Source organism: Rutidosis leptorrhynchoides, unplaced genomic scaffold (genome assembly GCF_046630445.1).
Source record: "Rutidosis leptorrhynchoides isolate AG116_Rl617_1_P2 unplaced genomic scaffold, CSIRO_AGI_Rlap_v1 contig442, whole genome shotgun sequence".
Lineage (NCBI taxonomy): Eukaryota > Viridiplantae > Streptophyta > Magnoliopsida > Asterales > Asteraceae > Rutidosis > Rutidosis leptorrhynchoides.
The window spans coordinates 4,015-68,061 of NW_027266675.1; the positions used below are offsets into that span (position 1 = coordinate 4,015).

The window sequence follows — 64,047 nt, forward strand, 5'->3', positions numbered from 1 at the left end:
GCTAAAAATTGAAAATCCAAGAACATCCAACTTTTCAAACTTACTAATGCTTGCAGGCAGAGTAGTAATTGCGTTGCCTACTAGTGACGAGGAGAAGAAGGTGGAAAAACAGCTAACATCCATGAGAAAATCCACTTCTGATGGACTGCAATTTCTTAGATTCAGATGAATTAGATTTAGCAATCCAACGGTGCAATCCGAAATAACTGAATTATTCTCCATCTTGTAAAGAAACTTACGAAGCTTTGAGCAACCATTTGCATAAATATACCTAAGAGCTCGCAACCTATGGATGCAGCCCAATCAAACACATAGCTGGAAAAGAGGGGAAGCAGTTCTTCATCACACTGGAGGGCATAACAAAGTGAAGAGGAGGTCGCATAGACTGCTCTGCAAGTTGGTTTCCACGAACGGAACCAAGCTTGCTTCGATAGATATCAAACATTTGCTGCTGGTTGGATTTGGTTTTCTGTCGGTGTCTGTGGAGATTTATGTGAACTGGTTTTATACTCATTCGATCAAAGGCAAGAATGATAAGAAGGAAATAATTTACGAGTCGTTTTGTGAATGGAACATTGATTATTCTAGAACATTAATTCTAAGAGTGATTTGCAGGGTTTAGCCGTCAGCAGTACTTGCATGACTGAGAAAAATGACGATTTTTCTGAACAAGTGAGGTGATTAGTTCATGACCTTAATGCGGTGCATTTGGATGTCAATATGCATTAGTCTCCATAAGATTGTGATAAACTGCCTGCTTCCCGTTTCTGGTCATAGAGCTGATTTGTTTGAGGAACAAATCAAGTTGACTTTCAAGGTCAAGAACGGTTTTCAGGTCTCCCGAAGTGGCCTCCAAAAGTACTGAATTTTCCATGCGGGGGATGGCCTTAACTCGCAATTTTTGGAACTTTTGATGTTGTCCTCGGAGGTGAGACGCCTGGAGTCCTAAACAGCTGCCAATTTATTGGAGAGTCCACACTAAAAGGTATGGACATTAGACAGAAAGGAGAAGTTTGGATATGGAAGAATGCTTGGGATGGCCAAACCAAACTCAAGGGGTATAGCCCATCACTGAATAACACGAGCTGCCAGAGTTGATATTTGGACGGAAATGAAGGTGATCCATTGGTAGAGGCCCTCTCTACCCAGCTTACTTGCTTTGACTCCATTTGAGGGAGATCCCACATGGTCTGCAATGAGATGCAACAAGGATTCTCCAAAATAGTTATTTATTTCCACAACATCCTCTTCCTCCACCAACCTATTAGAGTTTCTGTGCGTTGTCTTTATTTTTCAAGGACGCTGTGGCTTGTTTCTTACTTGATAACGTGGTCAAGATTCTTTTCATCTTGTTGCCTTGGGAGCTTATGTAAACACATGAGCTCGAGCACGTAGAATTGTTGAAAGCATTTGATCTACATATATCCAACTGAAGCCTTTTTTTTTTATGCTATGACAAAAGGGGGAGGAATGCATGTGATATTTGAGTTTTGCCGAAGGAGGCTGATGCTTAATTGAATTAGGGATATATTCTGCACAAATTATCTTTTCTGGCGAAAATCAGGTAATCAAACATTTACCTTTATTTGGGAAATGAGAAGACATAATTAAATTAAGAGTGGAATGAAGTAGCAATATTTGTTACAAATGTAGAACCAACAAATACAGATTCGAGCACACCCGCCAATTAACAGCACATCCAGAGATAGAGAAACATAATAGACCCAGCACAGGCTCAATCAACCGCTTCCTACAAAACACATCTACTTCAAGAACATCAATATGCGCCCTTTTTGCCAGTCACAGCCCTTAACCTTTCTCGATTTAAATTGCATGTGCCAACCCTCGGATGGTATGCCAACTAAGATAATCAGACAAATTAGAGAAAGTGTGCAAGATGCTCGAACTTCATGATGGGTTTCTTCTACCCAAGAATGTAACTTGCAAATGAAATTGAAGGAATTGACTTTGTTCTAGACGTCTCTTTACTTTCGAGCTCTTTCTTCCTATCCTTCAAATAATATCCTCTTATACAAGTAATCCCACACTCTGTGATGAAAACAGAAACAAGAACAAGTGAACGGCAAATAGAAGGACAGTGATTTGGATGCACAGCGAAATGTCATTTTGAAACAATAGAAAAGTATTTCAATATGATATAGTGTTTGAAGCTATACACATCATGAATTTATAGAAAAGAAGAGAGATTCAAATATATGGAACTTGTCAAGCTCATATTTCCTTAAACTTCCATAAAGACAGAACATCCAAAAGCTCAGCAGAAGAGCAAAACTAACGCCCCGCCGCATTAATTTGGTAAAAAACAGACTCAAAGATACACGTGAGAAACTTGGGAAGGCTCATTTACATATCAAATTGTGTTACGTCTATAATCTTGCATTATAAGCACCCCGACTAGTACAATAGGGGAAACTGTAAGAGACGATAGACACATAAATATGAAAGAGAGAGCAAAGAGCTTTGTGATGCAAGCAATTTGGAAGAAATTATAGGATCCCCAAGAGTGAAGCGCAAAAAAGCAATAAAAATGAAGCAGTTTCTAAAGCACAAGATCATAGTGACTCAAACAATACTTCCAATGAGGCCAAAGAACAAGACCTACATAACTTCTTTTAACATCCCTTTATATCTAAGCATTTGAATAATTCCCCACTGCCTCAAGCTAAATTCAGCTGCAAAAAGTTTCAAATTTGTAACTGCTAAATAATATACATGGTATATGTATACTATTGGACATATGCAAAGTAATCCCTTGCAAATTAAATTTCCAAAATTTTAGCATTAGCACTAGCTAAATCAACAAATGTCCCATCCATCCATCTTTTTTTGACAAACAAGATGAAGTTGCTTGATGTGACAGCTGCTGTGGTCATCACGTAGAAGAATTCCATTAGAAACCATGAGAAGATGGACAAAGGGTCACTCTCACCAGGAAACGGCACAGGTATGGAAATTGCTGAAATTGAAGTGTAGGAAAACATTTAACAAATGCAACAAATTACAGTAAGCATTATGTCTAATATTCAAAATTGGCTGCAATCCAGAAGTGGACCTTTGTGCCATGATTCAAGAACGTCTCTGATTACTGAGATTATCTTTAAAGGCTTGAGGCATTTCCTAAGGGCAATTCATGTTGGGATAGAACCCTTAGGCATCCTCCACTTGCTTGCATATAAGGCGAAACCCAAACACCTTCTTAGAATTGCTTTGATACTTCAAATGAAAGCTGGAAGAGACTCCACTCAGTCTCTAGCATCTCATACAGTTCATTGAATGAACGGTGTGGAAAATAGTTAAACCACAAGTGATCGGACTGTAATAAAGAGAAAGTGCTTTTATTGTAGTTGCTTCAAATGGGATCTACCAATACTCGAACCTCACATGAAAGGCTAGCCTGAATTCCTCCTTCAATTCAAAAGCAACACAAAAAGTCAATCCAAGGACATCCGCATCCAAATGTTGGGGTACCCAGAAAGAGACAGGACACTCTTGACTTCGGATAAACTAGCATAGAATCTCTGTTCCAGGAAGTATAGTATCCATGTAGTGACCCACTCACGAACATCCTGCTATAGCAAATCTATAAAATCAGAATCACACCCGGCTCATGCATGCGGTGGAAGTTCTTAGCAGTGCATAGTGAGGAAAAAAAATCAAAATGAACAAGAGTACCTTCTCAAATGGTACATAACAGGAATTTGACAAATTTCAGTAACTTCCCCCATGCTCTGTGCCTCTTTTGCGATTTGTTAGACTCGATTAGATTCTTCCACTGAAGTATTTTTAAGTGTGAACTTCAACTCTCCATCCATACTTGGTACTTGCAAACCTGTGAAGAACCTAAGTCTTTACTAGACTCGCCTCCCAAACCCCAATGGGAACAATTCTCATCCAGGACAAGTCTGCAAGTAGTGAAAATGGAATAAAGTCATCCATCTAGATTGACGAGGGCATCAACATAATAGAAAAATAACTAAAAGAAAAGAGAAAATAATTTTACAAGACTAGTAGTCAAAACATTTAAATCCGCGAACTACACAATGGATACAGTTGGGAAAATTCACAAACACCTGGAGGGCGTCACAGAGTTGGGGTTCCTTTGGACGAAAGAGAGAAGGGACAAGCACTGGTGGTAGGGAATAATCTCGTTCACGCAGATGTCAACGGCTTTGGCAGCTCTAAACTCTCACTCCACGACCAAGCCATCATCCAAATTCAGGGATGATTTCCTTCATTCTTTTATCCTCGGGGATGCCTAGTCCTCTACAAGGGTTTCAAGCTTTCCTAGCCCTGAAACGATGGAAGGTTGAAAGGGTGCATGAACGCGAAAAGCAATCAAGTCACAGGACAATCCATATGCCTCCAACCAAAAACATGGCACTCCACAGCAATCCCCACACAAGCGCCACCACCTACCGGCTCCAAAGCAGCACAAAAGCAATCAAGTCACAGGACAATCCATATGCCTCCAACCAAAAACATGGCACTCCACAGCAATCCCCACACAAGCGCCACCACCTACCGGCTCCAAAGCAGCACATCTTGCAACTGAATCTGTAACAACCACGAACGCATGTGATCATTAATAACTCGATTACGCCAATGGAAAAGCTAACTTTCAAGACCCAACTTGAGTTTAGTAAATATATGCTTAAAATCACCAAAAAAAAAAAAGTGGGAAAAAAAAAACATTTTGGAACGTCACTTTCAACGATTTCTCTTGACAAACTCATGACAAGTACGTCAGTAACTCGTAAAATTTCACTTCTAAATCAAATGAAGAAGGCATAAAGCAAATACCTATAGTTCCAGCAAAATAAAGTGCTTACGTTGAACGCTCCATGACAATTAGAAGGAAGTAGTAATCATCCCTCAGAAGTCGTGATCAAACTATCCAAAAAAATCGGTGTGAATTCGTTCCAAGTTGCTCAATTATTGTGATCATGCCTTTGCTGAGGAACAATATGATCTTCCCTTGCATCTGCTTTAGGTTAACCATGCATTCCTGTGTATCCTCCATGGATGTGCGACGACTTTGACCCTTTAGCTTTCATGCGAATCAGGCCGTGAAGACAAGAAGAAACCACTGGTCCGAGTTTCTTCTCTCTTTCTTCTTTTTCGCTATTCAATCTACTTTCAGCTGTCTGTATCGCATCCCTCTGTCTTAGCTCCTTTCTTGAATCTTCATTTAATTGAGAAGCTTTGGCCATCGCCCTTCCTCCATTACCTCCCCTATTTTGCTTTCTTCATGCATCGTGCTCTCCTTTGTACTAGTATCACCACTTCCCTCTAGATTCATTTGCTTAGATCATGTTCCCAGCGAAGCGCAATATCCTCCAAACCTCTTGATCCAAGACTGCTTCATGGACTAGAGCTGGTTCTACTGGCTGAATCTACGAGATCAAAACCCTCAAATCACTATCTTGTTACATGCATATCAGACGGATTCACCAATACTTCACAATTTCATGGGATGGTCTGAGGCTAACGTGGAAATGACTTGAATCTTTTCGGTCCTCCCGCAGCACACCATGGTGGAGATACTTGAGCCAGAAATGATGCCCTGTTATGATGAATTCAAGCATCTTGTGTGCCAAGTCACCCTCTCTCTATTCATGCATCTTTGAATCAAGCGAGTTTGAATTGAAAGCCATTGTCACTCCAACAACAACACAGTTCTAATAGTAGGAATTTCCCATACATTTGCCCGGATATAAGGATAAGTATGCCACCTCCTAGATTAATGATTGCTTCCTTGAGATCTGCAAGCCAACAATACTACACTTGCCTCTTCCCACTTAATCGTCTTCACTTTCACTTTCACTTCCACTATTTCCCAATTTCTCTATAGGGAGGTGACATTTCCTTAAGAATTTTCTTAAACCTGTTGATCCATCAAAATCCTCACAGAGTGCGGTTGAATCCACAAATTGATTGTCTTCAAGCACAACCTTCAAATCATCCTCCAGTTGCCCGCACCGTAGCACATAGCCCAACTTTTTCACGGTTCCACCCGATACTCTGATTCTAAGGCTAAATTGTAAATAACTTTCCTCAAATTGATCAAAATCAACTCCTCCCTCCAATAGTCCCCACAACACATTTGATTTGAGATACTGAATCCACATGTGATCCGAATCAAATGAACCGAGAATTCCTGATAGCACATTCCGCCTTTCGCCATTAACATTTGGCACAAGCTCGAAAGATATTTCCTTTCCTTTGTCTTCTACATTGAAAACAACACAAAGAGCCAATCCTAGAAACTTGTCATACAAGTCTTGTGAAGCCATGAAAGATATGGTATTGTCTTCAACAAGGACAAACTGCTCTGGCATCTCTCCTCCAAGAAGAACATTTCGGTAAGCAGGAGAAATTTGGGAATAACGATATTTCTGTTATATGGGTAAATTGTTAGAAGCACCCAAGTTTATAATTAGTCAATGAGAAGAGTTTGATTTGAGCATTTTCCTTGTAATTCAACCAAAGCTAAATTTCTATAATAATTAGGCATTCTTGCTGACGTTAAATACTATACTCATTTGAGAGAGAGAGAGAGAGAGAGAGAGAGAGAGAGAGAGAGAGAGAGAGAGAAGAGAGAGAGAGAGAGAGAGACCTCAATTGAGAAGTCAGTCATGTTCACTCCTTTGTGGACAAACTTGCCTAGACTATCTTCCTCTGTGCTCATTTGATTTTCATCCAAACCTTTGTGGACGAACTCTCTTGGACTATCTAATTCTGTGCTTGTTTGATTCTCATCCAAAACCTCATAAAATAAAGTTGGATCATGTAATTGATCATCTTGAAGCAAAAACCTCTAGATCGTTCTCTAGTGATTTACATATTAGTCGAAATTCACACTTTTTCACAATTACGCCAGCCGAAGCCGTAATGCTACACTGGAAATGATTCCAGTAACCATTTGGACCAAAAGAGACATCTTTCCACAAGTCTTTCAATTCGATAACCCCAAAAGCCACATGATTCAAATCCAATGGCATGGCTCTGTCGGATTCTTTGTTCATCCTTTCCCCATTAACATATGCTTGAATCTTAAGTTTGGCATTCTTGTTTCCTTTTTTTACTTGGTGTACAATAGCCCAAGCTAATCCTCCAATCTTCTCATACAAGTCCTTTGAAGCCAAGAAAGATATACAACCCTCTTTATTGGGGAGCAACCACTTTGGCATATCTTCTCCAGGTAGTAAAACCCAATTGGAAATTAGCACCTAAAAAGAGAAGTTTCAATGAGTTTACATGGGTAAAGGGATTATACATCACTTCAGCGACCAATCAAAAGTCTATGGAGTTTACAATCTAAGAACTAAAAAGCTTATGATTAGTTGATACGTCCAAGATCGACAATAAAACACCAGCATGTGAGGACTCTACAGCAAAAGGAAAAGGTGAAGCATCAGACTCCACCACTTAAGACATAACACCACCATCCTCTCCAAGTTTGATGCAAGAAAATCTATTCTCGAATCTCCTATACTAAAGGTATAATCTCTTAAAAGAGTTCACAAAACATGCATCTTCAATGTCTTAGAAATCGAATGCTATGAAGATGCTTCTAAAGAAGAATTTCGGATAAAATTCATAGAAGAAGAAATCAAGATAATTAAAAAAAAAAAAAAACTTGGGATCTTGTCAACCACACCTAAGACAAATCCATGATTAGAGTCCAGTGTATTTACAGGACTAAACTCAATGTAAACAGATGAATTCGGAAGTATAAGGTAAGGCTCATGGTGAAAGAATATCGCAACAATCGGATATTGACTATGCTAAGACTTTTTGCTCCTATCAACACCCACCCCCCGGACACTATTTATGCTCTCATAGCACTTAGCAACACGAAGATGTGTAAAATTTATTAGCTTGATGTAAAATAAGCATTTCTAAATGGTTATTTTCAAGAAAAAATCTATATGGAACAATCATCGAGCTTCCTCGCCGGAGAAAAAAAGGTCCTAAGGCTCAAGAAAGCTATACACAGGTTAAAACAAGCTAAGCTTTGTCTAGTGAAATCAACGAATACTTCAGAAAAAAAAAATACTATGAGAAGAGCACGAGCGAGCCAACACTCTATGTCAAGACTCAAGATAGGTGTAACACTCTTATTATCTCTATGTATATAAATGATCTCATGTACATATAACTTTTACCGTTCACTGTGGCAAAACACTGTAATCATGAGCACTATAAAGAAAGCACTTGCTCCAATTCAAGAGGAGGCCTTTTTTCCCCATTTTGAAAAACTCTCTACCTCTCTCGTAATCCCTTTCCTCACTCTGCAACCTTCCCCTTCTACTTTTGTATCCCAATTACTGTGTAAGTATTTTCAAATCGTGGTTTGGATCACTTCTCTTATTTATCACTTGTAAGATTACCAAGCCATTCATGGTTGATTAGTCACTTTGTAAATTACTTATCAGCTATCTCCCTCGGGTACCGATTACTACCTTTGTGAAAGGTTTTACTTTCTCTAACTTTTTCAATATATGTGACTTTCTTTTCATTTCAATATCAGTCTATACCACCTTCATGGTTGGTTTTATATTCTGCTTTTTCTTACTTATCGTTTTATATATTTCATCTGCAATTCATATCATTTTAAATGTGCGTGACTTTACTTAGCTTTCTTTGTACCATTTATATCTACATTTACATCTTTGAGTACGTAGCATTTATTTTACTTCCTATAGTAGACTTTAATCTTCTTTATTTTCCAAGGAATCATCATGGAAGCAGACGCTAAGATTAATCACACTCCCAAATCTTAGTTCTGTTAATCACTTCTAGGTTTAAATCTTTTCTCTATATAGATCTTCAGCTCCTCAGGCTCCCTACGGTGTATGGATATATATAGGGAACGATGAAAAATGATTTTAGAATTTAAAGAAGAAGTGAAGAAGACATTTGAGATGATGGACGTAAGCTCTACTTCATCCTCGTTGAGATCAATCAAAATGAAGGGTTTTCCTTTTCGCAGAAGAAATATGCGAAGAACCTCCCGAAGAATTTCAAGATGAACTATTTGCAAAATGGTGGCAACACAGCTCGTGACAACCAAGAAACTACTAAAGGAAGATGGAGAAAAAATGCCCGATGCTTCTTTCTACATAAGCCTTATTAGAAGTCTACTTTATCTCACGACTGAATGACCATAAATCAGGTACGTGACAAGTTCACTATCATGCTTCTTGCAGAATCCAAGCCAAATTTACTCTGGATCTGCTAAAAGAAATCTAAGATACTTACTAAGTAGTAACAGATTATGGCATTTGTTATTGGTCAAGTGCAACCACAAAGTTGCTTGATTACTCTGATAATGACTGGATAGGCTCAGCTGACGATAGGGGGAGTACTACTTGCTACGCATTCACACTAGGTTCCAAAATGTTCTCATGGGCATCCAATAAGCAAGACTTGCGAGCAGTCTACCGCAAAAGCTGACTGTGTTGCAATCTCTACTACCACTAGTCAAGCATAATGTCTTCAAAAAATGCTATATGACATCGGAAAAGCACAAACGGAACCTACTTTCAATATCTTGAGACAAAAATTTTGCTACTGCTATTTCTTAAAATCCTGTTTTTCATGTAAAGCCAAACATATTGCTATCAAATGTCACTTCATATGAGAATTGCAAAGTATAGAGTGATCGAGCTCAAGTATTGCAAAATGGAGGATGAAGTCGTGAACATATTTACTAGGCACTACAGCAAGTCAACTTTGAGACATTGTGAAACCTGCTCGGAGCATCACAAAAATTGATCAAGGAGGAGTATTAAAGTGTTGGATCATTTTTTCTAGAAAAGGCTAGACTTCCCTATACTCATTCTGTAAGTCTCTGGTGGGTGGTCAAAGTCTCTGGTGTTTGCAAATCTCTAGCTTCATTTGTGTTAGTTAGAAGTGGCTAATAGAATGTCTAGCAAGCAAATTGAAGAGCAGGAAGAGATAATGTTGAGAAATATTTGCTGAAGAATGGCGGTGGAATGAGCTATAAATAGGCAAGACTGTTCAGTCTTGGTGTACACAAGAGACCAACCAAAAAAAAAAAAAACACCCATCCAATTGTAATAACTAAACCCAATCTTATAGCCTTGTAACCATTTCGCGTCCAATAAAACGTATATATTTCCTTGTCCCATTGACTTGACTTCCACTTGCATTCTTATTACATAAATCAAATATCAATGTTTAGCTATAGTCAGCAATAGCATTACATATATATATATATATATATATATATATATATATATATAATTGGTGGAAACAAGATTTTGTTATTGGATCAACATGGGGGAGAATTAGCAAAAAAGTTCTAAACCTATTGCAATTGTGCCAATTCAGTCATAAACTTTTTTTTTTTTGGGCCAATTTAGTCCTAAACCTTTTACAATTGTGCTAATTCAGTCCATTTGGCCAAAATTGACCAATTGACGCTAACATGGATGTGGCCAGTCGGCGTTGACATGGACGTCAGCCGGCGAATGCTATGGCAATTTTTAATTTTTTTTTTAAATTTTTAATTTTTTCTTTTTTTTCCTCACCTTCTCCTTCCTCTGGCCGGTCAGTCGGAGGCAAGGGCCAGCGAGGTCAGCCTCGCCAGCCACTGGCGAAGGCGAGCCTTGCCCAGCGACCGAGAGGCCGCCATCGCCAGATTTGGTGCTTGCTAGTGGTTGGCAAGGCTCGACGTCGCTATAGCTGGGCGAGGCCGAGCCTCACCAGATCTGACGACGGCAACCTCGCTAGCCATTGGTAAGGCTCGCCCCTATCGGCCATTGGTGAAGGCAAGCCTCGCCTAGCTATGGCGAGGTCAAGCCTCGCCGGCCACCAACGAGCGCCAGATCTGGTGACAACGGCCTCACTGTCGCTAGGCGAGGCTCACCTTCGCTAGTGGCCGTCGGGGGCGAGCCTTGCTAATGGCCAGCGAGGCTGACCTTGCCAACCCTCGCCTCTAGCCGGCACCGGCTAGCTAGAGAAAGGAGAAGGTGAGGAAAAAAAAAATTAAAATTTTAAAAAATTTTAAAAAAATTGAAAATTCGAAAAAATATAAAAAAATATTTAAAAGTTGCCATAGCAGCTTTCACCGGCTAGCTATCCTTGATCGACGTCCACATCAGCACCAACCGGCCAATTTTGGTCGGATGGACTGAATTAGCACAATTGTAAAAGGTTTAGGACTAAATTGGCCAAAAAAAAAAGTTTAGTACTATATTGGTACAATTGCAATAGGCTTATGACTTTTTTGGTAATTCTCCCGATCGAACATGTAGTGTTGAAATGTTTCATTTGGTGATCCTTGCAATTCTAAAGTGAACTAGAGTTCTATAAAGAGAAGTGAACATCCTTCCCGTTTACTTATAGCCACTTCCACAAACACTCAGTGCAGCCAACATGTATACAGCTCCATAATAGTCAGAGAGGGAGAGGGAGGGAGGGAGGGAGGGAGAGGAGGGGGGCCTAACCTCGGGCTTGATGAGATCATTTACGGTGAAACCATGACGGACCAGTTCATAACATGAAGATAAATCCATCGACCTTGCGGGACACTTGTTGGTGGAAATTTTACGCAGAGATTCGCAACTTACTGCTTTCAGAATATCTACATGCCCGGGAATCTCGAGGACCTCTTCAAGTTGTTGGCAGTACGAAACATCCAAGTTGTCCAAATTATGTAGTTGCTCGGATAAAGAAAGATTAGTAAAATTGTTTCCCGACAAATTCAAATTCGTTAAATAGGAAAAACATGAATGTTTCTCTAGGAAATCTACTTCTAATAGACTGCATTTACGAAGATTTAACTCATATAACCTGGGAAATCCTATCTTCACATGGGGATCACTTGATTCATCCTTCTTTTGGAAAGTTGATTAGCTTTGAGCAGCCATCAAGTATCAGCCTTTCAAGATTTTGCAACTTGTAAATGCTAGATGGAAGGATTGCCAAATTCTTGCAACTACTTAAAGTCATATCTTTTAAAGAGACGAGATTTTCTATGGATGCAAAAAGTTCCTTAATTGGTGTCCTATCTAAATGAAGATTTAGCATGCTTTTGTTTTCATCTGGAATATCAGGGAATTTTTGCAATTTTGAGCAATCACAAAGATTGATAGATTGAAGATTGTTGGCTTGAAGCACATCACAAAGATGATGAAGTTTAGAGCACCCACTTAAATTCAACAATTGTAACTTGCCGTGATATGCAACTGATTCGTGGGCACGCTCCAAGTTTTTGCACCCATGGAGATTCAATTCCTCGAGATTTGGAGTATAATTGAGGTCTGGCATACAAATTAGTGATTGGCATTCACTGAAATTAAGGAACTTCAAGTTTTTAAAATCCTGCAAGAACAATAAAATCAACTTTGGATGGACATTCCAAACAAAATATGAGATGAGTATTCTTTAAAATCCGGCACTGTAATTTTTAATTAAAATCACTTGATAAAAATCTCCCCTTTTGAATATGAGATTAGCAAGTAATCCTCGTAAATTGGACAAAAGTCAGGGTCTAAAAAAAAAAAAAAAAAGCACGCTCGTAATTCCACTACACACTTGGGTTCTATCTTGAGACATGGAAGAGAAATCATGCTAAAGCTAAGTGGTGTAGCCACTTCCAGTAAATAAAAGTGCATAAAAAATACTCGTAATTTAAAGTAGGAGAGAGTGCGCATAACCCCAAGTGGGAGGACCCGCGTTACGGTCAATCCTTTGCCAATTCATTGCATGAATTTAAGCTACCATAGGTAGCACTCGACAGATCTAGAATGTTACGCAGAGACTTACAAACAACCGCCTGTAGAACCGAAAATCTTTCATAATCATCACTTTTGAATTCATGGTGATTGATTGATCGATTTTCAAAAATGTCAGATTTTGTACCATGTAACAAGCCTCTTGATGCTTTATTTTTGCGAAATTATCTACGTACCTGGCATTCCAAAGACAGCCTTTCTGATAGTGATGTCAAGTTTTGCTAGCCATACTCAAACCGCTAGACAAGCTAATGCTGCTAATAGAATTTTGGGCAATTTATTAAGGAGTTTTATTGGGATAAATGTTAGACAATGGGATTTGTTATTGGTTAAAGCTGAATTTGCGTATTATAATTCGATGAGTCAAACTACAGCATAATGCCGATTTGTTGGGTACCAAAATCATCTTTCGATCTCCCACCATCACCCACTAAGCGTCAATTCAAGGGAGATGCTGAAGAAAGAGCTAAGGAAATCTAGCAGTTACATGAGGAAGTGAGGAAGAGTTTTAAAGAAAGAGGCAAGGAAATCAAGTAGTTACAAAAGTGAACTTCATGGAGACTATGTACTTTCAATGTGGCTGATCTATCACCATATCATGAAGATCAAGAACTTCATGAAGTTCGCCTCGAGGAAGACTCTTTTTAAACAGAGGGATAGTATGTAAAATACGTATTGGAAGATTTCAAGATCCTCTCTTGGGATTTGAATAGTTTGGGATATAATATGTATTTCCTTAATCTGTAAGTTTGTTTATAATAATTTTTTAAGATTGTTTATAATAATATTTTAAGATTACTTTAATCTCAATTAGATATTTGATAATATTGGTGCTTATTCGAATTTTGTATTTTAGGTAGGTTATCTTTTCTTTACTGGGAGGTTACACAAAGGTCTGCTAGGCTCCTAGCTATAGACGCCCCCTGGGTGCTCTCCCATGTCTCATTTTTCTTTTGTCTTTCTATGCCTTTGGTGGATTTCTAGAGTTCACGAGGGATCCAGAGAGGACTGTTCGAGTGGCTAAGGGAGACGTAGATTATCTAGTCTCGTCCTTTCTATCCCCCGTAGTGGGGTTTTCCCCCGCACCGAAGTCCGTGGAACCAACGAGCATGACAGGAAAATTGGAAGACCACAAAGTATGTCTCTTATAAGGCATAGGTCGAGAAAAATATAAGAGGCTTTTTATACATATAGTGCTATATGCATACAGGTTACGTGTGCGCCAAAATTGATGTTAAAAAATTGTTCTAAACTACCAAAATAAGGAAATAAATTGTTGATAAACTACACAATAAACAGAAGCATATAAATGTATGAGGAAAGAAAAACATATTTCAAGATTTCAATAAAAAAATTTGCATTTGGATGAAAATGATTCAAATTTTGATATTTAAACATGCGAGAGATTATATAGAATTCTATGGATCCAATATTTGCATAATAAGTAATTAACGACATTTTGGGGAAGGAAAAAAATTGAGATCCCATAGAATGTCCTCTTTGCTTTAAATACTAGTATAGATGATATGAATAGGAATATAATTACACATGCATACCTATATATATATATATATATATATATATATATATATATATATATATAATATATATATAACTTGATATTTAGGTCAAATAAATTTGAATTAGTGAAGCTAACCCCTTACTCATTTCTTTAGAAAGCTCTGGCGGTCAAGCTTGAAAACCGTTGCGGACTACTAGCATGATCCTTCTGGCTTCGAAGTGCTCGATGTAGCGTGCTAGTGCCTCTATAGGATAAGGCCCTTTCAAGAAGCCGTACTTCACAAGTCTTATTTTGCAAAAGAAAAAGAAAAGGAGAAGACATTGGATGATCAATCTATGTCCCCTATTGTTCTACCAATAGGTGAGAGGACACCCAACAAGAAATGTGGGGAGTCGCTTTCCGTCCCGTGGCTTCTTACCTCTGGAAGAAATAAAGTGAGGGCAATAATGGATGGCTCAATTGAAAATAGAGGAGTGGAACGAGTTACGTGGAACCGGGAGAGATTCGTTGGATAAAGTCCCCCAACTTCACTCGAAAATGAATTAGTAACTACGTAAATTGCTTCTTCCTGCCTCTAATAATAAAGAAGTACTTGTCAAAATTCGCTGGTGAGGTTGTTCCAACCAGAAAGGACATAGGACCAACTTAAGTAAAGACTAGCGTCTGATGAAGATCCTTCACTATACACTTTCAGTGTATCTTTCATTATCGGCTGAATGCAATCGGAGAGAGAACATTGGGAAGTTCAGTCAAAAGCATTTGTGGTGCACTCACTTCAACTATTAAGCAAATAAGCAAGAATTTCCATATGGAAGTGCAAAAATAGTTTAGTCAGCTCATCTCTGCTGTACAACATGGAATCTTTAATAACATTTTTAGTGTCTATCCTTTCCAAAGACATAAAAATTAAATCCTCAATTCATGTTTATTAAAGATTCAAGCAGTCATCATTCAATCTTTAAATAAAATCACCAAGCTTTGCTCCAGATTTCGGTACCAAAAGTTACCGATGCTTTCATCTCATTGTTCTGATAAATTTCCGTACTTGTATTTGGAAATGAGATTGGACTTTTTTTCTTGAATTTTTTTGTTCAAATCAACATCAAGATTCACATCCGAAAATGTTAGTTACTCCCCTAAAACGGGAAAATCAACTTACGTGGGTTCATGTAGTAGAGCGGCATCCTGTATTTGATGCTTTAATCAAATTTAAACAATTTTTTAGATGTAGAGTTTCTTAAGCACATTAACGAGCATCATCAGAGTTAGTTATTGTTGCATTTGAAGTTTGAATTATAAATGTACACATATAGTCATAGCATATAGATATGGATATATAAAAGATAAGGAAATAAATACTATTCATTTAAATGCGCACCTTAAATTGCTCCCTCACTACATAGATATTGCTTCTGCATAGATCAAGTCCAACTAAGTTCTTTGGAACAAAGCACCATTCTAGATAAGGACATTCATGCCATTCTAACCATCGTAGCTCATTAGGAAGACAGATTGGACATTGGAAAGAGGTATGCACATTAATCATGATGAGTACCCTCAACCTTCTCATGTTTGTGAAAGCATCGAGACCGATGTGTATCTCTTTTGGCTTAGGTAAATCCAAAACTATGGCCTTTACTGCACTTGTTCCCTGTATTTGACAATTTTGTATTACAATAAATATACGAGTTCACATAATAAGAGAGTAAAATCATGGCCTAAAGGAGCACATCTTAGCATATTCTCAGAGAGAACATAATGAACATCGTCATAAAGCCATAGCCTGCTGCGTTTTCCAGGATCACCAAGACATTCTTGTTTAACAATATCCATGCCCATCATCTGAATCAAGTCATGCATACATAGCATCCTTCTATCTTTAAATATCAAGGACTTCTCAACAAGAACTTGTACTCCAATAGTTGTGTCAAAATCACAACCGTCAAGAACTTTCATAATGTAATTTATAGTTCGCCCCTTGAAGAAACATGCAATATCAAGGAAGATCTCCTTTTCATGGTGCTCTAGTCCATCATAACTTAACTTAAGAATACCATTGATTTTTTCATTAGGACTTTTTGCAAGTTTACTCAATGCACTTTTTCACTCATGTTCTCCTCTACCACGTAGGAAACGGCCCAATATCTCAAGTGCTAAAGGAAGTCCATTTGCATAATGCAAAGCAGCATCCATGAGATCCCTCCTTATTACTATTTTGTTGTTTCTTGGAAGAGCATGCTTATTGAAAAGTTCAAGAGCTTCCAAATGATCTAGAGTTTGACTTCATAGATGTGATATTTATCTATCCCAAGGGAAACTAACATATGTCTATCTCTTGAAGTAATAATGATTCTGCTTCCTTCACCAAACCACTCACATTCTCCAGCTAAAGCATCTAATTGTCTTACTTCATTGACATCGTCAAGAACAAGGAGAACTCTTTTGTGGCATAGTCTCTCTTGAATTAAATTAATACCTCTATCAATCAACACTAGACACTGCTAACTCTTGTCCTAATATCTCAAACAACAATTTTCCTTGCAAAGGAACTAAATCCTTGGAATCTTTTGAAGTTTCTCGAATATTTGCCAAAAAACATGAACTGTCAAATTGTCTAAAGATAGCATTATAAAGGGCTTTGGCTAATGTTGTTTTCCCTATACCTCCCTTGCCCCATAATCCTATAAAGAGAACATCATCGTCGGACTTCGTAGTTATCATTGATTGCAACTTTATCACTTGGGGATGTATCCCAACCGGATGCTTAGCAACATGTAAGGGTGTTCGGTCTAGCCGCATTGATATATCCTTGACTATTCTCTTTACAAGCTCAGCTTCATCTCTGACAAAATCCAAAAAAGTATTTGACACATTGATTCAGTGGATTAAATATATGATTAATCTTCATAAAATTCAAAAACGAAACAAGAGAGGAGTTGTGATTCAACATATAAAAGCAATGACAAAGCACTGTGTCACATCGATTATTACTTACCCATCATTCAAGTTGCCACCCAGACAAACTACCATCAAAGAGAGCCTTCTTCCATCTCTGAACTTCCTCTGAATACTTCCCAAACTTGGACTCATGCTTAACAGCATGGCTGTCGATAAATGTCCCCATCAATGATGATTTGTTTTTGATTGTTTTCTCAAAGATGTTTGTCGCTGGGAATTTATAGGGATTTCACAGAAACAATTAGCGACCGCACTTAAGAATCGAGTTGTCAACCCTTTTAGATGCTAGTCTCCTCTATAGCATGAGAGATAAGTATGTTATTGTACACGATTGTCCTCGTGATATTGTTATCCTTCTTACATTGCCTTTCAATTCTCTGATTTCCTGAAAATTGCATTCCTCCTTCCTTTCCCACCAAAAAAGAAATACGAGTCCATCCTTGGTAGTTATTTTAAGTATGAGACTTTCTTTGATACACCCAACCGCAGGCAGCTGCGTTGGTTGAGTCTCTTCTTCACCGTCGAGGTCGAGAGTTCGAAACCCGCGGTTGCTAATGCGTTGTAAGTGGAGAACCATGGTGTTGGGGTCCTGTGCTAGTCACTCCCGAGGTATAGTCATCGTTACTAGGCGTTTCATGCGCTATAGGGCCTTGTGACCCCGCAAGGGGGCTCAAGCGGATTCCTCAGTTAAAAAAAAAAAAAAAACTTTCTTTGATACAAGCGCCATCAAAATTAACCAGTTAGTGATTTGTTTGGTCAAAGCCTATTTGATCGGTCAGTTTGATCGGTCAATGGTCGTAGGACCAACCACTTTTATTTATTTATTTATTTGGATTTCTTTCCCAACTAGTATATTATTAAGGGAAAATTCCAAATAAAAGCTTGAAGTGTCCTCGTTTTCTCAAATAACAGCCTGAAGTTGTCAATTAATCTCAAATAAAGCCCTTTTCTTGGCCAATGACTATTTCAGTTATCAGAGAAAGGGAATTTCAGTATAAAAAAATGTGATCATATTTAAAAAAAAAAATTCCTTTTTTTTCTTTTTTTTTTTCATTTCTCCTCTTCCCTCCACCGGCCATCACCATCGATGGCCGGGGGAGGTTGCCCACCTCAAGCAAGGGCGGCCCTCCCCAATCCAGGGGACGGTCACCCTCACCTAGGCTAACAAGGGTCGCCCTCGTTGGCATCGTGCGACGGCCACCCTCACCAGTGCTATGTGAGGGTCGCCTCGCCTAATCTAGCTTAAGCAACCCTCACATGATGCCGGCGAGGGCGACCCTTGCCCAACGCTGGTGAGAGTGGCCCTCACTTGAGTCTGATGACCTTTGCCATGGTTGGTGAAGGGAAGGGGGAAAAAAGAAGAAATAAAGAAAAAGAAAAAAGAAAAAAAAAGAAGGAAAGAAAATAAATAAACAAAAAAATTAAAAGACGAAAATGTCGTTCAATCTAAGAGATAGATCCTTTTTTAAAATTGATATAGCTACTTCAAACTCTCATTTAAAACAACTTCCATTTCAGTCTTTATTAGAGACGATTTAGTTATTTTAAGCCTTTATTTGAAACAAAGTCCACTTTGAACCCTTATCTAAGAAAACAAAAGCACTTTAAATTTTTATTTAGAATTTTTCCTATTATTAGCTGAGATGTCAACTCAATTAACATATACTCCATTGTCTACTCGACAAAATACATAAATTGTGGCTTCTAGGAAGTGGCATTCGCAATCAATGAGTTGTTGTCCTTCTTTCCTTTCTTTCTTTTGCACATTATGATTTTTGTTTTGGTCGAAAAATGTCCTTCTTTTCTTCTTTATTTTGCATATTATGATTATGAGTGCTCGAAAGTTCTATCGTTTTGAGATTTTTTTTTTCTTATGTGCGCATTAAATTACACTAGCCCCTCATGCATGCGATTTTGTTTCAGACGTCGGTCATATCATATTTTCTTATTTTGTTAAAGTGACCAAAAAAATGAAATCCTTTGGCTCACGTTCAAGAATTGAATTCTTGTCTCCCTCAAATCTATATTAATTTCGCCGCTAGAGAGCCAAGATACTGCGGCGCCGAGAGAAACAAGCAGATGTCGCCGGCGAGCATCATGACAAGCCTCATCTTGATCCCGGTGTAAAGGAAACTGATCAAGAAACTCGCACCTCATTGGCCCCACATGGTCCTTGACTACCTTTCTGCCCACTTTTCTTCAATTTGGTCTTGACATCTCCACAGTGCAAAATTGCTTTTCTTCAAGCATTGATTTATTTTCTTTAATGTAAGATCATGAGCACGCGTGATAAATATTGGCAGGTTCAAATTGCTATTTGTCCCGAGTCAACATTGTTTTCCCAAACAAAACGCATTTGATAAAGTACAAAATAGCACATGGTACATACCGTTTTTTTTTTTTTTTGGTGCCTTATGTGATGTACTTCCATAGTTATTGCTTGCTGAGTTGCTGTGCCTACAGATCGTCTTCACAATAAGCATGTGAAATTGTGAAATTGCTAATTAATGGTGCATTCACCATGCCTTTAAATGGTGGATCCTGTTCAGATTGTCAATATTTATGTTTTTCATGGGTGCTCCAACTTTTGCTGCATCGATTGCACATTAGATTTGGAAATTTTCTTCTCTCTTATTTCACTCGTGATCTTACTTTGGCTGCATTAATCCCAGTGCATTCACACGCTGGATTTGGAAATTTTTCTCTCTCGTGCTATAACTTTAGCCGTATTGATCCAAGTGCATTCATATGCCACATTGTATGGAAGATTCCAGCCATGAATTTGATAATTTCAACTAGTGTCGCATCAATGTTTTCACTTTTTTGGAGAAGTAAAAGTCACGTAACTCTTTTTTTCCATGATTTTGACTGAAGGGACATCAAAAGACTAATACACATTATATTCACATCAATGAAGTTTTCACAATTATCCTAAAAAAATACATAACTAGGTCGATGTTGACCCTAATTCACATTCAATGATTATAAAGCTCACTCAAATATGTTACTTATTATTTAAAATTATATTTGTTGTACTTGAGTATTTTTTTGTAGGACTTTGAAAGGATAGAAAAAGATCACTTTGCCCTAAAACATACAATATCATAAGATCTTTTAGCAATATTATTGCGATTGTATCATGTGCCTGAAAAAAGTTGTTGATTTGCATGTGCAACTTTTCTTCGTTGAAGATCACATTTACTATGTCTGTTTGATGTATGATCTATACAAATATTTGTTTAACAATGATTTATTGTTAACTGAATTATAAATTAATTTGACAAACCAATAATTTTGGACTCTGAAAATATCGTCGCCATCCCCCCGTTTATATTGAGATTTACTTCATTGGTTTTTCATAAAGCAAAACAATTTTATAAGCTTTGCAATTTCGTTAGTGCCCCACATTATACTCCCCCTAGGGTCACGACAAGATAAAGGCTATTTGATTTGATATAAAGTGACAACGCACTGACACTCTACTTTCCACGCACCAAATGCATGAACCCTCCCCAATTTCAAACCAAAAACAAACAAACAAATGACGTTCCCATTGCACTCGACTTATGAAAGTGAAAGGGGTTTTTTTTTTTTTTTTGAATTTGTTGACTGCAATTGCCGTTCCCACGCTGTGTTCTTGACTTGGGTGGAAAGATGCTTTACTAAGCCGAGATACTCTATAATTGTTGGTGGGGAGCTTGTTGGCTTTTTAGAGGCCAGAATGGATTAAGGACAAGGTTATCCTATCGCATCCTATTTGTTTGTGATGACAGAGCAAGTTTCACTAAAATTCTGTAGTCGAGAATAGGCAACTAAGATTTCAACCTATGCACAAGAAATTCAAGCTTACGCACTGATACTTCTATTTGGCAATTCACTCACTCACTTATACTTCGCAAATAATAATCTAATCTCCTTGAACGGAGATAAGTGGTCATTTCTTACTGTAAACAGGGTTTTGAGAAATTCTACAATTATCTCCGGTTGGAAACTCAACCTCAAAGGACCGAGATGTTTGAGGCTAAAATCAGGGCTAGACTATAAAGTGACTAAGTTCCTGGAACTCGATCACTTTAAAGCTGGTTCAAACAATTGGAAAACAATCGAAAATGCTCCTCCATTTCACACTCGAGCAAAAAAGCGCATGAATGTGGCTCTAGATGGAGTAATGAAACTCCACTAATCTAAGCACAAGAAAATGTAAAGCATATTGGAATTGCAATTATGATCAATTACAATAGCCGAAATTGAAATTACTTCGATATGAAATTATAAGGAATTGAACAAGGAAATGAAAGTACAAGGGAGAAAGTAAAGATAACTCTCAGATATGAGGGTTGCGTTGGTTGATCTGCTGCTTCAGCCTCTTTAATGTTCTTCAAAAGAAGTGGCACCATGTCTATCCACTTTGCTTGAAATTCTCCTATTTTGTGGGCAACCACACGAGTAAATGGACTAGCTTAACACACTTTTTGGGGAAAAATGAGTAAAATTTGGTACTAACACAAGTATATTTGTTCATTCTTTCTACATAGTGTTAACGATATTGGAAATCTAAGAAATTATAACAATATGAAGTTACAATTATTACAGGTCTCTCTGGAATATTTTAACTATCTTTCGCATAATTATTTCGGTGTTACTAGAGTTTTCACTAAATCGTCACGCAAATTCAACTAATATAAAGGGTTGCACGTGTTCAAACACAAAATAACTCATCTTCCATACTTTTGCCCATTGAGAATTAGAGTTTGTGATAAATCGGTTACATGTCAAGTCATATTGCGAATCAAATAAAAGAACGAATTGAATACCGAACACCCAAATCCTACACTGAAATATTGCAATTAATAGAAATGTCTAGCCTCTCCAATTATAATTGATCAAATAAACTCAACATAACCGTTCAAAACAAATAAAAACAAGAAGAAGGCCGTAACAACCAAAAAAGTTTACATTTTGAAACTCCTACATCATACATGCGATAGTGACATGAGAAGCTAACAACAAATGTTGATCCTATAAATGACTCTGTTTTCTTTGCCCAATCAATTGCCTTTTCCAGCTACCATATCTAATTGATCCAAGTGATAGACATCATTAAGGATGGCATTGGTCAATGAGATCGTAATTCAATGAGGGAAAAAATGAAAAGCAAAATGTGCCATACATTATCCGAATGGAGACTATGCGAACATAATTTAGTTCAGAAGAAGTCTTTTATGAGCAAGATATCCCAACGAAAAATTAGAGTGTCAATCTCATGCAGTCATTAAGAAAGCATACACCCCACCTAGATTTGATACAAATCTTTGCAAAATCATGTGACAGAAGCATAAAGAATGCACTGTAACTTTTTGTGTGTAAAATTCACCGGTATGACAAGCATAAATATTTTTCATCATGATTTTTCTTGATGGACTCATGACATGCGTGGAACAGCAACCCCCCCCCCCCTCCCAACCCAAAAAAAAAAAAAACCCAACATGATATTAGATATCAATTGGATGAAGTAGGCATTAAGCAAGTTTTTACGCAAACGATAAGTTTCTAGCTTAAAAAGTCGAGCACACAACGAACAGTAAAGAGGGGGAAAATGAAGAAAAATCCCAAAGCAGTTCACTTCCCTTCTAAGTTCTAACTATTCCCTTAAAAAAAAATCCTGATTTTTTTGACACGGCGGACTACCATAAAAAAATTGGAGCAAATTGAATTGCGGAAGTGATGGTCATCATGCCTCTGCTGAGGAAGGCTGCTTTTCAATTTGGAAAAATGGGAAAGATTCGCCAAAAAAGAAAATCTACTTTCTAATTTGCTCTTTCGCGTGATTGATTGCATTTGTCATCATCCCATCCCCTTTTTCAATTCGTTAAATGCGGATTTCTTGCTTAGTGGGACATTTACTTTGATAGTTCCTCATCGTTACCAATCCTTCTTTTTGACTTTTACTTTGCTTTGAGATTTGTTATAATTATAATGAAATGAAAGATTCCCTTTGCATCTTACTTTACCCGATTCGGCGGATTAGCTTTTGGTAGAAAAACTATTGCCCAGAGGTCATTTCCCTTTTTTTATGTACTCATCAACTTGTAACATACTATTTGCTTTTTTGGTGTACCAAAGAATATAAATATACACTATCAATCATTTTCATTTGGGGCTTATCTGAAAATCAAATGACACCATATGTAAATTCATAGAATCAATCTATGGAATTCTTTTCCTTATGGATGTAATTAGATTACAAATGCTTAGATGATAATACTTTTGTCTTGGCTACATGCCGCCATGAGATCAAGTTCACGTGTTGTATGGTGTTTGTGCACCAAGCCAGTTTATTATGGAATAAAGCATTCGTTCTACTTTGATACCCAAAAAGGTAAAGGTAAATCGAGATCTTTGGTCCTGTGTACTAGTTTTACGTAAATGGAATTGTGGGTTGTAAGGACAACACGCAAGGAGAAGCAAATAGTGATGTGGTCTTTTAATGTGAGATGGTGAGCTGATAAATCATTGGGAGGTTCAACTTGCTATTTTTCTTGAGTCAATTTTTTTTTCTGAAACAAAAATTATTTGATGGAGTACAAGATAGCACATGGTTTGTACTGTTTTTTCTCGTACTTCATGTGATATATGTGGTTCATATGATCCCTTCAATTGTTACTACCCGCTAAGTTGTTGTGTTTTGCTAATTAAAAATGTAATCACTGTGTCTTTATTTGGTGATCCTCTTCAGGAATGTCAATAATTATGTTTTCCACGCATGCTCCAACTATGGCTGCAGATCCAGGTGTATCCACACGCTAAATTTGGAAATTTTCTTCCCTATCTTATTTCACACGTGATCTTACTTTGGTTGCTTTAATCCCGATACATTCACACACTGGGTTTGGAATTTCTTTATTTTTTCCTCTTGTGCTATAACTTTGGCTGCATTGATTCAAGTGCATTTACACACCGTATTTGTCTATTACTTACGGATAATATTGTATGGAAAATTCCAGCCATAAACTTGATAATTTCGAGTAGTGTCGTTCGACATGAATGTTTTCAATTTTTCGAAGAAGTAAAAGTCACATAACTCTTTTTTCCTATGATTTTGACTAAAGGGACTTTGCAAGATTAACATACGTTAATTGGATTATTGATGAATTTGATAAATCAGTAATTTGAACTTAAAAAATATCGTCATCCTTACCACATTTATATTGAGATTTACTCCCGCTGGTTTTTCATAAAGCAATAGTCATCAAACAATTTTATAAGCTTTTGTAATTTTGCCAGTGCCCCCACATTATATTCTCCCCAGGGTTTATCCTATTTGATTTGATTAAGGTGACAACGCACTGACGCTTTACTTTCTACGCACCACATGCACGAACCGGTCCCTGATTACAAATAAAAAATAGAGATTGCGTTCCCACTGCATTCTTGACTTATGAAGGTTAAAGGGATTTTTTTATCTTTATTTTTTGAATCTGTCGACTGCAAATTGTGATTGATTCCAATTTGTCATCATCATATCATATTCCCTTTTCAATCCGTATTGTGGGCCTTTCACTTTCATGATTCCTTATCGCTGTCGGTCCGTTTTCTTTTGACTTTTAAGGTTTTCTTTTTGACTTTTACTCTGCTTTGAGGTCCGTAATAATTATAAGGAAATGAAAGCTTTCCTTTTGCATCTTACTTTACCCGATTCCGTGGATTAGCTTTTGGTAGAAAAACTATTGCCTAGAGATGCTTTTCTTTTTCATATATCCATGCACTTGTAAAATACTCTTTGCCTTTTCGGTGTACCAAAGAACATAAATATACACTATCAATCTTTTTCATTCCTGGCTTCTTTGAAAATCAAATGACACCATACATAAATTCATAGAATCAATCTATAGAATACTTCTCCTTGTGGATGTAATTAGACTACAAATGCTCAGATGCTTATAATTTTGTCTTTTCTACTTGCCACCATGAGATTTAATTCAAGTATTATATGGCGTTTGTGCACCAAGTTGGATTATGATGTAATAATTTGATACCCAAAGAAGTAAAGGTAAATCGAGCATGAAGCCCATGGTCTTTCGTCCCTGCATACCATTTTTACGTAAACAGAATTGTGGGCTGTTAGGACAAAACAAAAGGAGAAGCAAAGAGTCATCACACAATTTTCATAGAGACCCCAGTGGGCCAGAAATGTGAATGAAAAGCAAGACGGCTTGGATGAAATTTTATTAAAACTGAAGTTGGACCGCCATCTCAATTAAATTTCCTGAATAAGCCCAAGTTATTTATGGGCCTTTAAAATGTTCGTAAGGCCAATTTGATTTGGGATTACTGGAAAGGTTCTTAAGAAACTTAACTTCATACAGATTGTGTTTGCTTAAGTCTAGCAAGGATAAATTTAAAAGTCCAATCTTCATATGTGAATCAATTGAATCCTCCTCGTACTTTGGAAACTCCACTAAAGTCTCAGCCTGCTGAGTTTCTACAACCTGGAAATGCTAGATGGAAGGCTTGCTGGGTTCTTGCAGTTATTTAATGAGTGGAGGTTCTTTTCAAATTGAAGTCCTTTCGTTCCCTCCAACAAACAATAAGTGGTACTGAAAGACAATGAAACCAATTTCGATAAACATTTTGAAGCATTCGTGTTCAAATTTGTTGAGCTCACTATCTTTTACTAATCACACCATTCTGTGGGGCACTCATCAATATTGCCCAAAATCACAAGTTGCTTGATCATCACCCTCTCTTCCATCAATTCCAGGTATTCGTTGAGATGATGTGGATCCAAAATGTTGACCCTCAAAATTGCATGTTCAACAAGTTGCTCTTTCGGTAAAATTGTATAGATTTTGATGTAAAATCCAAAAATTAATGGCTTTTTTTCTTTTCAAATCATGGATTATTTTTCTATTGATAAGTTTGTGAGAGAGAGAGAGAGAGAGAGAGAGAGAGAGAGAGAGAGAGAGAGAGAGATGTATATGACTGCATATTGGTGAAGGAGGCGATCTATGCTAGCTTGAAAGAGAAAGACAAGGCAGAGAGAGATTTGCGAGAGAGTGACGTATATGACTGCATATTGGTGAAGGAGGCGATCTATGCTAGCTTGAAAGAGAAAGACAAGGCAGAGAGAGATTTGCGAGAGAGAGATGTATATGACTACATATTGGTGAAGGAGGTGATCTATGCTAGCTTGAAAGAGAAAGACAAGGCAAAGAGAGATTTGCGACGTCATTATGGATGGGGAAGGTTGCGAGAATGTTGTAACAGTTGTGGTCGAGAAGTTGGAGTCGTCGATGAAAGGTCATCCCTACCCTGACAGATCACAATGATTAAGGGAGGAAAAGGAAGGAAGGGTCTCCAACCCTGTTTAATTCAATTTTCTCTTGCAAATAAAAGTAACAACAAAGTGTGGTATGATGTGATTCTACTGGATGTCTGTCATAAGGTACTAAGATGATCATGGCAATATTACCATTGAACTATTTATGATGGATTTGGATACCCTTGTTCCTTCGAGAAGAATGGTGTATATATTACTCTTGCACCATTAAAATTTGATAGTCGCCCCAAGTAGGCAAAGGAAGAAAACGTTGTAACATCCCCATTTGTAATAATAAAAGCCTATGAAGAGACACATGTTGCATGTGCACCTGTGATATCCAAGAGAATAAAGAATCACTTGAATTGCCTTCTTGAAGAATTTAGAAATTTTGCTCCTGATGAAATGCCGACTTGCTTGCAGCACATGCGTAATATTTCAACGCCTCAGTGATCCTCAACAAAGCAGCCAACCCCATGGATCTTGAGGAGCATGAAGAACTCCAGCGCCAAGCGAAAGACCTCATGGAGAAAGGCCTGGTAGAAGAAAGTGCCAGTCATGGGGGCTCTGCCAGCCAGGAGTGGCCATTGGGCCACGCCGGTCCACATGTCACATGTTGGGTCGGGCCACCATTGGCTCGGGCCCATTTTTAAAAAAATTAATTTTAATTTTTAATGAAAAATTCAAGAAGAAATTAACTAATTTTTATAGCAAAATTTAAAAATAATTGAAATCAATTGAGGAGAATTAACGAAGAACGCTCATTCAATTAAACCAAATTGAAATACAAATATATCTTCAAATATCTTGCAAAAGAAAATTACACATAATGGTGTCCTAATAATGAATACATGCAAATTACACAAAAAATATTTCTGACAAATTCTATATTTTCAATGTCGTGTTCCCCATTATGATTCGGATGATATGGTGTTGTCATTGTCCTCCTTTTCATATTGGGCACGTTTCTCTAAAGCCAATTCTTGCGCAATCATGTCTTGCTACAACCATTTCTAAGCATTCTGCAAATAAGCTGCACCTTTTGTCTCCCAAAGTATGTTGACTAGTATTAAGCGTGAGCTCAATGGTATCATAAATGCCGGTGAGGTTAGCAAGTCATGAGCCGCGGTGGAAAGAATGAAAAAATTATTGGCTTTCCTTTTCCACGATTTTTAGAATGCCAATCTGACTTTATTAGCTTTACGAATGTATTTGGAGTAATCCATTCTCAAGTACATCGCCAATTCATTGGTAGATGAAGATGAAGACCTAATGGAAGGTTCTTGAATTTCTTCTTTTTACGAAATAGAGATCATAAAAATTTCTGACCTTGTGCATCATCATATATTATTCTTCATAACAAGTACCAATACGCTTAACCATATTTTATTCAGTCATTTTATCAATATTCTACTAGACTTTTTAAAAAGTTTCCTAAAAAATGTATTCATAAACCACTTTAAACTGCTATTTTTTTAATCATATTGAGCACGCTTTTAAATGGGAAGGTCATATTCGTTTCTTTTCTTACTATAAGTGGATCTTAAGAACATGAATGGACAAAGGCTTCTTGCACCAACAATCCATTTTCTATTGTTGCTAATTGAATAGATGACAATCTGAACAAGATTTTATGTGAGATAATTATATGCGAACGTAACAGTTGGATTCTCAAGAGACATGTAAGTTGCGTTTGGGAGCCGGGATAAAATTCGGGATAGGATAAAATTTATCCCATCCTTCTTTTGATGCTTGCTCGGTATATGATAAAATAAGATATAAAAGGGATAAAGATCGAATAAAATTATTTCATGGGAGAGGTGGAATAAAGGAAGATATGATTTCCAATATCGATGATAGGAATTTTTTTTTTCAAATAACAAATTTCTTAAATTAACAAATTAAAGTTATATTTGAATATAAATAATATTTGAATTCTAAATATGAGAAATTCAAAATAACAAAAATAAAATTTATTTTTGATTTAATCTTATTTTTATTTATATATTCGAATTTAATTCTATCTTATAATATAAATTCAATATATAAATATATCTATTGCATATTTTAGATGTTTTAGTATTTTAGGTATATTAGTACAATTTTCTATTTAATACAATTTTATTAGAGAATGATGGAATGGGAAGAAAGAAATAAAAAAGAAATTAATTAAAAAGCGAGAAAATAAAATAAAAAATAAAATAAATAAAAGTTTTGCGAGAGATTTTTATCACTCCGTTTGTAAAATTTGTGATTCATATAGGCGTTCATACGAAACAATTTATAATATGATGTGAATATGTATGGCTTTATTATTACAATCATCAAATAGTGGATATGATATAATAAAATCCTCTCAATTTTATATCCTATCATTTAGAAATCTGGATGATTAAACATATAAGGGACATACGTCGGGCATGCATGAAAAAATTTCATATTAAGGATTAAAAAGCTTTTGAATAGGAAATAATGCTTTAAGAATATAAATTTTGATGCCATAACAAAATATGGAAGAACTATTGGAAAATGTTTCGTTTTTGGATAATGGCCAATTAACCTACCAGAATTAAAAGATGAATTATCAGTTATAAGGTTTAAGAAGCTTTCTAGATTTAATGTCACTACCATACTAGTGATCAAGATCAAGAGTTAACATGGTGCAAATTACTAAAAAGGACTCAATAGTGCATGAACTACATCCGTGAGCTATTGCTTTCATGTTTGTCAATTAATGAATGGAGTACTAGAAACCATCACGCTTACGGACATCATCTCCGAACCATACCAGCAACCATAGTAAAAACCCCCATCTCAGCTGAGCATATAACATGTACAGAGAACAGGCATACTCACGCATTCAGATTTCAAGCAACCGAGACGAATATCAAGAAATCATACTTAATAACTTGGTGTAAACCGCATTATGTTATGCGTATTGTGTTGAGGCGCATTCAGATTTAGCCACTAATATGGATTAGCTCCTGTCCTTATCTTTGAGACATAGTATCGATTGCGGGCACAGAGAACACGAAACCAAATCATGGAATCAACACAATTTTTTTTTTCTTTTGCATCAAAAACGATTTAAGAATTAGCAAGTGAGTGGAGATCGTGAAGAACAATTCTTATTCGTAGTTATTTTTGCGTAGACAATATTAATGCAGCTATATTCCACTCATTAACGAAAAAATCCCCTCACCTATATAAATGCGATTAAAGAATTTCTTTCCTAGAACACAAATCCTGCTTCTGCATTTTCATCACCATTTCTGTTCATGCCTTTCAGCATCATCAAGCCATAAAGCTCAGATTCTTCTCCTTCACGACTCAAACGAATCTCAGAATCTCAATACGCATTCCAGCTTGCTCATTCTTTGAAAGCGCAGTGGTTGGCTACGAATGGTGATCGGACCAGAGAGCGGACGTCGTGGAAGCGTTGGTGTTGAAAATTGGGCCAATGAAGGAAAAACGAATCAGCTTTGAATACTTCGATCAATCTGACCGGAAAACAGAGCATAACAGAGGAAATCCGATCCAACGCGATCTTCAACAACCTAAAAAGAACAGACTTCAGCGACGAACATCTGAAAGAATCAAAGGTAAAGCTCGGTGAAGAGGAAATATAGATCCTGAATCGATAGCGTCGCTGGAGATGAGCTCCTAAACTGATTGCGTCGGTGGAATCAGAGCTGACTGAGGCAAAATGCTGGTGACACGCGAGATATCGAGAAATCAATGTCGCCAATTGAATAAAAAATAATAATAATTAGAAATCAGAGAATGAGAGAGATTTGATCCTGTTGGAGCGATCGAATGAGTTTATAAACTTCCATGCTAAGTGAAAACTGGAAGCTCAAAGGCTTCGGGTTGTTGAGGGTCCGGGTAACAAGCTCGAGCTCATCGACCGAGTAAACGATTCGAAGCTCAAGCGCGAGAGCATCGCGATTGAAGAGCAGGAATGCGGCAAGAAACCTGAATACCGATTCCTCGAAGCTTGAAGACGAGCGATGAAGTTGAAATCGCGAGCCGAATTAGAAGGAGATCCAGGACCTTGGGCTGCAAATTATTGAAATTTCTTCCAGTCTTTTCAAAGGGGCCCATGCCAAATTGATCAAAATTTGGACTTGAATGATCTGGCCTCGTGGGTTGAGGTATGATGGACTAGACCCAATTGAGCACTTTTTTTAATTTGTCATTTGTTATATATATATTATAAACCTCCATTTCCTTTTTATAAAAAGACGTAATTTGCGGGCAAAAATCAGGTGACGACCTAGATTGATAATTTTTTTTTTTTTTTTTATGGTGAACACAACAATAACGAATCCAACAAATTTAAGTCAAGATTGATTCGAAATGTAATCACTAAATTTTGATTCTATCCAAATTAGTGTGGAAGAAATCTTGCATTTTATCGTCTACATTACACTTTGAACCACACAAATGAACTCACCTTAGGGGTTTTGAACAAATCATAATGTGGATGTCAATTATTTTACGTGACACCATCAACAATAATATGGACAATTTTTGTAACTTTTCTCAATTTTTAGACTTTATTTTATTTTTCTCTTTTCTTTCCCTTTTTTGTTGCAATTGATGAGGCTGACGATGGTCCGATGGCCCTCATCAATCACTGGGCAAGGGCGACCCTTGCCCAAGTGAGGCCAACCCTCATTGTCCATTGCTTGTGGTTGATCTCCGATCATGACTTAAAACCAGCTACTTTTGAAAAGAAAAGAATTCAAAAAAATTAAAAATTAAAAATCATCCACGTTAATACTGGTCATATCACATGAGATAGCTGGTATTGACTGCATCGTCGCATCAGTAGTTTTTGATTAATTTAGTTAAAAGGACTACATTGATAAATTATTAAAATATTTAAGATTAAATTAGCATAATTAAAAATTTTATTACTAAATTGACCGCTGAACAATAGGTTTATAAATTTTACCAGAATTTTTCCTAAAGTCTTACAACTCAACTCTTTTGCACAGCATCTATCTTTCGATACTACCCATTGTGAAAATTAAATAAAAAAACTTTTCCTTCAAGTATCAATCTTACGCTATCTAACCTCATGACGATCCTAATTATTGCCAACCAAACAAAAAATAAATTGCTTGATGAAGAGTTACTCTTGAAATATGCCAACGACATTTTAGATAGCATGCACACGTATATCAAAGCAAACTAATTAACTATTCGAAGCTTTACACGAATAATAGAATATCAGTACACTTCCCATAAAATTCACTACATTGAGAATATCTTTCTTAGACTCGGTCCATTGAATTGTGTGGATCATAACTATTAATTTTGTGAATCCACATGAGTGCCATATGTCAGTCTCAAAATATCAACAATGGTCATCATGCATTTAATTTACTGGACACGAATCCAAGCAAATATTTCCTGTTGCATTGAAAAAGGATGACAACGAGCCTGGCGAGATTTTGGTATAAACATCATGTATCATCACGCACAATCAGCTACACTATATGTATGCCTGCACAATCACGATTAAAGGTTTATCAAGAAATGCCGACGACAGAGGTTGAGCAGTAAAAGTAACTCCTAGCAACTTGGGTAAATCTCAGCACTCGAGGACCAAGGCGTGCCATTTCCCCATACACCTTTAAGCAGTTTTTATTTTTTATTTTTTATGTGAGGGTAATTTTGGAAGTAAAGCAGTCAGACAGAAATGGGTTTTCCCTTATTGTAAAGACTAGTCCTCGTGCACTGTAGAGATTACTTTCGTATTTCTTCTTTTATAAATTTAGAGGAATGCAATAGTTAAAACGGCACACAAGTGCGTGTGAGCTGAGTTCCATGGATATTTTCCATGTGAATTTCCTATTTTTAATGATTATAGCATAACTTTTGCTTTTTGTATGCATAAAAAAGAATTTATGCGTATGGAAATCCATTCTACTCAATTTAGTAAAAGACAACTGCTTATCTACACTGGGAGGTGAAAAAACTGCAATATCAACTGTTTAGTACAATTATTACACCTATGTACGCTTGACGATTGAGAAAAAGTATACACTGCCTTTTTTTTTGGACAATGTATACACTGCCTTTATTTTCTTCATAATTGACCAGCGTGCATTTCTTCAAACAAAATGCACAATCATTAACACGATGCAGGATTTAGATTGTTTTCTAAAGTGAAGACAACAATATTGAACCGAACAAATTGCCGTCATGATTGATTCGATAGAGAGGAACGAACTCTTTCATGGAATCCTTCGTAGCTTCTAAATTTGCCTCTATCCTATTGATGCAACTAGAAAGCGACAATACGAGAAGAAGCAAACGGCTAAGGCTCAACAGACTAAGCCGAAAAAAAAGAAAAAGCAAAGATGCAGTTTTCAAAATGTCAATCGTACATTTATCGATATGCTTTTTCTGTATTCCGTATTATAAGAAATACTTCTTATTTGGTAGTAATCTTATGTTTTTGGGAGTTAATGTAGTCTCGTTAACCATTTTATCAAGCATCTTTTGACATACGAGCACACAATGGAAAATTTCTTATATGGTGGAACTCTTATGTTGCCATGGAAGTACTTTCCTAGATAAATTAATGACATTGAGTGCTAGTATGATTTATGTAGTATTATTCTCCTTAGAAAGGTGAATCCCAGCATGTCTTTTTGAAGGTGGGGTTGGGCATGACAATGCTTTTGATCCATCTGTAAATCAACAAAGCGTATGCTTATTTAAGCATACAAGCTTTGTATCTGACTCTCATGGAGGACAGATGGACTGATCCTCAGTTCAATATTAAATGTGCTCATAGGACCTTCGAAGAAACTTGATTGATGGTGGAAATGGAGGCAATGATAATAATGCTTCTTGCTTAGATGCAAACCAAATGCAGGTACTTATGTATATCATGGAAATTTACTTAATAAAAGTCCTAAGCCTAGTGTACGTATATGTTTCTTGAAGTTTATCGCCTGTATCTGATGCATATGCCATCTATCCAAGCAGTTCTAGCATGCAAGAATTCTCCCATCAATGCACCACAATTGATGCACCATAAACGTGGAGTCAGCTAGCATTAAGTTAAGGCCACGCAACTCAACCTCAGTTTTCCAATTCTAATTTCCAATTCATAAGAAAAACAAAATCATCCCTGGGATCATCCTTTCTAGCAATGCAGAGAAAAGAAAAAATGAAAAATCAAAATGAACAAGATTACCTTCTCAAATGGTACATAACAGGAACTTCACAGATTTCCAAATACAGACAGAAACTTCCTCCCATGCTCTGTGCCACTCTTGCCATTTGTTAGGCTCGATTAGATTCTTCCACTAAAGTACTGTCAAGAGTTGGTAACTGTAAACCTGTGAAGAACTGAAGTCCTCACTAGACTGAGCCTCCCATACACAATAAGAAAAAATCTCATCAAGGAAAATTCTACGAGACACACAACATAAGCCGGTTTCATAACAGCATTAAACCGAGGGACAGCAGCAACCGTCCCAAAAATTTTTACACAAAATTGTGTGGAAATGGAATAAACTCATCCATCTAGATTGACCAGGGCATCAATATAACAGGAAAAAACTAAAAAAAAAAGAGAGAAAGAATATCACGAAACTAGTAGTCAAAACATTTAAATCCGTGAATTACACAAAGGATTCAGTTGGGTAAAATCACAAATACCTGGTGGACGTCACAGAGTGGGGTTCCTTCGTACGAAGGGACAAGCACTGGCGGGAGGAGATAATCTTCCTCACGCAGATATCAATGGCTTTGGCAGCTCTAAACTCTCACTCTATGACTAAGCCATCACCATCCAATTTCAAGGATTGGGCCTGTGGGAGCTCTTGTCAGGTATGCAGCACAGAGCTGGCAATTTCAGGGAAACTGCTTTGTCTTGACATTGCCTCTCATCGGCATTATGCTCAAATAGAAACTTTTTTGGGGGGCGATCACCCGATGGTATAGTGAAATTCATCCATGCGGTACTTCGCTTCTGAGTGATGGTTGAGGGCTTTCCAGAGGAGGGTCTCATGGGTGAGGCCAAACACTAGGAAGTTGCGAGGGGAGGAGCATTTCCTCAGGACGTCCGAGATGGGCTTGAGCTCGGGGTAGGACATGCGGAAAGAGTCGATGGACTTGGATGCGTAGTGAAGGAGGGTGTTGATGACGGTCGATGGCAGAGGCGCGTTGCTATGGGCCGTCGTGGTGGAGGGAAAGGTAGCGGTGGCAGCGGAGGCGGCGGAGGTTGTGGAATACTCTCTGGTGTAAATGAGGGTGACGACGAAGGCGGTGGTCAAGAAGGAGATGAAGGCGAGGAGCCATAGGCGGTTGGAGCTTCCTTGCTTCTGGATGTAAGGGTGGAGGAGGATGAGTCTTGTGTTGCTGTTGTTGACATTCTTCATTTTGCTCTCTCAGTGAGAGAGAGAGAGAGAGAGTTACCAGACCTGTTAGCTCCTTTAAAGGAGTAAAAAGGGACTGTAGGTAAACGGAATTTTAAAGAAACGAATCACTATAATGATAGAAAATATTAGCTAGACTTACATTATTATCATTGAAACATATCGTATTAATCATAGCATTCTTTTTTTCCTTTCAAATTTTTATTTTGTGCGCTCGCGTCACGGTATAGTTACAATACTACTTTTCTGAACTATGAATGAGTGAAATCTCCTACTAATATATTCATGTAACGATTTTTAAATATCCCTTCATCAATCTGTGAAATTTGATAATATGCTTTGATCAATGCTATGGTACGGCGTTATTGTCGCTCTTTCTTATCAATGGAAATTAATGGGGCTTGAACTTCATTCAACGCCATGTGAAGTGGACCCATCTTAGGACTCAGGAAGATAGGCTAGCGGCGAGGGATTGGTGATGTAGCGACCCAACAACAGATTACAAGCCAAGAGTCTCTATTGCTTCTTTGCGTGGGCTTCGCTTCTTAAAGAACCTCCCTAGTTGCCCTCAAACAATTAGTTGTTAATGAATCTAGTTATCTTATCTATTTGGATTTTGAGGGAGACAAGTCAACTATAGCAGGCTTTATCTTGGTAGGAGAAGCATATGCACGTCACAATTTATATCCTATACACAATCACCCCTAATAATTTGAACTTTGATTAGAAATCCTTAAAAATTAATGTGACAACTTCTATATGAGATTATACGTGGCCCAATCATATTATTTGTGTGATATTGATTGGTTTGGAGTGGAGGCCACAGGGTTACCGTTCATCGTGCTCTCTCCTCACCCGAAGGACGACATGTGTTTTGCTTATAGATGCGATGTAAGAAGTTGCACAACTCCACGTGCTCTCCCCCTCTCCTCTCATCAAGCCTACCATCGAGGCTTAAGTAGTACCGACACTAAAACACGACACTCGACATGCGACACGACATGACACGACGCGTCGACATATCATTTATTAAAGAATAGAGAATTTCGACAGTTTGTGACACGTTATATATTAAATATATATTTATATTTTATCATTTTTATGATTATATTAATCAAATTAATTTGATTCAATTTCATAAATGAATAAATAATAGAAAAATAGCATAAAATGAATTTACACTAAAAACATTAATCTACCATTTGTTAATATCATTCATTATTTCAATTTGACAAATTCAACTCCATTTTAATAATTTATAAAATTTTGAGAGGAAAAAAACAAGCAATCAACATTTTAGACTTGTTGTCAGAGCATGTTGGAAGAGAGGAGAAAAAACAAATTAGAGGGTGAATTGTGTATCACAACAAGTAAGATTTAGAAGAAAAGAGAAGGCTATGCTTTTCTTCTTTCCTCTTTATCATTTTTTTAATTATTTATTTGTTTTTACATATTTACATTTTGACTTCTCATTAATTGAAAATTCTTAAAATTAACCTTGTACATGTTGGAATCACATGTTGAAAATCTGAACTTACTCATCAAAATTCCTGACTAAAGCGTCGAAATATTTGACCAAGTATTAGATTTTCCAACATCTGTTGATTGAGTGTCGGACACATGTCGAAGTGTTTAACATAACACAAAGGCTCCCGAAAAGTGTTGGTACTTCCTAGATTGAGGTGGGTCTCACCCACCATTAAGTCTACCCAGTGGTCAAGTTTGGTTTGCCATCTTTTGCCGCTTATGAAGCGTCAAGCCTCAATTTTGCAGACGAACTTTTTTTTTTTTTAATGCATTTCATTTTAGGGTACCGTTGAGAAAAGAATAAATTCTAAAATTGTATGATAATTATTTATTTGTGTTTTCCACATAAATCAAATCATTTAAAAAAAGAGTACCATGTCATCAAATGAGAATGAGACGTACGCCAAACAATCCTCGGTTGCCCCTCATAATTTTTCTTGGATCGTGCTTGAACCGACGGGGCTGCTCCAGCAATTAGTATGGGCAAAGCATATCCAGGAATGGAAAGTGCTTTGGGTACACCCAACAACAAAGTGTGAGATTTATCCCTCTTGTGATGCTCCAACTGCAATCAGAGAGATGCACCGCTTTGTGATTGCGCTCTCGGATACTTGGATGATCAGAAGCTGGAAGATCGTCAGGGCCAATGCGAAAGGAGATCTGCGCCGGAATGTAGTGATGACAAGAAAGATAATTTTTTTCCTCATGCGCAACACCACGCTTGCCGAAAAATTCTGATTCGTTCATGGTTGAAAACATTTAAGCATGCAGGTCATTTTGCTTGAGCGACTGTTCGTGCAGTGCATATGCTAACATTGCTGACTGTCAGATATGGACGGCTGAGAAGTTTTTGGTTCAACTTTTGGCCGATGATGTACTTTTGAGAGATTTCTATGGCCGGATCGCGCAATCGGACTTGAAGGAGGAGCGTAACAAAAAAGAGGAAACCCACTTCGAATTTCTTAACAGCAGTTGTGGTTGTGTCCTTAGCTTTTCTTGTGGTCGTTAGTGTGTCGCTGGTGATTGTTAGGACGAGACCGTCTGCTCATGCAGCAGGCGACCATTTGATGCATTTTGAATATCGGAGTGCTGAAGAAAGCGACAACGAACTTCTCTGAGAAAATTGGGGAAGGCGGGTTTAGTTCTGTTCACCAAGGAGTACTGCCAGACTCAACTCCTATAGCAGTGAAGAAACTTTTGAACCAAAACCATAGTAACAAACAGTACGTTGCTGAAGTTAGAAGTATCGGAACAATACAGCAGTGCAACGTGGTTCGGCTGCGCGGCTTTTGTGCAGAACAGTCAAAAAGGTTCCTAGTATATGGGTACCTTGCGAATGGTTCGCTCGCAGCTCATTTGTTTTAGAAAGGTCCCAACAACCTCGATTGGAAAACCAGATAGAGCATTGTCATTGGGATTGCTAAAGAATTAGAGTACCTCCATGAGAGGTGTCGAGATTGCATTATACACTGCGACATCAAGCCAGAGAATATACTGTTGGACGCAGAACTCGCACCACAGATTGTTGATTTCGGCCTCGCAAAACTCCTCGGATGGGATGTCAGCCGTGTAACTACCACCATGAGGGGAATCAGAGGGTACCTCCCACCAGAGTGGATTTCAGGGGGAGCCATCACGTCAAAAGTCGACGTTTTCAGCTGTGGAAAGCTTCTCTTTGAGATCATATCGGGAAAGAGAGATATTGAGGAGCTGAATAGCAATATGCGCAATTATCTACCACTTCAGGTAGCTAATTGTTAGTACAATTTCCAACACTAATCCAATCGCCAAAGGAGGAGAAGTCTTGCCACTCGTGGACTGCAGATTGAATGGACTCGTGGCGATGGAAGAAGTGTGCAGAGCATGCAAAGTCACTTGCTGATGCATTCAAGACAGCAAGCGAGATAGACCAACTATGTCTCAGGTAGTTCAGATTTTGGAGGGGATTATGGTCGTTGAAAAGCCACCAATCCCTAGAATTTTCTTGCAAATTGTAGGAAGCGATGAGAGTGATGCATAAAACAAAGCACTATGTCCTTTCTTTGATAATTTGTGGGCACGATGTAGCCCTAATTCATCATCCTCGAGTCTATAGTTACATCTATGCACCTCTTTGGCCGATGCCATTTGTAATATAAAGACGCAACAGTTAATGTCGCTGGTGGACTGACTGGTCTAGAATCTGCATCATGCTTACCAGACTTTGTAGGTTCCAATCGTATGCTACCATTTCCCCGTCCTCTCGTGGCAGAAGATCTGGTAAAGGAGTTTGTTGTCTATTCAGCTCATGTGTCTGCTCCTGATGAAGTAAGATGAACTCTATATTAAACATTTATCTGATGCCCTTATTGCATCCCTGTAGAACCCTCGACACTCGACAGTTGGTTGAGGCTCAGGCCAGTAGAGGCAAGAGCCTTCCAAAAGTGGCGTGTGCTGCTGAGCAGCGGCGTGCACACGGTATTCTCTAGTAAAAGGAGAAAGAACAGTTCGCTCTGTGCCTGCCAAAGCTTCTTTTCTGTTCTCTTTTATTGTTTGTTTGGATTTGTAACCAATGGAAACGTAAGAGCGGTCGGGTAACACGTCATCACTATTGTGTCCTCTGTGAATGAAGACGGGGCTTTGGGCGGTCGCAAGGCCGCGACCGCAGCAATGAGCACCGTCAGATCTAGGCTTCCAACCTCAAATCCGATGTGTAGAGAGAGGGAGAGAGAGAGAGGAAGAGAGGGACAGAGACGTGATTAAGTTTGGGGCCTCGACGGCAGCGTCATGCAGCTCGGACGGAGGCGAGACTACGTCGATTGAGTTGAGCTGGGCCAGCCACGGCGAGTGTTAACGTGGCAATGGGTGATGGGATTGCAAAGAGAGGAGGTGGCCATGGTGATATGTTGGGATTTGTTTCTCAAAACATGAACACATGTATTGGTAAAATTGAATCAAAATGATTCGCATTGGAAGTAAAAACACCTATACACATATCTCCAAAAACATTGTTCATGCATTTTATTAAGAAACATAGAGAAATGAAAAGGAGACTAATCATATTACCTATATACCATACTTAAAAAAAAATTTGATTATGACGTTCTTCAAGTCCAGGCCACAAATGTTTGATGTCATTGCATTGTAAATTATGACGTTCTTTAGATCCAACCCTACAAATGTTGGACCTCTAGTTCAAACACACCACCAATCTTGTGTCCAACGGTAGAGAGAAATTGAGAAAGCTCATCATTACAATTGTGTTAGTAATTGCTTTCATGTGTATCTTCAAGTACTGATATCACTAATTAATTGTCATACTAAAAGTTTTATTTTTTGTAATTTTAGCAAACACAAGAAGAACTCATTTCAACACTAGTAAGTGGACAGTGATGTCATACTATCTAATGGGAAGAATGTGAAAGAGAAGCTGCTACAGATGAGCCAAAAGGAAATCAAACTGACAAAGAAATTGTAATAAAACCGAGGCAAGGGATGTTACTCGATTCTGTAGAGGAACTCTAAGAGCATTAGAAAAGATAGGCTAAACAAGTCGGATTCGGTGGAGGAGCTCGCAAAATGGAGATGACAGTAAGATCCAATACTTGATTTTTGCTTGTTCTCGTTATGGAAAGAGTGTGGATTGCTTCACGTTGTCAAGCCAAGGCTATGTCAAGAACAATGTGTAAGCAAAGATTAGTGCTTGTTTATGTCCAGGTGGAAAGTACAGAATATCATCTTTCCATCTTGACCACAATCGTAACTTGAGTCCTGGGAAAGTTCGCGATCAAAGATGCCCCAAGAAGTTGGATGCTCATGTGAAAAGAAGGCTTGAATTGAAATGATAAAGCTGGTATAAGGATCGACAAGAATATTTTTAATCGCCTGTCGTTGAGGTAGGAGGTTATGAAGATCTTAATTTTGGCGAGAAAGAGCGTCAAAATTTCATTGAAAATGTGAGAAAGTTAAGACTTGGAACTGGAGATGGCAAAGCCATTCATAACTATTTTGTTTGGATGCAAAGTAGAAATGATAGTTTTTTCTATGGACGGAGTTGGATGTCAGTTCCAGAACATTCAGCATTCCACCAAGCGTCAGCACCAATCCTCCTAAAAATTTATACACGGAATTACGTAAACATGGAATATCCGTATACATCTACTCGGGCAACATAGAACAAATTGAAGGTCACTCAGCTTTCGAACAAACTGCTATACATTAGAAAAAAAAAAACTAGACAAAAAAGAGAGAACTAGTTTTAAACTCAAACATGGGACGGGCTTGGAGGCGTTCAAGAAATGGAGGGAGGCTCTCTCTGAATCCGCCAATCTGATGGGAACGCATCGGTATGATGGTTAATCCCCGATTTCAAACTCTTTTACCTTCTCATATCAAAAATAATTTTAACTGTCTGAGAGAGGAAGTGTCAAGACTTGACTAGCTTAATGCCAACACCAATCGACCAATCGAGTCATCGACCTAACCTATGACATCGATTTCTACCGTGTTTTTGTTGGGTATAAGTTAAGGACATCTGTATTGAAGTATGGTAGTTCTATTATCATTTCCAACATATGCTTCGAGTGGAAAAGAGAACTTGAAATGAGAAACCTGTGCTCTAAAGTCGAGTCCAATGCATCCTTTCAGAACTTTCTGCATTTCATCCATAAGATATATTGATTGAATAAAATGATCTGTATTCAATGGCACCGATATGTACATTATCCAGCAATAGTAAAGTTACAAAGTAGAGTCTGTCATATGAATTGAAGAGTATATATCGAAACTTGGCATTCTTCGCTCTACTCAATAGCAGCATATGCTCATATGCTTTGTATGTGTGTCTAATGAATTTTATTGCTACCGAAGCCATTATTAACTAGAGAAGACTGAAATTAATCAGAAATTTCTGGGCCCGTTTAATACTCCTCTTATCAGATTATGCTGTACACTTCAGGCTAGATAATGACTAATACTTCATAATCATCCATACCTCTCTCCCTCTTTTGTTTCAACAGGAATGAAGATGATTGGATCCTGGCATTGTTGAAGAGAGAGAAAAATGATGGGAGAGATCGGATGTAAACTGGAATATAGATCCTCGTAATTACAGTTTGGTCAGACAAAATAGCTATTTTACTAGAGAGATTGGTGTGCAACAATGCTGCTTCAGCTGAAGGTCAAAATGACAGAAGTTGTTTTTCATTGTAGAAGATTTTAGCTGCTTAAAACTGTTGTTGAAACTTGAGAATAGTACAGACAAAGGGAGTACACTTCGAGGTGAAATCTATGTAAGGTAAATTGTTGGTTAAAGGAAGTGGGAGTGAATGGAGTTTCGTGATAACGTGACTCAACCATAAATCGCCATTCTGTCTACTTCTCTTTTCTCCCCTCAGAAAGATTTCATTAATGGCACAGCAGGTGAGCAACCCGCTACAAGCTGAAGACATTACAGTTCAAAGAAGCCTCTAGTTATGACACAATACTTTGTTTACCTATCCAATTCTGTCTACCTTGTAACAGAGGAATCAACTAATCTTCCCATGGTGTAGACCTTTTGATCTTTGACGCAATTAGATCAACACTTTCTTAAAGATATAGATCATATCAGATTGAGCAAAACTTGTTATTTCAGAATTTTAGAGTATGAAGCACTGGCATCATTAATTGGATTAAGAGAGGTGACCGAGGTCTAAGTGACATTCATAGAGCAACTAGGAAGACCATGGCCATTCAACAAGCATCCACTTAAGTTTGCTTTAATGCATTCTGCATCACAATTCATATAGAAAGAGAGTAAGGAATAGTTCCTCAACAATGTCAGTATAAATAGCATGATGCAAAACCCGTATTCCATTGTGATTTTCAATTTTAATTTAAGGAGCAGACATTTTAAAATTTCTTGTAGAGATGAAAAAAAAAAAGAAAACGGAAAAGCAAAATGCATTGGAATCGCTTCCTCTAGAATCAACTCCTCAACAAGTCGTGACTAATTTGACAGGAATGTTTCACAAGCTAACACTCGTATGACAGTTGGTGCCGGTGGAACCATAGTTAAGACCATCTTATCTTTGTTAAGTTGATCAGCTTTCCTCTCCATCTGTTTCAATTGGACTATCTTCTTCACTGGTGTCTATTGAATTGTCTTCCTCTGAGTCTCTTTCCTTGAGAAGCCAATTTGTTTCTATCGAATGAGGGCATTGGGGCTCGACCCTCAAATCATCCTCCTGTTGCTGGCATATTAGACGGAACCCACACTTCTTCATGCTTCCATTTGAAACGCTAAGGCGAACTTGAAAATGACTCCAATCATTTTGCAGATACTTCTCTACTTCCCACAGACCTCCGTGCGGAAAAAATTCAAGCCACACATGATCGGATTCCAGTGAATGAAAGCATCTCGTATGCCAACTCACCCTTTTGCCATTGACAAAAATTTGGACCTCACATGAAACAAAGACCACTTCTCCTTCCTCCAGCCCAAGAACCACACAAAGTGCAAGTCCTAAGAAGTTGTCATACAGATCCTTGGGAACCTTGAAAGATATAGATCCCTCTTCACAATGGTGAATCCATCCTGGCATCTCTCCTCCAATTAGGAGAATGTCGCATATGTAGAGTTTCGCCGTCTTCCGGAGATACTGTCATACAGCATTCAAAGTGAGAGAGAGAGAGAGAGAGAGAGAGAGACCTCGAGTATTGACACATCAGCCAGATCGAACCCTTTCCGTGATAATCCACAGCATGAAGAGAAGTCAACGCGACCGAAGTTGGAGAGACTCAAAAAATCTGGGAGTTTTTGTAGAGATCTGCAATTATTTGCACTTATGTTCCCAATATTTGGTGGAAGCTGAGGAATCTCTTGCAGTTGCTTGCAACTATCCAGATTCAAGGCTTTCAAATTATTGTATTCGTTCAAGCACGTCGGCAGATGAGTGAACTTATTTTTTGAAAGACACAGGTCACTCAATTTGAGAAAATTAGAAGGCTTCTCAAGGAACTCTAATTCTGATAGATTGCAGCCCTGAAGATCTAGCGTGGTTAGATTTGGGAATCCCAAGCCACCATCAAGATTAGTTGGATCCTCCAAGTTCTTTGGAAACATGATAAAATTTGAGCAATCCGTAAGACCCAGATAGCCTAGATTTTGCAATCTATAAATGCTCGATGGAAGCCTTATGAGATTTTTGCAATTCATTAAATTTATATGCCTTACAAAGACAAGATTATCAATGGATGCAGGGAGTTCTTTAATAGCCGTTCCTGCTAGATGAAGTTCCTCTAGATGTTCTATCTTTACCAGAATATCAGAGAACTTCTCAAGTTTAGAGCAACCATTAAGATGAAGTTGGCGAAGAGATCTTGTCTTGAGTGTGCTAGGAAAGATACCAAGATTAGAGCACGATAGTAAATATAAAAATTCTAACTTGTCAAGATATCCGACGGATTGGTGAACCTCCACCAAGCTTTTGCATCCATTAAGATTCAATCTCTTCAGATTTGGAGCGGATGAAACGTCACAAACATGAGTTAGGAACTCGCATTGACTGAAATCGATGTCCTTCAACATTCTACAATCCTGCAAATACATATCAGTGCAGTCATTAAGTTTTGCAAATATTTATAGTTATAACAATGAAAAGCTAATCATTGCAGGGCTTACCTTAAATGTGACTCCTAATTGTTTGATATGACTATTAAACATAAAATAGTGACCAATTATTGAAAAAAAAAAAAAAGAGTAAGACTTTGGTTTTTGACACGTTATATGGATTTCTTAAATGCTTGGGCCCCGAAGGACTCGTCCATCACTTGGATACGCTTCGGCAATAACTTGTGCCCACCATGAATGGCTTGAAAAAAATGAGTAGGACTTTGGTTTTGGGGTCCCTAACGAGCTCCGAATAAAGCCCAAAAGAATATATCTTCTTGAATAGATTTTAAATGCGAAAGCCCCACCACAACAAAAATCACTAAGCGAGAAATTATACTAGATAATTTCTTCACCATCATTCGTAACTTTACTGTCGATAAGTAGTGTCTTCTCCACACGTTTTAATCGAGCGGGCCAGTTGCCCGTCTCTTTTGGTTTAACATGACCCCCCTAAGAATAAGTCCGACCGGCCAAGATTCTCGCCGATGGATTTTCCTTGTTAAGGCCAATTTTCTATGTTAGGTCAAACAACAAATCCAAGATGAACCTAAAGCGGGCCTCAGGATTTCTGAATGGAAGGCCATGGAATGGCCAAAGTGATTGGGCAAAGAAAGTGGTCATGTTAGATTCATCCCCTGAATCAACAAAATTAGGCAATCAGTTTCTACCCAACATGAACCCCCAAGTAATTTGGATGGACGACGCAGTAAACATCTGGACCTCAAATGTAGAGCTAATTTAATGTTGAAATGCACGCAGTCATGTGATAGAACCCTCTAAATATAAAGTTATTTTCTTTATGACAATTAGTTTTATTATATTTATTTATTTGTAAATGATGTTACATAATTTTTGTGAGTATGAATTTTTTTATTGATTTTTTACTCTTATTTATTTTCCAAATACTTTGATCTCGATCAAAATTTTGATTATATTGTTACTAATTTGAATTTCATACTTTACGTAAGTTATTTTTTCTTAACTTGGAGGTTATTCAAAGGTATCCTTTCGACCCTAGCTATCAAAATCGTCTGGTCCCTCATTGTAAACACAGTTGATTTATTGAAGTTTTAGTCTTGGAGGTTGTCCCTTATTATTTTTCCTTTGTCTGTCTCTTTGCTCCTTCAAGACCTGTTTGGTAACTATCCTGTTTTTATATTTTTTCTGTTCTTTTGTTTTTTTTTTTGGTGAAATTAAGAATTATGTTCTTTTTTTTTTTCGGAACAAAATAAAGAACAAAAATCCGTTGGGTAACATTAGTTAATTTTTCTATTTTTCGAAATAGAAAAGTGGTTAGGGAATAAATTTGAAATAGAAACAAGAAGTAAAAAAAATTTACTTCTTTGTTTCCAGGAACAGAAATAAAAAAATTTATTTCTGAACAAAAATTATTCCCATGAACAGAAATGTTACCAAATACATAGTAGATTCCTAGAATTTACAAGTGATCAAGAGAGTGTTGTGTCCTTGGAGTGGCTTACAAAAACGGTAATTCGGCTAAGGGAGACCTTTATCTTGTCTCCTCGTTCCTATTAACTGTAGTGTTCTCCATCTCACTAAGATGGGAAAAAAAATCGTTATTTATTCCTTCAACACAATCCGAAGCTCGTGGGACCGAAGAGCGTGACAAGATAATTGAAAGACAATAAATATAGTACTATATGCCCATGGGTTAAGTGAATGCACAAAATTGATACTTGAAAAATTGAGCAAAGCCACAAATTTAGAGATATTTAAGAGAAAGAAGTTGCTGATAAAATACACAATACATTGAAACATATTAATATATGTGGAAAGAAAAAAGATATTCCAAGATTTCAAAAAAAAATCTGTCCTCTGATAAAAAAGATTCAAATCTTGATATTGAAACTTGTGAGAGATCAAATAAATTTACTTAGGCATTACTCTATGGATACAACATTTGCAAAGTAAGAAACTGACGACATTTTCGTGAATAAAAAAAAAAAAGATCCTATCGAAGATACCTTTTACTTTATACAGTAGTATAGATGATATGAATGTCAATATAATTACACATACATACATATCTACGTATATAACTTACTTTGCGAAGCTACCATCATGTGAAAAGTTACAATGTCAAAATTACTCAGGCATTTCTCTATTGATACACCATGCAAGTAATTGTCTGAGTTAGGCTTATTTGACTAAAATATGATGGGCTGTCCTACATGTGAAAAGTTACTGACAAATTTGGGAGATTTCTCGTATATATAATTGGGAGGTCTAAGACGCTTTAGTAATTGATTAATTTGGTTGAGTGTTTTATCAAGTGTCCCACACAGACCGGATAGTTTCTGGAGTAGCCCTAAGAAAATACACGTGCTGGATGGAACATAAAAACTAAACTGTTAACTTCATGTACTTAACGTCAAAATTTGAAAAAGTATGCTTGGTGATATGGAGATTAGGTGTGGAGTAAGTAAGACCGGCGAATGAATCCCGAGCAAAACAAAAGGTAAGATATTATAGTTCTAGTAGTAGCAACAACACGCAAAAACATGCCCATTTCAAATTCATTTTGAATTTTTCGAAATTCGATGAGACCTTCTTAGGAACTTAATCTTTTGAAAACTCAATTGCTCTTTTGAGGATTTAGGCACAATTGGCCGGACAAGGGACATCACGTAAGTACTTGCGCTCGTGTTTAATATTCTGCATTTGATTTCTCGTTGATGATTAATGTTGAATTTGGTCTCGCTAGTCGATTCCACGTTATACGAGACGAGCCCTATATCTTATTTGAGTGGGTTAACAACTTTTACTTTATTGTTTCGAAATTATTAAAGGTTATAAGGATTTAGCAACATTTTGTCTGCGAAGCTTATCGAAATGTTAAATTTACTATCTTTTAAAAAATACCAACTCTTGTTTGAGTCCTTTTAACAATGTTTATTTCATTTTTGAAATTAGCACCCGTTTTTTCGGTACTTCATTTTTTTTTTGTTTGAGTTACCAATGTGCTAAATTTACAATTTTTATAGAAAATAACCAATTTCTATTTGAATCACTACTAATTTTTTCCTAGTGTTTTGAAATTATCAACTGTTTCAATAATCTATGAATGTTTATTTGCCAGCTTACCAACTTGTTTAAGTTACTATCTCTTCTAGAAAATTATCAACTGCTAATTGAGTCCACTTACCAACGTTTATTAGATTGTTTGTAAAAATTAAAGTTGCTTTTATAATTTACCAGTATTTATTTGTTGAAGTTATCGACGAGTTGAACTAACTCCTATACTAAATTACCTACTATTTCCCAAATTACCAACTAATCCAATAATTTACCAACAATTATATGCAGAGCTAATTTAAGACCTCTTACATGAAAGTACCAACGGATATTTGAGTTAGATTTCAATATTTAATTGATTGTTTCGAAGGTACTAACCATTCTGATAATTAATTGACATTTGTGGCAACTTACCAACTGGAAAAGGTTAATGAGTCACATACAAATTTATCAACTCTTATTTGAATTAATTACCCATATTTAATTAATTGTTTAAGAAGTACCCACTGTTTCAATAATTTACCAAGGTTAATTTGGAAAGCCTACTAGCATGTTAACATTAGCACTCTCTTATGAAATTACCAATTCTGTTGAATATTACTGACATCATTTCAATTACCATCATTTGTGGTGATTAAGTTACAAACTCCTATTTGAGTCACTTACCAACTTTTATTTGATTGTTTCAAAAGTATCAACTATTCACATAATTTCACGTTTGCTTGGGGAACGTTTCAACCTGTTTAAGTTGCAATAAATAAACGTTGGTAAATAGACTCAAATAAAAATCGGTAAATTTGGTAAGAGTTGGTGACTTCAACATGTTGATAACATCTGCAAATTTGTTAGTAAATTATTAAATCAAAAAGTGATTTCGAAACAATTACAAAAAATGTCTTTAACCAAATCAAATAAGAGTTAGACTAACACTAGATGATAACCTAACCTGTGAGGAGTTAGAAAATCACTCAAATTAAGATTAGTAACTTGCAAGTGCTTAAAAGCTCCTTGAGGTTCGACCGCCTACTTAAGTTCAATATCTCTAAATTTGGCATCTCTAAAAGGTCAGGAACACAAATCAGCGGACTTACAGTGGCTAAAATTCAGAAACTTGAAATTCTTAAAACACTGCAAATTTAAAACCACAGCTGAGCAAGATTTTGATAAATTCAATTTGAATGCACCAAAAATGAAAACCGTCAACTAAAGCATTTATGACGTACCTTTAAGTTCCCTCCAAATTCCATAATCCGGCTTTTAGGCACGTCAAAGCAAACAAGTTTCTTTGGAACACATACGGGAGTGGATAAAGGACATCCAGGCCATTCAAGCCACCTTAAATCATTAGGAAGACAATCGAGACCTCCGCTGATTTTAGCATTCAGAATTATGAGCAATTTCAGTCTCCTCATGTGCGTGAAAGCACCGGGACTGATGACTAGCTCTTTTTGTGTTGGCAACTGCAGCACTATGCCTTTAACAGCATTGGTTCCCTGTAAAGGGAAAGAAAATAATCATTAATAACTGACCACAATTAGGCAACGGCATGTAAATTAAAGAAGATAAGATTATCAACGATTTCATGAGAAGCACTTACCATGTCCTCTGACAATACTTCAAAAACATCATCATAGCACCATAATCTACTCCGTTTCCCAGGTTCATCTGGATACTCTTGTTTAACGATATCTTGACCCATCAGCTCAATCAAGTCATGCATTTGTACATTTCTCTCTTTGTCAATTGTCACTAAGGATCGCTCTATTAGAATTTGCATCCCAATTAAAGTCTTTAAACCACAACCATCAAGAACTCTGGTTACATAATCCCTTTCTCTCCCCTTAAAGAAGCATGCAATGTCAAGAAAAATGTCCTTTTGATTGTTGTCCAGCGCATCAAAACTTATCTTGAGGACATTGTTTATATCTTTATTAGGACTTTCAGCAAGTGTTTCCAATGTACTCTCCCATTCCCCTCTACTTCTGTCACGTAAAAGGCACCCAAGACCACAATCGCCAAGGGAAGGCCATTAGCGTAGCCCAAAATATTATCTATGAGATCCCTGCTTATGTCTTTCGTCTGGTTTCTTGGAAAAGCATATGAACTAAGAAGTTCAAATGCTTCACCTTGATCTAATGGTTCAACTTTATATACCTGATCAATCCCATGAGAAGTTAGTACATGTTTATCTCTTGTCGTAATGATGATCCAACTCCCTTTTCCAAACCATGCACATTCTCTAGCTAATGCATTTAACTGGTCCCCATGATCCACATCATCAAGCACAAGTAAAATCTTCCTGCAGCAAAGTCTATCTTGTATCAAATTAGCGCCTCCATCCACACTTAAGACCTCTAAATTTTCTTTCCATAATATCTGGGATAGCAGCGTTTTCTGCAAATGAACTAGGCCCTCAGGTTTACTGGAAGTTTCTCTAACATTTGCAAGAAAGCTGCTGCACCCATCAAACTGACTGGCAATACTGTTATAGACATCTTTAGCGATAGTGGTCTTCCCTAAACCTCCAGTTCCCCATATTCCTATCATCCGAACATCATCTAAGCCTATACTCAACAACGACATTACTTTTTCTACCCGGCAACCTAGACCGACGGGATACTTGGCAACACTCAAGGGTACTCGTGCTACTATAGTCGAGATCTTTTTGACGATGCTCTCGATGAACTTGGTAATATCTCTGCCAATACAAAGCAGCAAAAAGAACGAGAATAAATGGAAATATACAATCCATTAAACTAACTAAAACTAACACGAAGTAAACAATTACTCTGTGACATTCCCAAAAATGACTCTTAATGCACTAATCGATGTCATCACGTATAAAAAAAATTAGAAAATTCCAAATTCTTTTCCGGGGTCGAATAGGAATAATATGATTACCCATGGTCATAATGCCAACCGGACAAATTGGCCGCTTCGATTAGGGCTTTCCTCCATTTCTCCACCCTCTCAGAACCCTTTCCCAGTTTCTCCTCGTGCCTGGCCAATGCCTTGCCATAACTCTCTCTCTCTGCCCTCGAACCTCCCTCGGCTCCACTCTGTAGAACACGGGCAACACCAGCTGCCCCTTGAGCCTCTTACACTCCATTACCTTCACCAGCTCGTCCAAGCACCACCTAGACGAAGCGTAGTTCTCGGAGAAGACGAGCACGGCGATCCGCGACTCCTCGATGGCCTTCGTCAGCGCCGGCGAGATCTGGTCCCCGGGCCTCAGGTCCTCGCTGTCGATGTAGGCGTTGATGCCTCGATGAAGCAGACACCTGTGGAGGTCAGCGAGGAAGCCGCGGCGGATCTCGCCTCTGAAGCTGAGGAAGACATCGAACAGCCATTTTGCTTCGGAAGAAGAAGAAGAAGACGACGACGACGACATTGGAAGATAGAATCTGAGCTTAGTTTGGATTCGTGTCGAGCAATAAGTGATGTTTTTTATCGTGGAGTTGGTCAAGAAATCGATGCGGACTGAGAAACATCAAACGTCGCACCGCGTTAGGAAAAGCGCCTTTTTCTTTTCTGTTTTTTCTTTTCATTTTTCGCAAATGGACGATAAGTTTTTTTTCGTTCATTTTTATTTTAAAATTGTTTGTTTTTGTCTTACAAAAAACCGGGAAAGTGACTTTATTTTACGGGTGTTCAAAATGAACCGTTCGAATCGGGAACGGCCCGGATTGAGCCAAATCAGCTAGTTGGGTCTGATTCTCAAGAATGTCCATCTAATTCCTAATTCTTAAAAGTGAAAATTGGATCGGACTATAGACTAACCAAATATAATTTTATTACTTCAAAAAAATTTGTCAAATGTGAACTAAGTACTATCTTATTCAGTAGCATCACAAGTTACGACACAATAACTTTTCATTCATCATTACTTCCATCAATATTTTAAAATGTGTCATTTTATCATTGTGCACAGATACTTTTTAGTGATTTAAAAAAAAAAATTATCGATTTCATTGGATCAGATCGGAAATCGAACATCCCTACTTTATTTTATTTGCCAAAGTTCAATATTATGCAAAGCATATAAAAAAATTAGGTATAAATTTTTGTATGCAATAAAAAAATTATTATGTTCAACCCAAATCCGCTATATTCCATTCCAATATTTTGTCTTCTATAAATGGTAACATATCTTTCACATTATTAGGTAGGAAATTGTTTAGATTTTTTTGCTTATTCAACTCATCGTGTCCCCAAAAAATAAGTCATGAAATAGATTTTTTAATGCGTACGGGACACAATTATATTTTTTCCCCATTAATTGATTTTCATATTTTTAAGTAGCCATATTTTGCTTAAGAATGGAATGAGGGAGTCATGTGCATGCTTACATCATTCAACTCATCGTGTCCCTAGAAAATTCTCTTTTCTATTTTATTTTATTACTTTTTTAAAAAAAGGAAATATGCACCAAGCTTAACCTATGCGCTTTATCTGTTATTTACACATGATACGTACGGAAGATCCCAGCTTGGTAAAATACAAGCAGTGTTGTTTGAAATCGAGGCTTTACCTTTTCCAATTTTTTTAACTACAACCCACTTTGACCGATGTAACAAGCCGTGATCTCAATCAAATATTTTTTTGTTAATTCCTTTGGCGAGCTTTCTGAAAACAAGCCTCAATGCCAATGTCACTTCTTTGGTCGCGAAAAAATTAACACAGAAGAAGAAGAAGCCATTAAAATTTGGTAAAAGGAGGTAGGTGCTGGTGTGTTTGCTTGGAAAATGAAGGTGCTGAAGGATGAAGCGAGATCTTAAAAGGTAAGCTACTCCATTGGCCACCCAATAAAGTACTTGGCTGTGGCTTCCAGGAAATGGCGTTCGCGATTAGTGAGATTTGTTCCCCATCGGATCTTCTCGGTACTTTCTTTGCACGCAGAGGCATGACTTTCTTTTTTGAGGGTCAACAAAGAATATTATATTAATTTCCAGCTTTGTGGGCAAGGCAGATGAGAGGATGTGGCAGGAAATTGGAGAGAAGGAGGCGGTGCCCGGTGGGCTCAGCAAGCTCGGCTTGGGATCCTATTCTTGAGAACTGATGTATTGTGGCACGGGGAAATGTCGCTAGCGTGATTTGTTGCATACTACTATTTTGGTAGCTAAAATTCGCCTGATTTTTTGCCATGCCTTCCAATAAATCAATATATAATGGGAATGAAGAAATTAGAATTTAGAGTACGGACCCACTGGCTAACTCGAGAGGATAGCTTTGACATGTAAATCAATCGTAACATCCTACACAAGATAGGAGCACGTCTTGTGCTGATCTGAGAGAAGGGCTTTGATATGAGCACGTCTTCACCAACAATCGGTTGCACATTTTCTATGCATTAGGCAATCTAATTACAAATTGTATAAGCATTACCTTTTTCCTTTCATAGCTTGGGCATGAGAATAGATCAAGCTTTTTGTTCAATTGAAAGTAATGCGGTAGGTTCTAATGTATAAATTCAAAGACATGAGAAATTTTCTAAAAGAATACCTCAAAATGATTAATTGGTACATCAATAGCTTATCTTCTATTACTTTGGAGTGAAGTATCTTTCACTCGACTAGGACATTATTCATTAGATGCTTTTTTGGAATTCATATGCTTGGTGATGTCATTCCTTGTCAAATCAAAGTGCTAGTCATTTTCAAAAGCACTGGATACTTGGTATGAGAATTTGTAAGAAAGACTTTTACTAGGCATAAAAGAACACATTCTGTTCAGATTATTTAGTCCAAAAGATGATTTTTGCGTTTAGACTCTAACGAAGAATGGTACTTCAAAAGTGTAAAGCATTCACTAACATGGGATGCATTATACATAGAGTTTAGCTTATTTTGTTATTATCTAAATTTATACTGCATATAAACGTTAGTAATGTCAATCTAGTGCAATAATTATACCGATCGTTATTAGTTTCATGTGATTTGATGATATCTCACCTTTTTTCTTTGTCTTTGTTGCTTAAGTCAAAAGCGCAAGGAAATGTTTGCTCTATCAGTTTCATGCTAGCTTCCCTCCACGCGGCTTGCTCATAAAAGAAAAAAGATCAAGTTGATTTTGATGGACAGGTGGCCCCACCACTTTGTTCCTTCTACATGCTCATATCTTGAGCGATTCCAAGGCTTGACTCCGGTTGCTCATTCCCATTGCATTTTTTTATTCTTTTCTTCTTCTTTTTTGTGGTTATAAACAGAAACGGCTTGGTTGTTATTATTCGGGAAAATGTTAAACAAGGAGATAGATTAGACTTGTTTTACAAAAAAAAGCCTAAACTGAATTTAATTAAATAATTGCCTAAATTGACTAAATCAATCTCACATTGGAGCCAAAGCTTGCTGATCAGCCAATTTTTTGATAACTGGCAAGTGTATGATTGATCCAGCAGACGAAGCCTAGATATTTTTATCTAAAAAAATTTGGTAAAAATTATAAATCCCCAAAACAAAACACCACCACCACCCCCACACATCACGTCCGAAGGTTTCTTCCTTCATTTCTTCGCATCTTATCCTTTGCGTCCAGTCTTCATTTCTTTCCAAAGATGAAGAGAAAGCTCATGCAAGGCCCACCTCTTCATTAGTCAGACATTCACATGTAACAAAAGGGCCCACCCACCCCCCCCCCCCCAAAAAAAACCCTTTGCCCCAAAAAAAAAAAAAAACAACAACAAAAAAGGAAAAAAAAAAGAGGTTTCTTCCTTCATTTCTTCACATCTTCTTCCTTTCCTACCGGTCTTCTTTGCTTTCCAAAGACGAAGACAAAGCTCAAGCAAGGCCTACCTCTTCATTAGTTAGACACTCACACATGACACAAGGGCCTCGATTCTCCATCTCCTTTTTCAAGTTTGTGCTTTACTTTGATCGCCACTCAAATTTGATTTCGTTCAAATTGGTGTAGCTGGTCCTTCATTTGTCCAAGAGAAAGTGATTGCATCTTGTTGAAACAACAAGTGATCAAAAAGTTAAGGTACTCAAGTGATTAAAAAAAAATTGGAAATGGAGTGGGCACCCATTTGGACCGGACCACTATAAAATGATTCCGCATTCCTATGTCGTTACTCCTTTTTATTTATATGCATATAATATATTTAATAAATTTCTTAATTTATATTTGTTCATAAATACTTAATACTATGGAGCATATTCAATATTTGGGCCATAATATTGCTCGTGTTTTTTTTTTTTTGAAATTTTTAGAGCTAAGTATCATAGCATCACATGTTGATAAATTAAGAGAGTTGATGATATATTTTCATCACAATACATAATTAAACAATACCATGACCAACAAGTGTCAAAGGAGGAATTTGATACATTTACTCACCAAATGCAGAGAGGCATATGTATCCTTTTGCACTTTTCCCCACATTTCATATAGCAATAGTCGTCAGACAATTTTATAACCTTTTGTGATGGAAATAGATCAAGCCTTTCATCCAATTGAATGTAATGCAATTGGTTCTAATATATAAATTCAAATAAATGAGAAATTTTCTAGAAGAACACCTTTAAATGATTAATTGGTGCGTTAATGGCTTATTTTCTATTAATTTGGAGCAAAGAATCTTTTCCTAATGTGGGGCCTTTTTAGGGCACTTTTTTTGGGAACCACTTTTAGAGGTGCTACTCCTAGTTAAGTCAAAATGCAAGTCATTTCCAAAACAATTGGATACTTCATGCAGAAGTTCATAAGAAAGACTTTATCTAAGTGTGAAGGATACATATTCAAATTATTTAGTCCAAAAGAGAATTTTCATGTTTGGACTTTAATGAAGAATACACTTTAAAAGTATGAAGCGTTCACTAAAAGTATAAAGCGTTCACTAACTTAGATATTCCATGTGATTTGATGATATCTCACCTTTTTTTTTCTATCTTTTTTGCTTAGTCAAAAGTGCAAGGAAATATTTGCTCATCACTTTCGTCCTATATTCCCTTCACACAACTCTGGCCTGGAAAGAAAAATGATCAAAGTTGATTTTGATGGCAGGTGGCCCCCCACCACCTCGTTCCTTCTATATGCTCAAATCTAGAGCTAATCAAAGGCTTGACTCTATTGGTTCATTTCCATTACATTTTTATTTTATTTATTATTAACAGAAAGGCTTGATAGTTATTATTCGAGAATATTCTAAAAAAGAGTAAAGAGCAGAGTCATTTCATCAGAGTAGATTTATTTTAAATAATAATTTAAAATAACTAAATCCATATCACATGAGGACCCGAACTCATCAGTCGGCCAAATGTTTACCGGCTAGCAAGTATGTGATTTTTTCAATGGCCATACGTGTCTTCCCATTTTCTTCCTTTGCTTTTGGTCTTTATTTACAAAGCTTGAACAAGGACCACCTCTTTATTCATCAGATGCTCACACGTAATAGCAGGAAAAAGGCTATTCGATTGACAAAGGTGACAATGCACGGACACTCCACTTTCCACGCACCACATTCATGGACCCCTCCCTGATTTCAAACAAAAAACAAACAAATGATGTTCACACTGCATTCTTGACTTATGAAGGTTGAGGTTTTTTTTTTTTTTTGTTAATATAATCTATTGACTGTAATTTGTCCCACTGAATTCTTGACTTGGGAGGAAAGGTGTAATTACTATTCCTAGCTATCCTATAATTGTTGGTGTGGAGCTATAGCAGTAAATTTCACTTTAGTGAATTTACCACTCCTAGCTACTCTATAGTTGTTGACTGGAATCGAGTCATTGGACTACTGATGCATTTATCATGCTGGTCAATTACAACTTATTACCTACTCTATAATTGTGAACTATTGCTGCGATATTTTCATCCTGCCCAAGAGAACTAATAGAACAAAACGCACAAAGTGTGATGCTTTCTTTTGGATAATCTCTACAATGCATGGAACAAAAGGTCTATCTACCTAAGAAGCAAGTATGCTTGGGGTTAAATGATATTATTGGAATGGAATAATGCTTGTATCCTCATGCATAATTTGAGCATTTTCTTGAAATCCAAGTACTTCTGAACATCTTGGATTGAAATTCATAAACAAAAAGGGAAGAGTTTCTGATCTTTAAAGTTGCACTTTGAGTCCTATTGCTGAATTAAGTGTTGAAGCTGTGTAAAATAGCCAGGCAGTTAATGAAGTACACATTGAGTAGGGGAGTACATTTTTCTTATGGTTTGATCGTGGCATCTTATGGCCCTTTGCTTGATAAATATCCAACAAGAAATTGTCTATGGTTCAAGTCCATCTCTTGATCTTAATCAGCAGTTGTTTGGGAAGCATGGATTCAAGATCTGACGATTTGCTGCAAGTGTTGGCTGCTTTATGCACGATCCCTTTTCTTGCATCTTGCCATTGCTGCTCTAATGGAAGAGTTCTGCTCGCAAATGGAATGCAATTAGAGAGAAGCATCTTGTCAACTGGCATAAATGTGTTTGGTGTAACCCATGTAATCGTAAGCATTATTTTATAACCTGGCTGTTGAACTTGAACAGGTTGGGCCATATTTTTCACAAATGTAGAACCAACAAATACAGATTTGAGCACACTCCCTATTGGGCCCTTATAATTCCCACCATCTAAAAGAACATCGGAAATGCCCTTTTTGCCGGTCATGGCCCTTCACCTTTCTCAGTTTAAGTTGCATGTGCCAATACTAGGATGGCATACCAACTAAGATAATTAGACAAATTAGAACGCAAGATGCTGAATTCAATATGCAAAACCTCAATAATAGAACTTTAAGGCAATATGAGAGGACACTCAATTGCATTATAGCTCAAACTTCATGACACAAAAGATAACCGAAAAAAAACTAAAAGAACTTGGATAAAAACATTGATGGGATTCTAACTAGGAATCTAACTTGCAAATGCAACTAAAATGTCAACTCTGTTCTAGATGCCTCTTACCTTCATAGGATATCCTCTAACATAAGTAATGCCATCGTCTGTCACAAAAACAGAAACAAGGCAAGAAAATGGACCTTTTTTTGCCACAAATCAAGAATATATCTGACAATTGAGATTATCTTCTCCGCTTGCTTGCATATAAGGACAAACCTACACCTTCTTAGTGTTGCTTATGATACTTCAAATGAAACCTAGAAGAGACTCCACTCAGTCTCTAGCATCTCATCTAGCTCATCAAATGAGCGGCGTGTAATATATTTAAACCACAAGTGATCGAACTGTAAAAAGAGAATGTTCATGTATCATAATTACTATGAACATGATTCATCAATACCCGAACCTCAAACAAAAAAACTAGCCTCATTTCCTTCCTCCAATCCAAAAGCAACACACAAAGCCCAAGGTTACTCCCATGCAAATCTCGGGGTACCTAGAAAGAGAAGGAACGCTCTTGATTTTGGATAAACCAACATGCTATCTCTCTTCCAGGAAATATAGTATCCATGTAGTGACCCATCCCACCAACATCCTACTATCGCAAATCTATTAAATCAGAAATCACATCGGCTCATGCATATGTGTAATGTTAGCCAGGTCGATACCTTCATGAATCAATCCATGACAAGAATCTAAGCGAATATACACTGACATGGAGGATTGAATGCACTGAATAGGCAATTTTGGAAATCTGGACAATGCATTGCATCTATTTGCTTCAAGGGTGCAAATGTTTGGTGGAAGCTCCAAGATCTCCTATAGCTGCTTACAATCATCTAATTTTTAATGGACCATCAACTCCTCAAGCTTGCTAATGCATGTAGAAAGACCAACAAAATTATTTCCATAGAGATGTAAAATATTTATAGAAGAGAAGCAAGTAAGACTAAAGGAATTCCTCCTCTAACAGCTTGCACCCACTAAGCTTTACGGAGACCAAATATGGAATCCAAGTCTACCATTAGGGAGATCGAAGTTCTCACTGCTCCTTGGAAACAAGCCAAATAGTGAACAACCCTTCAAGAGAAAGGTGCTCTAGACTTTGCATCTTGTAAATGCTACTAGGAAGAATGATAGACTTTTCCACAATCCTCAATAGAGATAAGGTTTCCAATTGACGCAAGAAGTTATTTAATGGAGGTATGAGATCTATGAAGTTTTGTTAAGCTCTCCATGTGACATCCAGATTTTTCGAACCTGTCTTATGCTGAATGAATCAGGCATTTCATTGACGCGCATATAGGGTTATTCTCAGAACTGATCATTCTTGGGGTGACTAGACCATCTGGGGAAATTATTAAGGAATTTTAAGGTAATAGACTTGAGAACTCGATCAAGAATCGGCTTCTTGACCATGTCTATCTTTAGAGGCCATTACGGCATAATTAAAAATCGATTTGAAAATTAGAGATAGACTGGATCGATAGAGATGTGTGGCTAATCGTGGGTGACACCACTAAATTATAAAATTCTCATCGGCCGGCACTGGACTGATTTTCTTATTGTTTTGGTACCCTGTGTCCGTATTTGGATCCTTGAGATTTTCACGACAACCGAGAGTCGCCTATGAGTTGAGTGGGTTCATAGTGGCTCGAAGAAAATTGACCACAGGTTAATTGCACTTAAAAATATATGAAAGTTACTCAGTAGTCTAGGTCATGCTAAAAACGCACTAAGTTGAAATTAACTGAGAATTCAAGTCTGATTTCAGAAATTGAAGTTTCTGTCATGTCACAATAAATTCTAGGAGTATTGACTTAGTCTCATAAGATTTTTCTAACACCCGACACTTTTTGGGAAAAAGTCGTCGCCAGGTTGTTTTAGTGCAGAAATTGCCGAATATGGTTTTTGGTCACAAAATTGGGATGCAAGATGGGTTATTGGATGAGGAAAAATAACAATTGAAGCATTGAGGCATCGATTGATTTTATAGAGGCTAAGTGAGAGTGAATCAAGAGAGAATGGTTGGGCAATTGAAGCATTTGCTAAGAAATTCGTAACATCCTCACACCCTAGCAAGAATGGACCACTTGGGAGGTTATATGGGACATTTTTGAGGGCCTAATGAAGGCCAAGTATTTATACATGGCCTAGATTGATTTAAGGGAGATGTTTTGCAAAATTTCAAGCCTTGGTGGAGCCCTCACTCCTCATACCTATCCATTTTCTCTTCCTCTCACCCTCAACCGGCCGAACTATCTCTCTCTTTCTTACTTCGTGCGACGCCATCACAAGCCGAGGGGAAGAAGACCAGCTCCTTCGGTTGACCTCCAGCAAAAAGAAACCGCACACCTCCACTGAGTTCCTTCACGCTGCCACTTGGCCGCGTCTGCCCATTGCTCGGTCAACAAACGAGCATTGAAGACCACCGAGTGAAGTCTCCACCGCTTGCTGTAGCTCCAGCTTTCCTCCACTTTGTTGCCACGAAGACTCCCACTACCGCAACCTTGGTCAGCTTCATCAAGTTTGTTGACCCTTGAAGCCGCGATCCACCAAGAAGCCAGCTTACGGGATCTTCAATCCAGCTGTCCCACCAAAATTTGCCGCACGACCAGCTTGTCTTCAGCTCCTCTATTCCACAAAGATTGAGGCAATCCCACCAGCGCAACAACGTCTGCGTCTTCCCTCAGCTCCAGTACCGTTGAAGCTTCGCCAGCAGCCTATGTAGCACCGACATACGACACGACACGACACGTCTACACGTCATTTCTAAAAAATAGAGAATTCCGACACATTGCGACACGTTGAATATTAAATGAATATTTTATTTTTAATTAATTTGATTCAAATTCATAAATAATTAATTAATTTAAAAAAGCTTATAATAAATTTACACTAATAATATTAATAAATCAATTCATTTGAAATTTGAAAGATATATTCATAATTAATGTGAAACATGTTTTTAATTTTAACAAAAGTTATTGATAAAACCAATAATTAATAAGAAATTAGAATCAATTTATTTAAATAAATTCATAATTTTTTAGAATGATCAAAATTTATCATTATTCAAAATTCTATACTTTTACTTTTCGAAATTATTTTCAATTTCATTTATTTAATTTTTCTATAAAAAAATCCCCAAATCCACTCTTTCTTTCCTTTGTCCATTTCCCTCCACCCCAAACTTATTTTACTTTTTTCTCTCCCAAAACCACTGACAGATAGGCTATCAGCCTCACTTCCCCTCCCCAAAAACTCAAAAGACACGCCATTGTCCTCCTCTTTTTATTATTTTTTATTCCCTTATCACAAACCCTAGCGACCCTCTTTTTCCTCCTTCTTCTACCGGTCGCACAAAAAACACCGGACCAAGACAAACACGCAGACAGCAGACCTCGCTCCCCTCTTTTGCACCTCTTATCGTTTCTTAACTTCCGACGATGGAGCGGACGCGACACTGAGGAGGAGGAGATGCCGTCGCCGCCATTGCCGCTCCCTCGAGCCCCGATCCCTTCCTCTTCTCTTCCTCTCTCTGGCCGTCTCTGGCTATCGCTTGTGGCCTCTACTCCCTCCCCCTCCCTTGCCTCCACCCAGAGTCTTCCGGACACGCGTGTCGAGAAAAGTTGACGCATGTCGGAAAATCTGACACACATTAACCGCGTGTCCGACCGTGTCGACGTGTCCGACATGCTCCGACACGTGTCAGACACGACACGGAAGCACGGGCAACTTGTCCATGCTTCATACCAGTAGCTGCTTCTCCACGTTTGTGTCTCCTCGGTCAGCCCACGGTTTGGGCGAGCAAAACCCAGCAGCATTCGATTCAGTGGCCTTCAAGTCGTGGCCCAGCTTGTGTGAAGCAACTCCTTTGGGCCACCGAAACCAGCAGTCCAGCGAAGCATCTTCAGCAATATCAGCCCCATTTTTTGAGGCCCAGTTTCCAGCAATCAATTGAAGTCCAGCCCACAATTTGTAGCCCAAGTGAATTCAGTCCAGAAATTTAGCAGGCCCAACCCAACTTGGGTCCAACCCAAAATCAAGAACAAATCTCAGTTGGGCCGAGATTTGTTGGGTCAAGTCTAAGGCCTGGTCCAAGCTCGCCGGTGTCGTCGAAAGTCCGATTTCGGCCACCTTCGCGTCGTTGTCGCGGTGATTTGGTTCCCGCTTTTAATTAAGTGAGTTTTACTCACTAATGCTTTCTTAGTTTGCTAATTATGCTCAGGGGTTGGTTAGATTTAATTAAGTGCACTTAGGTGGTTAGATTAGATTAGAACAATTAATTAGTGACTTACCGATGCATGTTAGGTGGTTAGATTTAGTTATTAGCAAATAGAAAGGTGTTATTATTTATTGAATGAGTCTCAGTAATTTTCCAGGCTCGTTTCGGCGTCCAATTCGGCATTACGGGCCTAAATTGGATTTTTAATATTTATTTATTTAATTTTCGAAATTAATTATTTAATTATTTATTTTCTCCGGAAATTCAACCGGGATGGCCGGTGACTGGAATTTCATGCTGATGATTGTGGTGCAATCCATTTATTTATTTGAGCTTTATTTGGTGCTAAATTGATTTATGAGTGATTTTAGGATTTATTCCTAAATTGAATAATCTTTGATTATTAATTGAAAAATAACCGGGCATTGGTTGACAGTGCCAAAATGTTTTGGTGGACTACAAAAAATTGTTAGATTTATAGAAAGGAAATTATTTTTTTTTGGTTAAAGTCGATCGTGTACCCACACATAATATGTTATCAAGTGTCTTTGATACCAAGAAATTAGGTCAAGATATTATGAAATTGAGGAATTTAATTACGAAGTGCAATATCATTGGCCGCGGATGAATGATCATGGGATGTTGTGGGTTAAGTTAATTAAACTGCCGAAGTATGGCCATCCCCGCTGAGCCGTGATTCAGCATTACCACTGAAATAGGAAGCAGCCGTGTTGAGTGGGACCGTAAAGCCACTAAATCTTGAAAGTGTCGAGTGGGATCGTTGTTGACACCTAATTTTTAGCAAACATAGGGAAATAAGGAAAATAAAAATTGCATTTTGAACAAATAAAAGGAAAAAAATGAAAGAAAATGGAAGCCAAACCCAAAATCGGTGAGGATAATGATTAGATTGATAAATCAAAGGGAAAGTATAAAAAATTATACTCATTAGGTGAGCTGTTCGCAAAAATCAAAACGAACTTGGATGCGTTTCTAGTAATGTGAGTGAAAAACCGAAATGTCAATTTGCGATGGCAAATTAGCGCTAAAATTTTTGTAATTCCCGCAATCAAGGAAGCACAACTTTCTAAAAATCAATAGAGGTTTTCACTATAAAAGGGCTACAGTTCGTGAGAAATGGTGGGGGGTGAATTCAAAAGAAAAAAAAATCGAGAGAACACTCGTGCGAAAAAAAAGTCTTCGTCCATCTTAGTTAAAGAGAAAACCCTTTTCCTCTCCTTTCTCTGACAAAAGAAAAAAAAAAAAAGTTAGCAGCAGAGAGAGAAGAGATAGGGGTACGTGCGACAGGTAAAAAAGAAGAAGGAAAAGACAAAAAAAAAAAAAGCAGTAGTTCGTCTTCCTCGTGTGGGTGTCTGCGCCCCTCTGCCGGCCTCCGTCCGCGAGCACCCACGCCAGCCCCGTCGTTGGTGCTCCCCCCCGAAGCCCACTTGCCGCTGCGCCACCACAAGCATCGTCGCCACGCCTTGTCGCCGACGCAGCAACCCCTCGACGCCACTGCCACGCGCCTTCGACTCTCATCGCTGCGTCTCTGCACCCACGACTTGCTGCTGCCCAGCCCGACGCCGGAGCTCCCTTGAAGCCCGCCGCTCCTGACCTTGCCGAGTGCCACCTGCCACTGCACCAGCGCCCGACGCCCTCTTCGCCTACCGCCCAAGCACCACTCTTCTTTGGTCGACAGTCGTCGACGCCTCCTTTGCCATTCGTTGCCGCTGGTAGCAGCGTGAGCCCTCACAGTAGCTCGCGCCCGACTCCTCCGCCGCTGCTTCTGTTCTCTGTTCCCTTTGCAGGTCGCCGTGCTGCCCTCCGATGCCCAACAGTCCTCGGTTGTACTGCCCTCCGCCCGAGTGCTGCCCAACCAAGATCTGCAGATCAGCTGTCCCGCACCTCTGCCCGCGTCGCCTCTGCCAGCGACCTGTTCCCACATTGACGCTGCTGATTCGCCCACTCATCAACGCGCGACGCCTTCTCTTGTTGGGTTGAGTCCCCTTAGGTAGTTTATTTTTCATTTTTTTATTTTATTGTCATTTATTTATTCATTTTAAATTTTGTTATTATTGTTTAAGTTAGAATATGGTTTGTCAATGTTAATATTTGTGCATTTTGTAGGCATTATCCTCTAGGATTTTGTCTGGATTTATTGTAATTATTAATTTAATCCGAGAGACATCGGATTAATTTTTTAATTATATTAATTTTTTGGGATTTTTTTTGGTAGAATTTTAATTGTTAAATCATTATAATTATTAATTTGATCCGCAAGACTTCGGATCAGATTTTTAATTATTTTGATATCTTTTTGTCGTGATAATTAGGGTTAGGATAATCGTTAATTTGACCTGTGAGACAACAGGTTATTTTTTTGATTATGTTAATCCTTTATTTTGTTGATAGTTTATATTTAATATTTATTTAATAATTACTTATCTTTTAAAAAACTAAAAAAATCAGAAAATAAAAAAAAAATCAAAATCTTGCATGAGCTTATAGGTTTAGTAAATCAGACATGTAAGTTTAGTAAATTAGAATTTTCTTAGGATTACATTTTTAGGGTTGCATTTTTAGAAATAGGTTAGGGTTGGACCTAAATTAGTTTTTTAGATAATGTTCGCACATTTTAATTATCTTATTTTTCAAAAAATGGTTTTCTAAGATAAGATAGGGTTTAAGTCAAATTAATCCCTAGAGTAAATTAGAAAATTATCCCTTTTTAGATAGTTTAATTAGGGCTTTTATTTAATTCTGAATTTCAATAAAAAAAATACAAAAATAC

The 64,047-nt window shown here is 37.6% G+C and overlaps 1 protein-coding gene, 1 non-coding gene and 1 pseudogene across 2 annotated transcripts; 1 reads left to right on the top strand and 2 right to left on the bottom strand.

Moving 5' to 3' along the window:
- Positions 1–36,894: 36,894 nt before the first annotated feature.
- On the top strand, positions 36,895–38,280 carry LOC139883738 (G-type lectin S-receptor-like serine/threonine-protein kinase At2g19130). The gene is made up of 4 exons (XM_071867875.1): positions 36,895–37,191; positions 37,349–37,496; positions 37,607–37,858; positions 37,946–38,280. The coding sequence occupies exons 1-4, from the start codon at positions 36,895–36,897 to the stop codon at positions 38,278–38,280; spliced, it is 1,032 nt and encodes a 343-aa protein (XP_071723976.1).
- A 633-nt stretch (positions 38,281–38,913) lies between these two features.
- Positions 38,914–39,029, bottom strand: LOC139883741 (U5 spliceosomal RNA). The gene has a single exon (XR_011771867.1). It is a non-coding gene; the product is annotated as a U5 spliceosomal RNA (small nuclear RNA).
- A 3,552-nt stretch (positions 39,030–42,581) lies between these two features.
- On the bottom strand, positions 42,582–50,579 carry LOC139883740 (TMV resistance protein N-like; annotated as a pseudogene).
- Between the last annotated feature and the right edge of the window lie 13,468 nt (positions 50,580–64,047).

Bases quoted from the DNA above. Each gene is read 5' to 3' on its own strand.
- LOC139883738 (XM_071867875.1), top strand. From the start codon at position 36,895: ATGTCATCAAATGAGAATGAGACGTACGCCAAACAATCCTCGGTTGCC. The intron at 37,192-37,348 runs GTAGTGATGACA...GCTGACTGTCAG, and splicing joins AAGGAGATCTGCGCCGGAAT to ATATGGACGGCTGAGAAGTT. The intron at 37,859-37,945 runs GTTCGCTCGCAG...GGATTGCTAAAG, and splicing joins ATATGGGTACCTTGCGAATG to AATTAGAGTACCTCCATGAG.